The sequence below is a fragment of the Melanostigma gelatinosum genome (genome assembly GCF_949748355.1).
Source record: "Melanostigma gelatinosum genome assembly, chromosome: 11".
Taxonomy (NCBI): domain Eukaryota; kingdom Metazoa; phylum Chordata; class Actinopteri; order Perciformes; family Zoarcidae; genus Melanostigma; species Melanostigma gelatinosum.
The window spans coordinates 20,668,459-20,739,207 of NC_136644.1; the positions used below are offsets into that span (position 1 = coordinate 20,668,459).

The 70,749-nt window shown below is 41.5% G+C and overlaps 8 protein-coding genes across 8 annotated transcripts; 4 read left to right on the forward strand and 4 right to left on the reverse strand.

The window, feature by feature from the left end:
* Positions 1-3,883: 3,883 nt before the first annotated feature.
* anxa5b (annexin A5b) lies at positions 3,884-10,804 on the forward strand. Its single transcript, XM_079277773.1, has 13 exons — positions 3,884-4,022; positions 4,118-4,169; positions 6,740-6,824; positions 7,153-7,247; positions 7,426-7,539; positions 7,687-7,777; positions 8,103-8,182; positions 8,589-8,639; positions 9,126-9,219; positions 9,311-9,406; positions 9,514-9,572; positions 10,129-10,251; positions 10,386-10,804. Exons 2-13 carry the CDS (start codon positions 4,167-4,169, stop codon positions 10,446-10,448), a joined length of 954 nt encoding a protein of 317 aa, XP_079133899.1. The 5' UTR covers positions 3,884-4,022; positions 4,118-4,166; the 3' UTR covers positions 10,449-10,804.
* A 6,924-nt stretch (positions 10,805-17,728) lies between these two features.
* Positions 17,729-19,674, reverse strand: LOC306784174 (fibroblast growth factor-binding protein 1-like). The gene is made up of 2 exons (XM_079278031.1): positions 19,642-19,674; positions 17,729-19,284 (listed from the first exon to the last, which is right to left on the reverse strand). The coding sequence occupies exon 2, from the start codon at positions 19,252-19,254 to the stop codon at positions 18,568-18,570; it is 687 nt and encodes a 228-aa protein (XP_079134157.1). The 5' UTR covers positions 19,255-19,284; positions 19,642-19,674; the 3' UTR covers positions 17,729-18,567.
* A 4,216-nt stretch (positions 19,675-23,890) lies between these two features.
* Positions 23,891-25,195, reverse strand: fgfbp2b (fibroblast growth factor binding protein 2b; the record flags this gene model as incomplete). Its single annotated transcript, XM_079278145.1, has 2 exons — positions 23,891-24,159; positions 24,463-25,195. One exon carries the CDS (start codon positions 25,193-25,195, stop codon positions 24,482-24,484), a length of 714 nt encoding a protein of 237 aa, XP_079134271.1. The 3' UTR covers positions 23,891-24,159; positions 24,463-24,481.
* A 4,208-nt stretch (positions 25,196-29,403) lies between these two features.
* On the reverse strand, positions 29,404-46,809 carry prom1b (prominin 1 b; the record flags this gene model as incomplete). Its single annotated transcript, XM_079278849.1, has 27 exons — positions 29,404-29,473; positions 29,654-29,728; positions 30,249-30,364; positions 31,435-31,524; positions 32,765-32,833; positions 33,212-33,292; positions 33,529-33,582; positions 33,777-33,794; positions 34,234-34,326; positions 35,036-35,107; positions 35,260-35,406; positions 35,504-35,588; positions 35,821-35,924; positions 36,099-36,222; positions 36,342-36,494; positions 37,075-37,234; positions 37,556-37,619; positions 37,749-37,823; positions 37,943-38,160; positions 38,424-38,447; positions 38,993-39,082; positions 39,230-39,293; positions 39,432-39,552; positions 40,944-41,149; positions 41,253-41,279; positions 41,671-41,732; positions 46,560-46,809. 27 exons carry the CDS (start codon positions 46,807-46,809, stop codon positions 29,404-29,406), a joined length of 2,712 nt encoding a protein of 903 aa, XP_079134975.1.
* A 763-nt stretch (positions 46,810-47,572) lies between these two features.
* tapt1b (transmembrane anterior posterior transformation 1b) lies at positions 47,573-56,050 on the reverse strand (the record flags this gene model as incomplete). Its single annotated transcript, XM_079278841.1, has 14 exons — positions 47,573-49,920; positions 50,034-50,206; positions 50,312-50,388; positions 50,472-50,540; positions 50,731-50,790; positions 51,830-51,939; positions 52,099-52,179; positions 52,341-52,410; positions 52,500-52,597; positions 53,121-53,256; positions 53,374-53,536; positions 53,991-54,109; positions 54,209-54,339; positions 55,861-56,050. The coding sequence occupies 14 exons, from the start codon at positions 56,048-56,050 to the stop codon at positions 49,667-49,669; spliced, it is 1,731 nt and encodes a 576-aa protein (XP_079134967.1). The 3' UTR covers positions 47,573-49,666.
* A 1,963-nt stretch (positions 56,051-58,013) lies between these two features.
* On the forward strand, positions 58,014-59,600 carry clrn2 (clarin 2; the record flags this gene model as incomplete). The annotated part of the gene is made up of 3 exons (XM_079278306.1): positions 58,014-58,266; positions 59,050-59,229; positions 59,332-59,600. 3 exons carry the CDS (start codon positions 58,014-58,016, stop codon positions 59,598-59,600), a joined length of 702 nt encoding a protein of 233 aa, XP_079134432.1.
* A 2,361-nt stretch (positions 59,601-61,961) lies between these two features.
* lap3 (leucine aminopeptidase 3) lies at positions 61,962-67,908 on the forward strand. The gene is made up of 13 exons (XM_079277777.1): positions 61,962-62,286; positions 63,333-63,448; positions 63,921-63,975; positions 64,060-64,165; positions 64,297-64,456; positions 64,637-64,801; positions 65,134-65,292; positions 65,380-65,504; positions 65,714-65,802; positions 65,895-65,997; positions 66,830-66,909; positions 67,001-67,113; positions 67,390-67,908. Exons 1-13 carry the CDS (start codon positions 62,188-62,190, stop codon positions 67,574-67,576), a joined length of 1,557 nt encoding a protein of 518 aa, XP_079133903.1. The 5' UTR covers positions 61,962-62,187; the 3' UTR covers positions 67,577-67,908.
* Positions 67,909-68,617: 709 nt separating this feature from the next.
* On the forward strand, positions 68,618-70,715 carry med28 (mediator complex subunit 28). The gene is made up of 4 exons (XM_079277798.1): positions 68,618-68,786; positions 69,552-69,618; positions 69,726-69,838; positions 70,122-70,715. Exons 1-4 carry the CDS (start codon positions 68,628-68,630, stop codon positions 70,323-70,325), a joined length of 543 nt encoding a protein of 180 aa, XP_079133924.1. The 5' UTR covers positions 68,618-68,627; the 3' UTR covers positions 70,326-70,715.
* Positions 70,716-70,749: the final 34 nt, after the last annotated feature.

Below are 70,749 nucleotides of genomic sequence, written 5' to 3' on the forward strand. Positions count from 1 at the left end.
ACAAGTATATGTAAAAGTAGCATGTGTATTTAAATATAGAAACATAGAAAGGATGTGCAAGGGAGTGTAACGTGTCCTGAGGATGTAAGAGTCCGAGTCAGTGGGGGTCCTGGGCTTTGTTGATGAACCCAACTGCAGACGGGAAGAAACTGTTCTTGTGGCGTGAGGTTGAACAGTTTATGTCCAGGGTGAGAGGGGTCTGCTACAATCTTCCTTGCTCGCTTCAGGGTCCTGGAAGCACACAAATCGTGGCGGGACGGCAGACTGCAGCCAATCACCCTCTCAGCAGGATGGACTCAATGATGGCCGTGTAGAAGTGCACCATCATTGTCTTTGGCAGGTTGAACTTCTTCAGCTGCCTCAGGAAGTACATCCTCTGCTGAGCCTTCTTGGTGATGGAGCTGATGTTAGGGTCCCACAGCATTGACGGGGGAGTCACACAGGGGCAGGTATGTTTTTACCATCCAAGATAAAGATAATAGTGCATTACATTTGTTCTCGTATAAGGCACTTGCACCTACCAACATGGTTTACAGGTAAGACAATTGTATGTTTTTGGTGGTCATTTTTTTCTCTTTTTAGATAATATTCATTGCGTTCGAATAAATATATTGAACTAAATAGGCTGATCTTTTGTTTTTCCTCTAGACTTTACGCAATGGGTTTTTACTTTCAAAACAGGATGTCAGTGTTTCCAAACAAAAAAAATGTGGACATGCATGAGGCAACGGTCTGTAGAAAATGTCTGTGTAAGAAGACAAGAGAGGCAAGAACTCCAATCGATCTATTTTTTGTTTTCTCTCATGACATGGAATGTTGAGAGGACACTGATATATTTGGATACTCAGCAGCTCACAGAATATTCAGTTGAACCCTGGATACAAAGCTGCTTTCAGATTTGTTGCTGTACGATCAAGATCTTTACTCTTAAATCTACTCGATCGGGTAGACACTTGATGGCTGTCATCATTCATTCCTATCACAGAACGCTTTTGAACGCCTGGTGAAAGCAGCTCATGTGTGGTGGTTGTGATCCTCACAAGATGAGGAAAACCAAAAATTCACTTGTGGACAACAGAACAAAATCAGTTCAGTTTCACTTCTCCTCTCCCATGTGCAATAAAAGGAACAAGAAGAATCAAATTTTGACCTTTTACCTCAGTTTCCTGTGCACACCAGCGTGCCTAGCTCGTAATTTGTGGAGGTGTACCTCCAGGTTGGGGATGGAGCATTCTGGTGTACTTTCATCTCTTTGTCTCTCTCTCTCTCTCTCTCTCTCTCTCTCTCTCTCTCTCTCTCTCTCTCTCTCTCTCTCTCTCTCTCTCTCTCTCTCTCTCTCTCTCTTTCTCTCTCTCTCTCTCTGTCTGTTAAGTCTTTGTTGGAATTGATCTGCACTTATCAGTCCGGTTTACTTGGTGATTCATTGACATGCAGATTCCACACATGCCAAAGTCAACAGAATGAACATCATTCAAAGCAGAAACAATCAGATCCATATAAGATAACTAAGATAACGTTCTTCATTCACTACATCCTGTGTTGTTGTCTATAAATGAATAACGCATTATTATCTCTATGAGTCATTGGTTGTGAACTTGAAGCTATGAGTTCCCATTGGTGTCAGTCATATATTATTTAGTTAAAGTTCAGCTCCAGATATCTTAAGATACTCATACTAGTGGTGCAAATCATATGCTTTACTGCATGACTGGTGATGAATGCATGAATTATTGTAGGCTGTGTTATGAATTTCTCTCCATTCACTAAGTAATTAAGGAATGGTAATTCACAGTTTCTTACAGTAATTGATATGTGACCAGCTGGATTTCAGTTACATAAAAATTCATTTCAGAACCATGTATTTTCTCAGCCTCTCTGAAAGCAGAACAATACTTATTCTCAAAGAAATATCTATAAATATTAATAATTAATACCATTGGGTCATACGGCAACATGTAAAAGTTTGCAACCAGTTTGATATAAAAAGAAAAAGCTTAATATTTCAGTGAGAATATGTGATGCGCTTTCAGGGAGGCTGAGGAAATGCATGGGTCTGAAATTATTTTTTATGTAACTGGATTCCAGCTAATTTGGTCGTAAATCAATCAATGTATAAAGTAACTGAATTACCATTAATTTGTTAATTGAGAGGAATTAATTATAGAGCCAGCGTTCATTTATGCATTAATCATCATCGTCTAAAGTAATGCATTACTTAAATGTATGATACCCGTATAATAAAGTGTCTGAGAAATGCTGCTTGTGTCCAGTAACTGTAATTATTCCTCAACTTACACAAAGGAAATGAAACGGACAAAACTGAAACAAGCACACATTTGAGCAACTGATCAGTTTCTTTCTTCTCAGTGTATATGATCATGCTTTATTAATTAAACCCTCAGTACAATCTGTTAAACAGCTGTGTCACTTGGATATTTTCACGAAGAGACAGTGAGGACAGTGGTGTATTATTATTATGGTGTACTATCTGTTTATATGGTCTTTAACTTGTGGGCGTGAGCACATTGTAAACAGACTTTCCTGCCATCTGTCAGCTCATAGTTAGCTCTGATGTGTACTCAACTACAGCTGCACTAATAAATAGTTTAATGTTGACAATGGATTGAATTGACTCTGTGTAATGTGAAAGGTGTCACTATGATGGCTCAACTTTGCAGTTTCCCCTTTTTCTATGGGGAGTTTTACAATCTTTGTAAGCGTCAGGCAACCAGAGAAACGACTCCAAATGAATGCTAATGTTGCTCTGTGTCTGCTGCATGTGTTAATAGGCATCTGTCTGCTAACATGTTAACTTCGTGAGATTGTAATGACATTATTGTGTTTTCAGCTTGTTTCGCTGCCCAGGTGGAAAAAAATAAATCAATACAGCTTTAACTAAACAGAAGGTGCACTTAATAAATAAATAAATGAATAAAAGTAATGATTGAATATTAAAAAGTCTTCCGTTTGGTAGCATGTACAACACAAATATAGAATGAGTTTTATTTTGCAATGTGTACATTTCTTCCTTGATCCACACAATGTTGACAATACATACAATAAAAACAGGAATAAAAATAAAAACTACCACTTTTATGATTTTTGAAGCGTGAATGCATTGAGAGGCAATATACGATGCTCTGAATTTAATGTTTAGAAACTTTAAAAGTTAACATTGAGGCAGAAGTTGCAACAAATTAATAATATCTACATGGAAACCTGTCAGGTAACATTTTGTCATCTGTCAGGTGTTACTCACACACAGGCTTTCTGTTGATCGAATACAGTGGTGGAAGCACATTTACTCAGGTACTGTGCTTCAGTACACTTCTGAGGTAACTAACCTGAGTATTTCCATTTTCCGTTGCTTTATACTTTACTACATTTATTTGTCACTAGTAACTTGGCAGATTATTAATACTTAATTGATGAATAAATATGGACTTAATGTTATTAAGCCACACACAAAGTAGAGCCCAAATGTAACCCTTTACCAGCTGCTACATTAGTGATGCTTACATATCTCACACATTATAATCCAGTGGTATTATAGGCTGTATATTATTCAGACATTGGACCACTCTGTATGATGAGTCCTTTTACATTAGGTAATTCATTCATCACATTGTGATGCAAATCATTTTGTACTTAAAGTTTGAAATCATGACTTGTAATAGAGTATTTGTACACGGTGGTACTGCAGCCTTACTTCTCAGATAGTATCTGAGAGGATCAAACCTCTGTTTATTCTGCCGCCATTATGAAACATACGAAATGAAATAAAAGCTGTTTCTCTTCTGGACACATGAAACAACATTTCCCACAGTGCTTCAGGAGCAGGGCCTGTACCAGAGTCCACGTGCACCGGGGTGTGGCCCACACATGCGCACACTCACGCGCGCGCACCAGAAAGTTTACTCGAGTGGGATTCTGGCGTCAGCCCTTCTTCTCTTCCTCTCTTCTCTCTCAGCCGGGTGTATCTTTCCGCTCTCCGAGCTTCATCTGACTGCTGCTACTCAGCGGTAAGTTTCACCGGAGAAGTTTATTTATTATTTATATAGAGAGAGAGAGTTTGGTATGTATTCAGTCGCTAAATACGGTTTTTCCTCTCCAACAGATCGTATTCTTCCGCAGAATAAATAACCAAGAAACCAAGAACCAACAAAATGGTGAGTCATGATTACAACAACACAGTTCGAATGGTCTTTGCAAAAATCCGTTATTTATGCAAATATGTGAGGCATACAATGTTTTTACCCTATGAACTCTAAGACAACACCCACTTTTATCAACATTACGTAATACTTCGATTATTTTTAATCTAAAAGTAGGTTGTTAACATGAATTCACTGTTGATACAATGTAAGATAACAATAAGTTCACACGAAGCTAGAAGTTATCAAATGAACACTTTTGCTGATGGCAGTTTATCAAGTTTTAGGTGTGTGTGCGTGTGTGTGTGTGTGTGTGTGTGTGGGTGTTAATACTTGTAGAGGTTCCATTTGGGGAAGTTGGGAAGTTTATTGTATGACTCATGTGGGCTCTATTCCACCCGGGTGGGTCTCTGGTCTCTCCTCCTCCCTCTGTTTTAAATACACCCATTTCCACGTCTAGGCTGAAGTTTAAAGCCAACCTTCCTCTCTTAAAGGGGACACTCTTTTTCTTCTGTCAGGGTGGAGCGTTACCATGAAAATATAAAAAACATGATCATAATCAGCTGTGATGATGTCACGCTGCTGCTCTCTGCAGACAGCTTAGTCTGGGGCTATAAACCCAACGTCTCCTCACACAGTCAGTTTGCATGTGTCATATGTTTCTTAGACTTGTGTCCAATTTGAGGATGAGACTGATCATAACGGACCAAAAGCACCGATATATTGATCTGATCATTAACAATAGCCCGATAGAGAGTATTCCTGACATGATCATGGGCACTGTAGTTTATTATGAGTCAGTCCCACATACTGTGTACACCCAAGTGCCCAAGAAATACAATATTTACTCCAGTTTTAGTCAAATGTGCTCCAAACAACAGCACCCAGCTGGTTATAGGAACTCATTACCGGTATGTCTTTTTCAAAGTGCGGATATATGTTGGTGAAGTTTTTTAAAGTCTTCAGTAGGAAGGAATGGGCTTTGGGCTGCAGCCAGAACTTTAGCTTCCCCACCCAAAACCAATAACTTGTATCTCATATGGTTTTACCCCCAAAAAAAATCGACTTCTTCTTCGTTGAAAAATTCAGATTCTATGAGTATGCAAATATTGTTCAAGTCAAAAGTTTAACGACTAGACACGAGGATACTTCTAGATACTTCACTGAAAAGTCCGTCATCACCGTTTGTATTTAGTTGTTTCGGCCGGAAAATTGTCAAAGTTAAGGACACTTGAATCTAAAAATATTATTTTCCACTTTGATATATTTATGTTTATATATATATATATATATTCAAGCTCAATGTACACAGTAATTGTACAGTTAATAGTAAAATGCATTATTTGACAATATGACCTCCCTTCATACAAGCAGGGCTGCATGTATTGTGGATTGTTTGTCGTCACTGTGTGTGCTTTAAATACCAGTGAGATAGCAGTTGTGACAGCCTGGGTTTACATATGGTGGCTCAACATACCTCCATCAGACATCAGGTCATGTCTGAGCTCGCGCCACACAACGTATCACTCGCTATAGGAGCTAAAACTGCGTCTAACATTCCAGTAGAAATGTGTTGTGTTGCTGATCTAAATATCTCTTTGTTTGGCTGCATGTTGATTCGATTTTGTTGCGCTTGTGGCGATGAGTGTGTTTATGAGGAAGGAGAGCTCGTGGACATTTTGGCGTTCCTTCCTGCAGCAGAAGACAGAATCCTGGTTGTTAACAGCGACTTGTTTTTGGACGTGCTACAACTTTTTTTTTTTTTTTTTCCTCCAGATTTTCAGGGTCAGAATTCCAGAGACATTCCCGCGGTTTTCCCCTCTAAACATCCCTCCCCCTGAAAAAAGAAGCCACCGCTTGGCTATCTTGTTGTTAATGTATAACAGTTTTAGGGAGTGCCTGGAATGAGTGCAGCTTTATTACAGAGAGAAGCCTCTATGACTGAAATCGATCTTAAAGTTAATGTTTTTCCATCTCATCACATTCTCCCTGTCCTCGGTACCGATCGGTCTGTCTGTCTGAAACACTTTTTCCACATTCAGAGGAATGATTAGCCTGATAATCCATTCCATTTCGAATCTCTGGAGAACATGCTGTTGATGAAACGGAGGGCGATGTGAGAGCTTGTGTGCACATCTGTATTCTATGACGTCTATGAAGTCATTCAGTTCATCACGTGCGTCTGACAGTCTCTAATGAGCGCACAGCATGCACACAACAAACCAGAGACAGCGTTTTGAATGTACACTATGTACTCGTGAATGTTAAGATTGATAATTATGAATCTGAGATGTGTAATCTTAAATCTGTTGTAAGCATAAATCTAGAGATTGATTAACTTGTGTTGGAAGCCAATGGGTACATTAACGAAGGAGTTATTTATTGTTTTTTATTACTCAAAGAAGAAGATGTTGCCGTTAAAAGAACATTTGAATGTATTTAGACATAAAATATAGGTGCAATAAATCAGTACAAGTGTCTTATTTCGATGTGCTTCAAAAAGAAATAATAAAAAAAAAAGATTTAAAACTTTGGAAAACCTACATCAGAATAATCCTCCTCTGTCCTTTTCTTCCACGTTGCAGGCCGGCAAAGGAAGCGTCAAAGCCAGTCTAAACTTCAATGCCACTACAGATGCTGAGGTTCTGTACAAGGCCATGAAGGGGCTGGGTAAGATGCACATCTGCACTGTGTCATCTGATACGTCGAAGGCGTGGTGTCAGTCAGTAGCACAACTCCAACGCACCAATGAGAGAGCCTTTTTTTGGGAGTTCCTTTCTGTAGTACTGTCTGACAGCAGTGAGTCATAAACACAACAGCAGAGACGCAACTTGAGTCACTGTGAGGGGAAAAAAAAAACCCATCCACTGACCTCGACTGAAATCTGTGATTATGTGGGTGAAATAATTGTGATCAAGAGTCCGCCTCGACTGAGCATATGCGTTGTTCTGTAATGCGCGTGCTTGGCTGGGTAACCATGGTGCTTGTTGTCGTATAGGGACCGATGAGGATGCCATCTTGCAGCTGCTAGTGGCTCGCAGCAACGCCCAGAGGCAGCAGATCAAGACCGCCTACAAAACTCTGTTTGGAAAGGTTGGACTACTTTAACAGCTGTTAAACCACATCAACACACATATTACAAGAGCTTCAACTTTTAAAAAACGGCCTCTGTATCCTTCAAACAAACTACTGTATACTTTGAGATACAACCATGGTGATGGTATGAACATAATTTTATCTAATTAAAGCACATGTTGTATCCTCATGACAGGATCTGATAGATGACCTGAAGGGAGAGCTGGGGGGCAAATTTGAGACCCTGATTGTGGGACTGATGTCCGCCCCCCTCGCTTATGACGTGTCGTCGCTTCGCAACGCCATCAAGGTAAGTGCTGCGGCTGAGATAAAGGCTCTTACGTGCTGTGGATGGAGAGTTTCTGAGTACGGTTAGAAACATGCACGTTCGCAGTCTGAGGAGCTGGAAACCTCAACTGTCGCTTCATCAGACCGCTTTCCCTCTTTCGACCTGTAGGGCGCAGGGACCGACGAGAAGGTCCTCGTGGAGATCCTCGCCTCCAGAACACCTCAGCAGGTGAAGGAAATCGTCGCTGCTTATAGAAAAGGTAACACTCGCGCACACACACACTGCATGTTTTATTTATTGGAGCTTAACTTTAACGAGAGACTCTGAGCTGAGTTTGTGCTAAACAAAGGGACATGTGGAGGAGGGACAGTTTACAAGGTGCTGAGCAAAGACAGAAAGGAAAGCATAGAAAGTGGTTAATATTTCATATATTTCTGTGTTTTGATGCATGTGTCAAAGATGAATCTGATGGGCAGATGTTTTCTAAAGATAGACAAAGAAAGTGTGACAGTAAAACTTTTAAAACTTTTTAAAGATCAGGTCTAAAAGAAAACTTGAACATGTGTGTTTCTTGTGTTTCTCAGAGTATGATGACGACCTGGAGGAAGATATATCTGGTGACACCTCAGGTCACTTCAAGAGACTTCTGGTTATTCTGCTGCAGGTAAATCTCCTCTTCTCTGCTCTTTCCTTGTCTCCTCTCCTTTGCTCTGTCCTTGTCTCCTCTCCTTTGCTCTCTCCTTGTCTCAGCTCCTCTCCTTTCCTCTCTTCTTCTCTATCCTTTTCTCCTCTCATCTCCTTTCCTTTGCTCTATCCTTGTCTCATTTCCTCTCTACTTCTCTATCCTTGTCTTCTCTCGTCTCTTCTCCTTTTCTCAATCCGTGTCTCCTATTCTCTCCTTTCCTCTGTACTTATCTCCTGTCCTCTTATCTTGTCTCCCCTCCTCTATCCTGATCTCCTCTCCTCTTTCCTTGTCTCCCCTCCTCTATCCTGATCTCTTCTTATCTTGTCTCCTCTCCTCTATCCTTGTCTCCTCTCCTCTCTAACAGACATGTTTTGTCTCTCCTCAGGCGAACAGGCAGAAGGGGATCCAGGGGGAAAACGTAGAGAGTGACGCTCAGGTGAGTCTGTTGTTTTATCGCTAATCAGTAAATATTTCTGCTCTTCACTATCAATGGTGTCCTTGTTTTCTTGTCTGAGGGTGTGACTGTCACATGCGTTTGAGGATAGGATCTAAATGCTGGGCTTTGAACACGTGTGTGTGTGTGTGTTGCAGTTTGCACAGCTGATCTGTAATAACGTTATGAAGCCTCCTTGTGGAGGGAGCGAGTAACTCTTGGTTTAATTTAAAAGAGATAATACCGGTAAATACAGACAGATAAGACACTGTGAAGCAGTTCTGTATGGTGCGGATAATCAATTATTTTCTAGATCTTGCGGCTCCTTGGCCGAATGATTTCTGCTCTAGACTAACTTCTGTATGAACGGGATCCATCCCCAGTACGGACGAGGCTTTACTTTACTTTGTTCAGTTGCTGTTTCTGTCATTGGTATCACTGATAGTCTCTCTATCTGATAGTCTGTCCTGTGTGTTTCTGTGGTCGCAGGTCCTCTTCAAGGCTGGAGAGCAGAAGTTCGGCACTGATGAACAAACGTTTGTCACCATCCTGGGAAACCGGAGTGCAGAACATCTTAGGAAAGGTGCGTCTGACAGTTGCAGTTACAGAGCCTCTCAAATCTTCTTGGGAGCTTCACATAACATCCAAACTAATTCTGAACCTGTGCGTTTCAGTATTCGATGCCTACATGAAGTTGGCTGGATACGAGATGGAGGAGAGCATCAAGAGGGAAACATCCGGAGGCCTGAGAGATCTGCTTCTGGCCGTCGGTACGAAACTCCTGCAGGCTGCTTCTGTTGCCCGCTTCTTGAGGTGGCGACTTTGAATGAATAGTAACGACACCTTCTCAATCGTCTGTCCTGTTTTTCTTTTAAAGTGAAGTGTGCCAGGAGCGTTCCAACCTACTTTGCTGAGACTCTGTACTATGCGATGAAGGTGAGACGACAAAGATAGTGGATCAAGTGTAGTCAATGCTATGTTTAACCATGATAACAGTAGTTGTAATAACGCATTATAATACCAGCAAAATGCAATCCACAGCTGTCGTCATTGTGGAATTGGGAATTGAAATAGAGAAGTAGAAGTCGGGTAATAACTGCTTGTAGTTTATCTGTCCGGTCTGTAACTTTACCGCTTTGGTTCCCCGCTCTCAAAGAATTGTGTTCATACGCAGAGAAAAAGCTCTAAAAACAACTGTACATTGACCAGGGGGCCAGAAACACAACTCTAACTGACAGCTGACGTTGTTTCGTAACCTTTTGATGTTTAAATGAGCAACTGTTTGCCAACATGTTCACCATATCAACTTAAAAGGTGATGATAGGTCAGTGTTCGGCTTGTTTCTGCTGCCCCCAAGTGTGGTAACATGTAGGGCAATTGTCAAACAACGAACATCTGTATCCAGGCGCACATGAACTATTGCTATATATTCTCAGATGATCGTTATGCATTCGTGAGGCACGCAGTCATCATCGTGTGTTTGTTGTTGCAGGGTGCAGGAACTGATGATAACACCCTGATCAGAGTGATGGTGACGCGCAGTGAGGTGGACTTGATGGACATCAGAACTGAGTTCAGGAAGTTGTTTGCCTGCTCTCTGTTTTCCATGATCAAGGTACACACACACACACACTGACGCACACATGAATAAACAAACACACTGCACCACACGCACATATACACATTTGCTGAACATAAGTTCCTTTACTCCTATGAAGCGTTTTCTTTATTTCTCTGTGTTTGTTACAGGGAGATACTGGCGGCGACTTCCGAAAGGCCCTTCTATTGCTCTGTGGTGGAGATGATGCGTAACCGGGGCCACAAGCAATAAAACGGGAACCACACCTGAAGTGCCTCTTCTCTAAGTCTGCCTTTCCTTCTTTTGGGCCGTCGACTCACTGAAACAAGAAAATAACACACAAAGTCCAAAACAACGAAACGTTCTTGTGCGTGAGAGACGGCCCATCAGGTTTTTTAAAACTCCAAATGTTGTCTTTGAAAGGTAGCTGACACTTAATGCAGCTTTTGGCCGACTAACATCTTCAATATGACTAATATTATATCATTCATTTGTAGTGTGAAAGCATGAGACTACAATTGGTTTGTTTGCACTTTGTATGGCAGAAACAATACATGTAATAATAAACATTTCAACTGATGAAGTACAAGGGCCTCTGTGTTGTTGTCTCAGTACCAGTCCTGTCCTGCTGTACTCATGTACTAGTACATGTTTTACAAGTACCCGTTTGATTTCTGTTGAACATGCACTGTCCTCTCATTGCCACTAGAGGGAGATAGAGCCGCTTAATGGAGAGAAATTCACCCATGTTGAAGACAGATGCGATAAATACTTGAGTACTACGCAGTACAGTCTGAAGGTATTTGTACAGCTTTATACTCTTTTTACACGATTATGTTACACTGTTTTATTCCATTACATTTATGTGAGAGCAACAGTAGTTGCTTACTTTGCTAATTAAGACTTTACAGATTAAACTTCTCAATAACATATGAAGCCCATTATAATCTGATCCAATTTGACCAGCTGCAAAGTAAAAATACTGCTGATATGACTGCATTAACAGTAATAATTTAATTAATTCAAATGTTCAGCTCTCTGAAAGGCAGCATTCTGTAATAAATATGTTTTAATGATAATACTTTTTGTAAAATGTCTAATCCAGGACTTTTATTTGAGAGTATAAATATAAAACATGCCATAGCTCTGGTGTATTTATTTCTGCACTCATTACAACAAAGATGAATGTAATTTAGTTTGTTGTGCTCAAAGCCTGAAACACAAAACAAATAGCAAAAAAAAAACCTCCCCGTGCCTTGGAAACCATGTGTTTTATAATTGAATCATGATGTGATCCTTTAAATACTCAAGTAGTACACACACACGCGTGTGTACTACTTGATGCCTACACAAATGGATACGAGATGGAGAGCGTAAAAAGGGAAACATCTGAACGATCACACACACACACACTCATAAAAGACAGGAAGGCATTAAGAACAAACGAGAGCTTTAAGCCCTCAAAGAACAAAGAGCTGCAGCCTTCTATTCAGCTTGTTATGTTGCAGACGAACTGAATGCTGCTTCTGCGTCATTCTTCTTGCGTTCATTGTGCCGAAAGAAGTCAGTCAGTATTTCTTCTCTGACACTTTCTATCTTTCATCTGGCTGTCTGACGTCAGTGTAACTTGTTGGGTTGACCTGCACTTACGTCAACTGAATCGACAGCTGCTGGCGTTAACAGGTAACCTTAACTGTTGCCAGTGAAATGACACCGGGGGAAGAGGCTTTGTTCTGTGTGGGTTGAAGGAGGGGTCGGTCACAGGTCCTGTTACAGTACTCCTCTGTTATTCTTTTCACGGAAGAGGTTGCCCTCGATTGTTGCCACAGAAACAAGCAGCCAATAACAAGCTCCGAACAGCAGGCGCGTGGGGGTCAGGCCACCTCAAGCCACAGGAAGAACAATACCTCCGACTCCTCCCACCTCGCTGCCTTGCGTGTTTCTGGGTGGGCAGGTCAGCTTTGTAGGTCAACTCTGAAGTACTTAGTGGAGCGTTGAGTTGTGTGTTTTGATGTTTTTTTTCCCCTCCAGCCCCTCCTGGCATCCAGAGCCCCTCCTCTTCTTCACCACTGAGGCTCTGAACTACTAACTGCAGTTCAAGTTCAAGTTGACCGGGAACTTCACAGCGGGAAGTTTTGTTTTCCAGGAAAGCTCAGAGCTGCTACCGTTAACGTTAAAATGTGTAATGAACGAAGCAAAAGCTGTCTGCCGAAAGCTGATGCTATCCCCCTGCACACAGCTGCTGGTGTATTAACATTGATGAAGAGCTGAAAGAATTAGTCGATTCTTTGCATCAATGTAATCAGCAATTATCTTCATCGGTGATTTATCATTCAATTCATTTTTCAAGCCAAAAAAAGGCCAGACCTTTCTATAGTTTCAGCTTCTCAATTGGAGGATATCAGGATTTTCATCAGCGCTTTGGTGCCTAGGAATGTGTGACTTCACCATGTTCTGCCATTTCATAGACACACTGGTATAGACATATGGAAAAAAGAGCTATTTATTGTTGTGGCAGTGAAGCATGTCAGTGTTAGACATGTTGTATAAGACTGAGGGCCTTCCCTCAACTCCCCCTTAGTTTACTTACTTAGTATCGGTCAATTCCTTGATGCCAGTGGGATCATGATTATGTCATCATACCGCATAGACACTCAACAATTGAAGATATGATGCGACTGTTTGACGTAACATCAGACTACATGAAACACACAAAAAACAGTTATGTTGTTAAGACAGAGCATTAAACTGAACTTAATGATGGAATATATTCATGAAGAATGGTTTCTTCATGGTTTTTCAAGGTGCAGTGAAGCTTTTCTTTTACTGATATTTTATTATATAGTTTTTGTCACCCAACTTGATCTTTGCATCTTGCTTTGACATAAGAAGGGCACACTGAATGGTTTTCTGTCAATCCTACCAAATGAAAGAGTGAGATTTTCTCCGCTGCTTCCACAACCTGACATGAAGTCGTGACCACAAATCCGTAGATTTGGTAGTAATCTGGTGGTGGAAGCTGTCACGAATCCCAAACATACAAATTCCTGAAGGCACTCCAGTTTTTCTGCTCCTAAAACCCCCAAAAGAACATGGCTATCTCCTCAATACACTAACACCCTCCCAGGTTGACGCACAATAGGCAATCAGACAGTGAATGAATGGAAGTGGGCCGGTGTTTATACTTTGGGGCTGATGAGGGAAGTGGAAAAAGGTGTGCAGGTGGGTGTGGAACATCAGGTGATGGGGATTGGCAGGAGGGAGTGGTGGCATCTGAACAGAGAACATAGACGGCAGGGACACAAAGCATGCAAGAGAATGTGAGGGGGAGTTGGATGGCATTAGGTTGGATCAACCTGGCACATGTCTAACATTTAATTTAGAAATGCAAGCAGGTACACTGGAGTCCCAAACACCCAACGTGGTTGAATCCACAATTCTGAAAATAATGTAATGATTCAACTGTAGAAAATCGTATGAAACTAACAGGAATATATACCAGTTTCTGAACAAAGTAACAGCAGAGAGATTATTTTTATTTGAATCAATTGATCACATATTTAAAAAAAACAGAAATATGGAGGAGAATAACTGTTCCAGCCAAGCTTCCACGTCGTATATTTTTGATGGAATATATAGCAAATCTGATTGATTTGGCTACTTTGGCATCAAAGTCTTAAATGCGCAGAAGAAGAATGTCGCCATCAACAAAAAGAACAAACCCAACAAACCATCAGTCTGAAGCCCCAAATAAAACAAGTTTGCACCCGTTTCATTCATCAGGAAAACCCTTTTTCGTAGCTGTGGGAACAGGTTAGATGGAAGAACAGATAGAACATCCTGTCTGCTTTTGCTTGAAAGGTCTGAAACCTGAAAGGGCTTTGAAAAACAAGTTGTTTTAATACTTTGAGCTGAGGAGTCAAAGGATGGCGCTTTCGCGGGTCTTTGTACAGTTTGTAAAGCAACGTCGTTACCGCCCTGCGCGATGAAGAGAAACAAGACGAGACATGCCGCCATCGTAACGGCTATGAGCGGGAAGAGGACTCGCATACCATAGAGAGTATTTGTCTTGACAGGGCTTCTAGTCTGTAGTGTTTTACACATGACAGGAAAAATGTACAACGTGACATTAGAGGGAAACTCCACCAATTCAATTTAAAAGGGACGATGAGGATTATTCAGCCTGTGAAAAGTTGTTTTTTGGGGCGATGAAGGGGCTTTGAAAAGTATAAGAATTCTACTCAAATGGTAGTGAATAAGTAATACTTTGTTTGCCTTCATTTGAAAGTGCACAGTAAAGAGATGACAGGAAATGAGAGATAAAGACGTCGGTGTACTTCATCATGAACAATTCATTTGGCTCTCAGATCATCATTGATCGTCATCTGAGGAGCAGGACAAGACGATTCGATTTTTTGGAGGGAATGATTTATTTTTCTGTCAATATTATCATAAAGTAAATGTTAGCTGATTCAGCAAGATTGATTTTTCCTTTGAATGTCTAACTTGCAATGTTCTCGCCCATGAAGTAGGCGACTATGACACCCTCGCCTCATTGAAACAAATCAAACATCCTCTTGCTCTGTGATCCTGCGCCGGCTAGCGAGCCTTTCGGCAACAGCAGACCAGATGTTACTGCACATGTGTTGCACCCAAATGATATGACGCCACATGAAGCTGTGACATCTGCTCTTTTAACCCTCCTTGTACATTCGAGCTCTGCTTTATAGGAAGCATCCTTAAGCTCTGGACCGCCAACTCTTTCAAAAGAAAGAATGACATCAGGCCCGCTGAACTTTTCTGATGTATATGTGCAAGTTGACTGACATGTGAATGAGGTCAAAAGGTTGACTGACAAAATGAGGAGAACATGAAAACGTTACGTTTAAACTATAAAGAAAACTGAGGTGAGAGCAGGAATCACTGACGTTTAATCAGCAGGTGCGGCCAACACAGTGGTGATGATATCCTGATAAACTTGAGTCAGCGCTGCCTAAAAGCATATTCCACTGAAAACACCTTCTAATAGAGGCAGACATTACACTCACCCTTCTATCATGAGCAAACATGTTCAACCAGGAGTCGCTTAAACACCCAATTCAACTGCTCACTAAAACCAGAAGGCTTGTGTGGCATGTTTGGAGACCTTAGAGAGAAAGAGAGAAAATGTGTGTTTTTCTTCAGATTATATTTCAGGTAAACTCACTGTCCCTCTGTTTCACACCCTCAGTCTTTTAAAGGAACAGTGTGCAGCATTGGAGGGGGGGGGGGGGGGGGGTCTATTGGCGGAAATGGAATATAATGTTAATATGTGTGTTTTCTTTAGAGTATAATCACTGGAAAAATAAGAACCGCAGTGATTTTGTTGTCTTTCAATGAGCCATTTATATCTGATCTACATACGGAGCCGGCCGCCATGTTTCTACAGTAGCCCAGAATGGACAAAAAAATCGCTTTGATGCATTTTTCGCGTTTTTTTTGCGTCTGCCACCGTAATTCCAACCGGCTCTCACCATCTGAAGTGAGCGAGACAACGTGTTGTTGTTATGTTGTTATGTTATGTTATTGACATATCAGACGTGTTTTCTTGGTACATTGTTTCTGCACGTATTTAACTTAGTTTACATACTTGTTTTAGCACAAACATGATGAAAATAAGTAATAATGACTTATGGAAACGCCATGCGATGCACTTCTTCTCATGAGATCGGGTTGGTAGTTCTCCTACGCGCTTGCCACACGAGAGAAGTTTCAGATGGTTGCAATCTGCAACCTCGCCACTTGGTGCCGCCAAATCCTATACACTGCACCTTTAATACAAGCATGAAACAGCCATAGTGGCTCTGGCTCTTGAAAGTTATTGGTGCATAAGTGCTCAGTGCAACGTATCCTGCTCATACAACAGTTGGTATATGATATCCTACGAAAAGTTACTCCTCAATTTCTGTCTCGTTTCCCTACGAAATAATTCCGTGGGATATCTACGAATTATCTTTCATAGCTACGACTGCAGGATGAGACCAGCAGTTCAGTGGCACAACCACACAGAAACACACGGAGGAAACAGGCAAATCCTTAGATTTAAGAATGTTTCGAAATAAATCACCTGTTTCAGCACACATGTCAGTATCTCTCCACCTAAAAACAACAAAACACAGCATGCACCTGATTGATAGATATAGCTCCTCCACTCTCCGGCTAACTGATCCTGCAGCACTTTATCCTGCTGGTGGATCTCCTCTTGATCAAAGCCTGCAGGAGCCCAAACATAAAAGAAATACACCGCCACGAGGAGGCAGCTGACACTTATAGCACAGACTTTTGGCATGGTATCCTCATTTCCTTCTTGACCCTTGACCTCTAACCTCTAACTACTTCCTCTTTCCTGGAATGTGTCCTTGAGCTCTGGCTGATGGAGTCGGTGAAACAAAATCCCTTTTGTGTCATCAAAGAGAGCTGACTTCCGTTAAAAGGTGGAAATCTCTCAGTTGGCTCTTTTTTTTTAAGTGTCTGTCTGAGGGGACAAAGAGCAGCAGGTCAGAGGTGAAGAAAGTCAGGAGCTGACAGGAAAGCATAAAATCCACATCTGGGGTTGCACTTGTTCAGGGATTACACACACACATGTGCACACACAGCTGGATCACAGCAGTCTTTCCTCACAATCTCCCCAAATGGCTGTTAATGCAGCTGGCTGCTGTCACTGAGGAAGTAATTAGAGACTTCTGCAGGAAACCATGGTGAACAAGCCTTCTATCTGGACGCCATGTACAATCACTCCACTTGTGTGTTTCTTTAACCTGAGGGCATGTCAGCAGTAAATTGTATAATGCACACCATTTAATCTGCCAAGTGTGTGACACAAAGTCATACAGGATGTTTTGCTCTGAACGCTCTGTTGTTCACACTGAGGAAATCTCCATCTTATCAAGCACATTTGATTTATTCTTAACCCCGAAAAGTATTGTCTCAAAGTAAAAGTAAAAAGAAAGAATCTGCCTGTACAATCTATCTCACCATGATGCTTTAAGACACATGACAAAGTGAAAGGAATTTTTGCCCCCAAGGACTTGAAACACTCCTGTTCAAACACCTATTTCTTTCCAAAACGAGCAGACTGAACCAGTCAAAGAGACAATGCTTTGGGTTGGCGACATACCGTAATGTGGGAGTGTTCAGCAGTGGTGTGAGTCCTTAGGACATTTTTTTTAACTCGGCATCTCGTTTTTCATTGTTGGTTTCTTGAAAGAAGACACTAAAATTAAGAAAGATGACACTTTGATTCTAGAAAATGTTGGAAACAAGTCAAGTATCTTTTGGAAAGGAGTCATTGTTCGATAAGATATTTAGGACTCAACAAGGAAAACTGATAAAATGTGTATTTTATGGTGCATATGTTTTCCACACGCAGCGTTCATATCCCTCTGCTTCTCCCCTTTAAAAGACATGTTTCATATTATTCAAGGCAACAGGACACATTGTATAAATATAAAATATTTATTTAGTGGTGCATAAATACAGTGGTGTTTACATGGTTGTTTGATAAAGTTGAACAGAGAATGTACCACTCTATATTATAGTAATCAATCTTCAGTTCGGTGGGATAAACAGAGGTGCGGGAAGTGTTCACGTTGAAAATTACACGATTACAAGTGAGAAAAAAATATATTCTCAAGATCCAGGATCCAAAACTGGTCAACACTGATTCGTGGTTTGGTTTCCATGTTTGTGTTTAGTGGTCATATATGGTCACCTGAAAGATGCTTGGAGTGGTGAAGAGGATTGCATTGAAAAGACAAAACAAAACATTCAAAATATAAGTAAAACACAGATTCATCAGCACATTTTACTACAAGTATTCAAAAATGTAATCATTATTGTTAGTGCATTGTTGTTGGAGCAGCTTTTTTTTAATGGCGTAATTGGTCAAGGTGAAGCTGAAATTGATTTTACTCTGTCACAATAAAATGATATTTTATAAAGTTTTAAAGGGCCATTCAAAATCTGAAAAGTAACAACTGCGTGATGGATGTTGTATTTATTTGACTTAAGCAAAAAAAGATGAACAGAAGTGAAAATTCCTCAACATTGTACTTAAAGTACAAAGTATAGAACATGTATACTTTCCACTGCAGGTGATAAATTACTCGAAAAATACCTGATAATATCCACATCTGCATGAGTTTGTGAACATGTCATATTGGTGTTTGTGCCAACATAAAATCAGTTCACTGTGCGCGACTCTTGACTCGACTCTTGTTGATTCAAAATGAACCGCTGATTAACACAACGAGTCCTAAAACAAATCCTGCTGCGCTCAGTCCGATCATGTTCACATCCTCTTGTGATCTGAAGCTAACAGTCGTCACTTTGCAGCATGGACAGGAAGAAGTTGCACACACTGGCCCACGAGCCGCTGCAGTTCTCCTCGGCTGTTTCCCGGTGGTTCGCGCGCCTTGTGCAGGCTGTCGGCCCGGCCGGAGGCGCAGCGGTGGAGATGGAGTGAGGCGGCAGCGGCTTGGTAGTCTCCGGTTCTCCGGACTGAGCGGAGACGACGGAGCTGGAGTCTAGCTTTAAGTGCGCGTTCCGAGGCGCGCGCTTGCACATGCCAATCCTTACCAGCGCGTGGTCGTCACTACACACGTTGTCTTGCAGCCTTCTGAACGCTCTGGCCACCTGTTTCCAGAAGCCCTTGCTGTTGGACTGGTAGCCCGGGCAACTCTGCGGTTTGGCGTTGTATTCGCACCTCAGATCGGTGACTCCGCCTTTGACGCGCGCCTCCCGGTCCTCGCATATCACAGACAGCCTGACGGTGTCCCCTGCGTCTTTCGCCCGCCACGTGCACTGCATCTTGTCCTTGATGGAGAACTTCCCCCGGCCTCTCGCTACGGGCTTGTTCCCGCTCCTCTGCCCTCTGACGGGGGCTGGGGTCCCGGTCTGTTCCGCTCCTCGGTTCTTATTGCGCGCACCACAGGACAGAGAGACCTGCTGCCCGAGGAAGGCCAACAGCAACCAGGGAGCGAAAGTCTTCAGCATCAACATATTCTCTGCTGGCAGACAATGTATTATTATCTGAAAGGTTAAAAAAAGAGGTTCAGTGCCTCAGTGATGGAAATAATCAGGTCATCGGGCACAAAACTGTGCTTAATGAGTTAAAGGCTGTTCATAGAAAATATCAATCAACATTATCTCTAATGACATCCAGGAAAATGAAAAAATATATTATATTTTGAATTTACAGGAAATAAACTTCTTTATTAAACGATTTTGCGTCAATCTTGTAACTATTACGCATTGAAAATGAGCAATTCAAACTTAACTCCTGAGTCTGTAGTTATTTTAAAGACACCTGTGGAAGGTGACGAGGCCGCACTATTCTACTCCACAGACTGAACATACAAGAGAGTCAAAACACCGACTCCAACTTACCGAAAACTACGAGGGTTGCCGTGCGTAAAGCTGCTTCCTGTGGCTCTCCAAGATCTCGTGCATGTCTTTTATTCATGAATGCTGCGACACGCCCACCATTCCCGCCCAACAACAACACACACACACACACACACACACACACACACACCTCGATTGAGAAAAACAAGGAAAGGTGAATGTGTTTTGTTCTGGCCCGACCTGACGTGTCCAAACTGAACTCCCGCCATTAACAGAGTTTAGATCGAGATCAAAGAGATTGTGCATTCAGGCTGATGATTGAGTCTCTGCACATAGTGGATGTATTCTAAATAACTTTAAGGTTATAACCGCAACACGCACACGCACATTCTTGGAGGCTCGACTGAGACTTTCCACCAATCCGCTGCTGCACTCAACCATAAGGAGATCCTCTCTTTCAACTTCAGGCCATGTGGCTTGACTTGGGTCATCACAGCAAAAGACTCGAGGTAACAATAGGCTACAATATTTAGGATGAAGTACAAACAGTGGTAATTAAAAATGATTGAAGATTATCTTTCTTAAAAACAAACCAATCAAATGTAAGACACATTGTTTCACTTAAAGTCATTTGCTGTCATTTACTGTAAAATCTGCTGTGACACATAGTCCATTTTACTCTTAATTAACATAATCTACTAAATGAACATCATGCTGTGTTGAAGAAGACTTGAAACTAGAGATTGAGACCATAAACTCATGTTTACTGAGGTAACATATCAAGTGAGAATTAGGGTCATTTTCTACAAGACTTTTAAACAATCGAGACATCAGTCGACCCCTGATGGCCAGTAGAGAGAATGCAGTTAAAAAAAATAATAATTTAAGATACATTTGGGGGCTCTTTGCCTAAAATGGATAGTACAGTCGAAGAGAGACAGGGAGAGAGACAGAGGACACCACGCAGCAGAAAGCTACAAGTCGGCCTTGGTGCATGCCGCACCAGAAGAATGCAAGTTTAAGGCACTTCACATTTCTCAGACCCGAAAGGTTGCCGCCTGGGTGCCGCTCAAAAACAGAAGTTCTTCTTGTAAGTTTAATCTTGCACATAAAGTTAAAAAGCAAAACAAAAACAGAACTTCCATGTTCTGTTCGCTTGTATTGCAAACTAGCTTACGTGTCCAACAGCAAAAGTGACATCCCAAAATAAAGAGTGCAGAGGACGTTATGGATGAGGATACAGTGGTTTGGCTGACTTGGATATTGAGCTGTATTCATTCGAGTCAGAGTTAATGCGGACGAACAAATGCAGCTGAGAGAGGACGGGGCTGCGGCTGCATTATCCGTGAGAGAGGTCCATCTTTTAGGCCCAGCCGGCAAAGCTCCAAGAGCAGGAATTACTTGGCTTTCGGAATGTATAGCTTCAATTGACTCGAATTACTATTAACTCTCATTGGACAGTCACATAGAAGACGGCAAATTTCCCCTTTAACATAACAGAAATGGTTAAATTCAAGGCCTTACACAGTATTGCAAACAGTTAAATACACTGTTTAGACACATTTGACGCGGACATTGACCACATTGTTACTTTTACCTCCCTCTGTTCTGTCTTACTGTTATCTATCAAACAGTAACAGATTCACCAGATGTCAGCTCCCTCTCTCCCCATAAACCCCCAGTTGGTTCCTCCTTTGTTCTCCTGACATTAACTCGTGAGCTCCTTCATGTACTCCATCAGAAGTCAGACGAAGTCAGACGAAGTCTTCATCTGTCGTTGGCAGCCTCTCGTTCATTAATCACTGCTGATGTCTTGAAGACTTTCTCTCATTTCTGTCTCTGTCGACCACCTTTTAAACTGTCCTTCCTCCACATGCATGTTTCCCCTTTTTTTTAAAGCACAAACTGAGCGATAAGCCCGTCTCTCTCATCATTTTGTCAATTCCACAAAGTCTAATGCTGCCAGGAAGCCAAAATACAAGAAAAGTGACACAGGTACCTGTAAAAGTGTACAGATATTTCGTGATAAACACTCAAAATGAACAGTTAAATGTTGTAAAAAATGTATTGTTTCACTTTTGATTCACACAAACAGAAGAAAATGTAAGAAGTGTAACATACAACAGTCTATTTGCATGTGAAGTGAAGTGTAAAGAAGTGTTGTATGTCATTAATGGGACACTGTGTGAACTTTCAACCGGTTTCTCAGCTTGTCTCTCCATGATTTACATATATTAATGAAGTTATGTTACTATCAATAAAACACACACAGAGACTCTCGCCTAAACAACTGATGCTGTACAGAGAGAGCAGCAGCCAGCCGTGGTGCAAGAGATCGTATCTTACCTGGAACACAGGTGTGACTAATCATTAACGACGACTCCAGTTCCAGTTCAATCAATCATCAATGCAGCGAAAAAAAGGCCTATCGAAGATGTGTCTAAACGCTGTATCTAACCATAGTCGTGTTATTCTAAGCCTTTCTTTTGCCTTATGTTTTGATGCTTTTCATGATTTTATGTGAAGCACTTTGAATTGCCTTGTTGTTTAAATGTGCTGTACAAATAAACTTGCCTTACTCGATCTGTAGACATCTTTGGTTCCAGTGTTTGATTCTCTCCAGTTATAATTATGTTAAGTTATGAAACCACATCCTAAGAAACCTAAACTTTCTCTGTTGAAGACAATATATTTGGACACTTTCCTATAGTAGTCTCTCCCTTTTTAAAGATTTCAAACTAACAGGACCTTTTGCTCTTAGATGGGTCCTCCCTCTCGTAGAAATCTGAATTTGTTTTTTCATGTCATTGGCCAAGCAAAAGATTTTTGCAAACAAAATGACAAGAGACAAGAATTTGGGTTGAAAATCAAGTTATTGAAGGATGTAAGGACAAAAAAATAAAGCTACTTGAATGTAAATTGATGCAAATAGCACAGTGGTAGAAAACAAGGTTCAATAAAACAAAGCCACTATATGTAGATTAACTGCACACTCAATTATACATTCATAACTTTGTGTTTTCAATAATACATTTGGTGCATTTGATGCTGTGAAGCTGACCTACATATCCGATTACAGCACGCCACTGATCCACTACGCCCGGTCATCATGTTCCATTCCTGGAATGACGCAGCTGCTACAGGTACAGAAGGAACAAAGACATATAAAGGCTCACATGGGCACAAGTCCAACCATCTCACGGGTTACAGTTGTTTCTCACTGAGTCACTGTGTCAGTAGTAGTGGAGGTTCAGTGTTTGTAAACAGTAGTAGGGAAGCTATGTGTGTGTGTGTGTGTGTGTGTGTGTGTGTGTGTGTGTGTGTGTGTGTGTGTGTGTGTGTGTGTGTCCTCTCTGCACTCAGCAGCACCATCTTGTGGTCATTAGAAGTCCAGCACCTCCTCACCACGACTGAATAACAGTAAATACATGTGGTGGAAAGTAACTACATTTCTTCAAGTACTACATTGCAATTCTGAGGTACGTGTACTTTACTTGAGTTTTCCCCTTTCATACTACTTTATACTTCTGCTCCACTTCTTCTCAGAGAATTAAAAAAAACTCCAATACTTTACTCCAATACTTTTATCCGATAGCTTTTAGATCGAGATTTGACATTAAGAAACACGATAAACCTTAAAAACACAACATATTGCTTAAGATTGCAGTGATTCAACAGTCAAATGCTGCTTATGTGCTTAAGTATTTTTTACTTTTGAATACTCAGATACATTTTACTGCTCATACTTCTGTACTTTTACTTGATATGAGGTTGGATGCAGGACATTTACTGAGTATCTTTACTTCAGCAAAGGATCTGAGTGCGTCTTTTACCTCTGAGGTACTAGAAAATGTTTGGAGTTTGTCGTGACTGACGCATTGTAGTAGGTATAAGTCATGTAAAAAAAAAAGTAGCTCCACTCACTGTGATGAGTGAAAGCGTGTGTGTGTGTGTGGTGCAGCCACACTCGTTTCCTCTCACACAGACCCCCCTCTGTTCCCGCACACGGCAGCTCTTCAGACCCAATTCCTCAGCTCATACAAAGAAGTGTTTAGCTTTACTCAGACGGCCTGTGTGTTGTCTTTACTGCAGTCTGTGTGTCGGTCCGTTAACAACTTCCAGAGGCCACGCTGCAGACATGTTGTTACAGCCGGCGACGAAGAGAAACAAGGACTTCTTTTGAAGGAGTGAGTGTGACAACTTGCAGCAGAAGAAACAGAGCAACACAGAGGAATAAGAAGAAGAGATCTCCACTCTGACTTTATTCTCTTCACCTTCACATGTTGGAACATTTATGTGACATTTTACATCATATACAAACAAAAATCACATGCCTGCCATATTTTCCCTTTTGCCTTGCTGCGTGTTTTACAGATTTAAAAAGAATGACATGTACACGACATGGCAGGACAAGCAGTCATCCACTAACCGTACACAAGTGTAGGTTGAGTGTTTTTGGCTCAGCTCGTATACGACGGTGCAAAATCACTTCAGAGGCTCCCACACAGATCCTGGAGGTCGAAGATAGTGGAGAAGAGTTCTGCCGCTGGTGTTTCCAGCCTGAAACAAGCAAAGATTCGTGTTTTTTTGTGATTCATTTGAGATAGAGTTAGATTCTGATATGAATATGAAGGCTACACTGAGATAAGTTGCTCCATAAACTGGGTTTAGGATTCATATTTGACATATTTCTCCCACCACTAATGCTTTTTGGATTTGTAGTGGTTTTCAGTTGAATCCATCCGCACAACAACAACCATGCATTTTTGTCTTTCTCTCACTTTTTATTCTAACATTTCCAGCCGCCCTCTTACTAAACCTCATCTCTGACTGTTCTGTTCTTCATCTTCACTTTTCACCCACCTGTGTCTGCAGCGTCGCCTCAGTTTTGGAACCAGCTGATGAAGTAGGTGCAGACGCCATGGAAGCTCTTCCAGCAGTGGTCGGAGGCGACGCGGGAGGCTTTGGACTCAGGCTGCTCTGTGGGACGAGTAGTGGTCTTCCCAGGCTTGGGAGTAGTTTTCTTGGTCTGGGGGCCCTTGCCTGGCTGGGGCTTGACAGTTTTAGGAGTATTGGCGGGCTTGTTCTGGGCTGGCACAACAGGTTTGCGCGGCTCCTGGACAGGCTTGGAGGGCTTGGTGCTGGATGTCTTGGGCCAGGATGCCAGGAAGGTAATCTGGGCCTCGTCTGGGTATTTCTTGCACATGGCTGGGCGGTAGACTTTGGGTCCCTGGCAGGCGTGGCTCAGCTTTCTCATGTCCCACATCATCTGGGTGAAGTAGTGGCGAGGGTTGAGGTTGTAGGCGCGGCACAAGTTGGGTTTGCCCTGGAAGTCGCAGTAGTAGGAGCGTCCTGGAGTCTGGCCCTGGCTCGGACCTTTGCAGGAGACACGCAGGCGAGTATAGTCCCCGGCTCCAGACACCACCATGGTGCAGGAGTCTTTGGCCTTGCTGCTGAATCTGATGGGCTCATCCCAGACGCTGCGTTGCTGCTGTTGCTGCTGCTGCCTGTCGTTACTGCTGTTGTTGGTCTGAGCGCTTGACACACAAACAGCTGCTGCCAGAAATAGCAGCGCCACTCTCATCATGGATCTCATGGCGGCGTTTGGTGTGTCAGTGACGGATGAACGAGGGTATGGGGATGATGTGTATGTATCCTCACAGAAGGTTGAGGTGTGCAAGGGCTGAACACGTCTGTGCGGGACTTTATATTGCTGAAGCTCACAAAGAAGGTATTATTCAGCTGAGATGAAGGCCTCAAACTCCTCCTCCAGCTCTGACCCCCCTCTCCCTCACACCACACACACACACACACACGACCACAGCCTGTGTGGCATCAAAACTAAAAAGTGATGGATGAGATGGAAGGAAGGAGGGGGGGAACATAAACTGAGGGAGGAGGAAGAGGGGTGAGGGGTCAACAGGTTTGTAGGGGGGGGGGAGTATACACACATGAAGCCAAATGCTGTGAAAAAGAGTTGCGAGACATTATATAATCTCACATAAGAGGTTCTTTGACTATTGATGTGAAGGAGAGGGGGAGGAGAGGACTGACGAGGTCCCGTAAAAAGTGCAGCCTGAAGTTATTTGCTGAGGGCTCATGGTAAAAACCTCATCATGTTCATCTGAAGAGACAAAGTTCCGAACAGAACGAATTGTATTGTCCTTCTTTATAAACTCCTGCTGTGCAGCCAAACTTTGTTTCAACGCATTGCTTTATCGTGGAGGTCGCAAAGCTTTAAAAGGTGACAACTTATGTCCCGCTACATGTTAAGGAAGTTGCATCAACTGATTTTGGAGAGCTGGAGCGTTGGAGCAAGCGGATATACTGTCAGACAGTTCACTAATACGATGATTTAACATTAAAGTGAGACTAGAACTGTTGAAATAAGAAATTTCCTCTTTCAAACCATTGTTAAAATTGACCCTTAGTAAGACCCGCCCCCCAACTGTCAGAGCTACGTTTCCACTGTCACTCACTGCACTTCACAATATTACAAAATGCATTTAAAAGATATATTCAGGATGTGAAACTGATTCAGCAGCAAAAACAGGTTAAAAAGATAAGAATATAAGCTAAAGCCGACAAATGAAAGCGGAAAAGTTTGAAAGGCGGGACTTAGTCAAGGGTCAGTTATAAATAATTTAGAATTTCTCAATTCAATACACTCAGAAGCTTTGCTACCTCTGTCTCACCTGGTCTGCTATGACGTGTAGCTTATGGTGGCTAGCTGTTTCCTCCTCCCTGCAGTCTTTATGCTGAGCTGTAGATTTATATTCATCGATATCAATGTTCTCATCAGGGCCATGAATCCAAATCAAGTAGCCTATTTCCCAAAAGGAAACAAAAAGCTAAAACTCTAATTCGAGAGGCAAATTGAGTGTTTACAGTAGACAGACCACACAAATAAACAACACAAAATGAACGGTCAAGCTGGTAGGTAAGAAACAAAATACAATACAAAGCCGAAAAATGATACACTGAAATCTCAGAATGGTGACTAAGCTAAAGAAAGTCCCACTAACTCTAGATCGTATTGTATGAATACTGATTAAATACAGAGATCAGTATCACCATTTACCATATCTTCACTTTTAACTTGTGAAACTAAACAGAGGAACAGATGTTGCCTTTGAAAAGCCATAGTCCATATGTACCGGCTGGCTGGGACACACAGCGGAGGAAGAAGAGAGTGTAGCCTATAGCCTGCTGCTGCGTACAAAGTCACACGTGTGTAGAAATATACACATGCCCTCAGTACATTCAGGAAGTTTTGTTTTTATAGCCATCAATCTGGGGAAGAGAAAAAGTTCCCCTTTAAGAGACACAGGGAATGTGAAGTAAACATATGAAGTGTATGTGTGTATGTTGTCTGAACCAGATGTTTCCCAAAATTAAATTAGTGCAGTGCTCTTCTGATAGGATGCAGCAGCGTCACGCCATCTCAACCACCGCCAAGAGTTTATCTACAACATCAAAGCACACTTAAAAAGTGATGTTGGGTGATTTATGACACAAAGCACACACATCTTATGAGTTTCCTCAGTAGGTGATATAACAGTGGTACATCCATCCACTTCATGTGTTTATGGAAGAAAAACAAAGGAGACACTTATCAGACTGAAGTTTTTATTCACACATTTGCGCCCTCACCACAAACTTCAGCTGTGTTATCGTTTTTGTACGTTCGTCTGCCACCACAGAGGCCTCTGGGAGTTTTATTTTTCAAATCAAAGGACGGTGAAGAAAAAAAAACCCTCTCACAAGTACAAGTCACTATTTGTCACTAATGGTCTGGCGAGAAATGCCTAAGACACAATATCTGGTTTGTCATCTGTCTTAAAACCTTGTAAGGGTATGTGTGTGTAGCTTATGTGTGTGTTGAATAGCTGGTAGCCTTCAATGTTTAAACAAATAGTTTGACATTTTGGGAAATATTTCTCTTTCGTTTACTTGTTGAACGTTAGCTAAAAAGATCGATCATTGTCTGTATGCTAACAATAAAGCTACAGCATATCAACAGTTAGCTTAGCATCAAGCCTGGAAACAGAAAAGGAGTGGCTCAGACCAAAGGGAACAAAAACCACAAACCACCAGCTCTAACGCTCACTAATAAACAAGCATTTATCTTGTTTGTTTAATTGTTAAAATAAAAAATAAAATTAAAAAGTATAAAAATGACGATAAGAAGTCCAGTTAAGAAATAGTCCAGCGCATTACTTCCTGTAAATTGTTGTTTTCAGCCATGCTAGTGGCTCTATGGATGGCAATATTGATTTAATGACATTTTCTGCAGACATTTATGGTCCCCAGAGGATGAATCTCAAGGACTTTGGTGGATCCCCGGACATTTTGTTTATCATTTTTGGCTTTCAGTTACATATCAAGACCACTATGGGATGGATTTACGGTGTCCTGGGAATGAATTCTAATAACTTTGGTGATCACCTGACTTTTCATCTAGTCTAGCGACATCATCAGGTCAAAATTTTAATTTGTTTACTACATTGGTTCGGGCCATATAATGAGATAATGTTAGCATGCTAACACGCTAAACTACGGTAAGATGTTTGTTCATTGTGAGCTTGTTAACATGCTGACGTTAGCATTTAGCTCCAAGCACAATTGCTAGCATGGCATTAGATTTGCTTCACTTTGTTTTTGTCTTTCTGCTAAACTTAGCTAACAGGCTGGTATTCAACAAAAAGGCACAAGAGTTGTATCTTCAGCAAACAAGAGTATTTCCCCAAAATGTCAGACTATTTCCTAATTTCCTGGTCGATCCAACCTGTTGAGCCAAAAATGATGCGATCTACAAATATTGACAAAGAAAAAAAAAACTATTTCTAAAAAAAATCCTACTTATGTGCTATAAAACAAACATTAACAAAAAAATATATAAAACTTTCAAAAGTTTTGAAAGCGTAAAAAATGTACATATGTGTCACCATGTTAGAAACTGATAACTGAAGTACAAACAACTGTATTCTCTACAGGTAAAAGTAGCTATTGCGGGAATATTGCTATTAGAGTTGATGATGTACAGTATGACACACTAGGAGGACTGCTGATGCTCGTGATGAGCGTGCATGAGAAAATACTTGATAAATTATAGTTGGCTGGCATTTGGGGTCCTTGCCAAATGGCTTGAAGGGGTAACGGGGAGTGGGACTCCCTCACCACACAGTTCCTGATTGTTGTTGTTCTTCCCTTTGGTCCTTGAAAGTGTTCCAAGAGCTGAATGGGAAAGCTGGAAAGTTCAGAGATCCTAGAAAAGCGAGAAGCCAAGTTAGTTGTCAAACAGTGTGTTTTCTTTTTTATTATTCCTGAAGAGAGGAGTGACACTTACCACGAGGGAAATATCAGTTCCAGTTCTCTTGTCCACTGTGGAAAAAGAGAAAATGAAAATCGACTTAGTTTCAGAAAAGTCAAAATAAAATCACATTAGAAGGAGACTTTTTTCTCAGTTGGTCATAACTACACACAATTTGGAGACAGTGTCTAGACTCCAGAGTAATAGGGTGTCTTCCTCTTAACTCCATCACGAGGAACTTTTTCTTCTTGAGTCCCGGCATTTGAATGTACATCGTCGCTTGAAAGAGACAACGGTGATGGATGAAGGATGAAGAAAACAAGAAAAAATTGAAAAGAAATCTCCTGGGTGAAATCAGACTGATGATGATTAAATGGCTGGTGATTCTCAGATGGTTTTAGTTGTTTGTTAACGTTGTTAGATGAGGGTTAGTGCAAAGTTATACCTGACATAACTTCACATCAGTACCTCATCGACGAGTTCCTTTTGGGTCACCAGTCGGCGTAGCTCGGTGGAGCAGAGGCCCGAGGGAACCGGGTCAGGGTATCACAATAGGGAGAGCTACACACACACACACACACACACACACACGTATATATATATATATATATATATATATATACACACATGGGGAATTCTTTAAAAAGTCAAAGTCTGTTGAGAAATGTAGCAAATGTCTGCAGACTCTCCAAAATATCCCTCCGCCAATCAACACCGCGGCATGCATGCAAGCAGAGGCACTGCTCGTACCTGACCACAGCGAGGTCTCCGTGGATATCGCACACTTGTTCACCATGATTACCTGTATTACCCATACTGCAACACAAGCGCGAGGTTGGACAGGTGAGAAAGAGAATGGGAAGACTCCGCTGAAAGCAACAAGGATGGAGTGATCCTCGGTATTAAAGTCGAAAAAGAGGAGGAAGACGCAGCAGAAGATGATGAGATGAAGATCCATGCAAAGAGAGGAAGACCATGCTTGTAATGTCAGATTTGCGATAAACAAAAAGGTGCAAGAAAGATGTGAAGGGATCCAAAAATCGAAGTATCCCATACCAAACAGGCAATGGGGACGTGGAAGAGGGCAAAAAGACGTGTGAATAGCAGACAAACATCAAAGAGAAACAAGCCACGGGTAAGAGGTCCTGTAGAGAGAGCGGAAATAACACGAGGAGAAAATATGAGGAGAATCAAAGCAATAACGACAAAGAGAAGGAAAGAAGAGGATTAATTCATTATTTTTTAATCTACAGAGAAGATTCAGACTACGAGCAAAACTAGCATAATTTCTGTCTGTGGCTGTGTGTACAAAATGTGAGCGTGTGTTTGGACTCACTCTTCAAAGACGTCCTCTGTGTCCATCCTCCTGTAATACTTGGCCAGTTTGATGGAGAAGATGATACTGGGAATCAGGAAGATACAGCAGCATCCCAGTCCAAACCAGAATGTGTTCTGAAAAACACGTTGACAAGTCATCTTTCTCCAGTCAACCTTTGATTCATTCCTGTCGCACTCAATTCAACTTTAATATGTTTCAAAGATTAGTCGATGAATTGATTCATCACTTAAGTGGTGGAAGATGTTTTCAGATCCTTCATAGTAGTCAGTAGAAAGTGAAAGCAATCATAGAAATAACACATAGTAGTATTTTGAGTAGTTTTACTTCCTCAATGCGTGTTTTTTTTAATGCTAAATCAGTGAAGTAACTAGTAGAGTGCCTATAATACTCAAATAATAGTGGTGCAGTAAGAAAGTACTATACTACAAAGTGGTAATTGTACAGTATTCAAATGTAAGTGTTGTATATTTTTTATTGTGGTTTAGTGTTGGTTACAAAAACAAAGCAATATACAGATTTTCCTAAGGACTCATTTGGCACTATTCACAATTTTATAGACTTAAAAAGATGAATTGATAGCCGTTAGTTGAAGCCCTACGGATTTCACACAAAGGCACATGGATGCACAAGAAATGTACACGTCACCAGGCACAAATAGGACAGAACATATAAATATAAACTCGTACACACATGCAGCACATACAGAGGCTCCAGGTACTGCTGGAGCGCTGATGTATAAAACAAATCTTTATATTTATATTGACCACAGTCTGTGACTTGTTTGAGCTCTCATTTAACTCTCACATACACACACGATATGTAGCTGATATGGAAATAAAAAACTTTACAACTCCTCGGGGCAGGAGTGAAAACAGAGAGGAATCTATGTGTATGTTACTCCCCTCCTGCCTCAAAACAGACCCTATCTCATCTCAGTGTGTGTGAGCGAGTGTGTCGGAGACCCGAGAAAAAAACTGTTCCCGTACGTGAGGCCCGAATGGCTCCACAGTCTTCATCACTCCCAAAAACCCAGAGCTCCCTCAAACCGTCAAAGAGTCGTTTATGTTTCTAGTTGAAATCCAAATACATGTGTAGGAACATGTACTGTACATACAGCTGTGCAATGAATCAGTGCACACACACACACACACACACAGATAACCGCAGTGTTCTGGTGCCTTACCACTGAGTCGACGACGAAGCTGCACGCGACTATCTCCATGCTGTCCACAATGTTACTGATGGGTTTGCACTGGGCCACCTCTGAAGTCAACTGTAGGGGAAAAATACACCAGAAAACCCAAAGTATCGATTACAGCGTATGCATGAATGACGTCAAACGTAAAACCATAAGCATGGAAGATGATCTCTCCTCAAGCTTCTTATTATAGACGTTACATTTAAATCAAAGTGGCTTCTTGGACTGTTTAAATAATCTGGTTACAATCAGAGAACTTCTAAAGCTCCCGTGATTTACTGAACATCCGAGCCCTGTTTCCACTTGACATTAACATGCGTCTTGGGTGATCCGATCACACGTGGACAGCTCTACATACGTCGGTTCACACCTGGCATTTGCATGCGTCTCCAGATGCTTCTCCACTCTATACGCAATTAAAGACGTGCATCATTTCCGTTTGCTAAAACCAATGACGGGAGGCAGCAATCCACTTCCCTGGCTAGTCTAGGAATCAAAACCATACAGACTGGGTCTATTTATTTTGGGTTCCAGGCAAAACACATTTTTTTCCTAGTTATTCAGTCCCACAATCCTCTGTGCAGCAGGTATATGAGCAAGAGGGTCACAATTCAAGGTGCCATGTTATGTGGAAGTAGTGTGTCCCAATTGAATGCATACTACATGCAACAGAACGCCCTTTGTAAGGGCAGCTGCTGTACTTACTTAAAGTAAAAAGAAAAAGTATGCGATTTAGAACGCAGCTTACAAAAGGTATGTTGTCAAAAGGGTCCCGGACCACATCGATGAGTGCCTTCAGTAATCAGACAGGGTGACTTGGATTTAAGACTTTTCCCTTATTTGACTTGTATGACTGGTGTCATTGTGTCACAAGATTCATGAAATCTTACTTCCCATGTCTTAGCATTGTTAAGACTTTTGAAAACATTTGTATGCCACTTATGGCCTTTACGACTTTTTAAGGAACTGTGAGAACTCTGTCAGATCACAATGTGCCTTGGTGGTCATTTACACTTGTATTTAGCGCTGTCCACTTGTGATGCGACCGCCCAAAACACATTTTAAACTAACTGTTAACAGGGTCCCGGTTGACTCTTAAGAGAGCAGCTCGATTGCTGATAGTTTTACTGTTCTCTCACTATAATCAAGTATAAATCCAACACTAACGGAACACTTTTACCGTGGGTTTCAATTTGCGCCGTACAATTACACTCTTCCCTTCTGCTGACAAAGTCTCTCCTGTGAATTATCAACCTGTAAACTTTAAAAGGAGGCGTCGATACGATACAACATAGAAAACTGGTGGTATACTCACCGAGTTATTTACCCATTCTGTATACTGTTTGAAGTATCCCACCAAGCTCTGTGTGTAGCCTTTTGTTTCCTAGAGAGGAACGAACAGAGAGGAAAACATGTCAGCAATGTGTGACGGCAGTCTGTTGAGGGTTAGTGTGGATTCCTACGGTAAGATAAAATATTGAATAAGTTGTTCTTATCGTGCTGTTTCTGCTCAGGTCAATCAAACTCGGGTTGTAATACAAGAAGTCACTGTTGTGTGGTTGTTAAAAATATCTGGTTTAAATCAGCGATAATGGAGTGGAGGAACTGATGAAAACAAGTTTTTAGATGAATATCACCGTTTAATATCTGATATAATATAATATATAACAAATGTGGCAAGAAATAAATAAAGATGTCTCCACGAGAGCACAGTTACATATCACTCATATAATGCAGTTTGTTGTAATTATCTTTTTAATACCTGTTTCACCACATGGGAAGCGTTGTGAGTGATGAGGTACTCTGCTGCATCGATGGCACTCAGGATATTCGTAACCTTGACCTGAAAGACACAGACAGAGAACGAGATTCATTTGCACTTATGAGACAATTAAGCAAGTTAGTGTGAATAGTTTGTTTATGTTCAGATGACAATACAGAAGTTAATAGGACGTGTTCTGCATGGTTTGATAAGTAGACGTCATTGCCTGTGTGCTAATACAGTCAATGATTATATATATTATTTACAACATGTGATGGTAATATAACGATGTGTAATATCGTCGTTTGCTTCCTCACCGGCAGGTCGCTGGACATCCTCTGCAGCTGCTTGATACTCTGGCTCAGTGTACTCTGTGTGAGGAGACAATAACACAAACTGTCACCAAACAAACCATAACTGCGTCTCTAAATGACCCATTCACAAAAAAATGCCATCACGTCACGTCACCGCTGTCATAACATCAACAACATGAACAACACTCCGATGACAAAACACGCAACATGAACACTGTCATGTTGCGATATATTAATTAACAGTGGCTTACCCGCGCTTTGACATATTTCTGTTACCATTTACCGAACAAAAAGGAAGAAGAGAGAAGATAAGTAAAGAGAGCGGCTACCAAAAAAAAAGATTATACTTCCATTAAGTTTGTTCTTAAACTTGTGATCTGATTTTTTCCATTCTTTCAATGTGATTTTTACGTTATCTATCCTAATAATTTGATTGTTACAGTTTGCCAGAACTGAGAAATAAGGTACATTGCTGTTGTTGCATATCATCTGAAATTTTCTTTAGCAGCTGTTACCATAAGCCTTAAAAAAAAAACTGAGAACTTTACAAATGCTAAGTCGAGTCTCATAAAGTAGTATACTGTATGTTTATTTACTTTGTCAGTAGAAGGTGTTGTTTGGACATAGGAGCGGGTCTGTGTGTATTTGCTTGTGCATATCTATGAAGTGTAATAAGTGTTTAATGTGTTTGATGAGAGAGGTGATTACCATTGCTTGCTCCATGGGAACCACATGTTCTCTGTGAATCTGTCTGATACTGCTGGCGTGTCCTTTCAGTGCGTTCTCCAGAGCACCACGTGGCTGTAAACACACACACACACACACACACACACACACACACACACACACACACACACACACACACACACACACACACACACACACACACACACACACAGAGCAGAGGATGCAGCAGTTTGTTGCAGTTAAATCTTGAGGATAATCAGGTAATGACTATTAATTCAATTATTTATTATTCCTTCCTGCTTTAGAAATACAAGCACACACGAATCCTTCTGTGGTATGTCCCGTGTGCCTTTAAATGGCATAGTTCCTGTACTATGTACGATGCATGTGCCATACATGTGTGTGTTCAGGGTGAATGGGCAGCTTGTTCAGACCAACTTAGCATGAAGCGAAATGATTTTCCAGAGAGGCTGTCCAACTCTATATTTGGGTTTGTTGGTTTAAGAACATTTCTTTAACATGTCAAGATTAAATCAAGATTAAAAAACGAATTAAATAGACGTTAAAATCTCTAAAGCCAACTCCCTGGGTCCAAATACTTTCACAAGCACTCGAGCATCATAAGTTAAACTAGATGTGACAGATCACTGCAGCTGACAAACATAAACACTGATTATACCTCATCTTAGTCACTCTAAGCCACGTGTAGTATGTGTGTAAAACATCACCGCTGTCACACTTCTTCATCATTTTGGCATTTGAATAATAAAAGCAGCATCATGCCGTTGCTGTCATTGGTTGGTGAGATAATAATGAGACTCACCATTTGGTCGGCCTGAGACTCCAGGTCAGTCGAGAAGGAGAGGAGATCCACCAGAGTGACTCCCTTAGTGACCTAAAACAAAAAACAAAGGATCATACAGTTTTAAAATCCCTCCTTCAGTCTGGAGATGCACAATGTGAATAAGTAAGTCCTGGAGGCTTAACCTGACTCAACGTCCCCATATGGTAGAAAAGGTACTGGAGACACACAGACACACAGATTACCTCAGCCAGGTAGGCTTCATAGTCAATATTTCCAACTCCAGAGTTGGCGAAGTTGATGAGGCTGTCTCTGCCGGCCTGCTCAAGCAGCGTGATGTCGTGCAGGTCGACCTGCACACTCTCAAACACTTTGGCCAGATCCCTGTTGTACTGTTTGAACCACATATTCATGTGGATAAGTTACCATTCACACAGACTTTAACACAGACTTGTATCAGCATTTCCCACTCAGTAAACTGACACTCACCACAGTTCTGTTGAGGAAGGAGTTGATGTTGAACATGGTCTCCAGTTGCAGAGAATGGTACAGACCGTTGTTCTCATAGCAGTCCCTACAGAGACAAAATACTAAAATTTGAGAATAAAAAATTGGAAAATGTAATTTGCGGCACAAACATTATTCATTTTTCTTTTACTTTGAGGCATAATATGCAGCTCATTAACCTTATTTATCTTGTTTCATTTTTCTTTTCACTTTCAGTTACGAGACACACTGTAAATTGCAGTAAACAATGAGTTTTAATTACATGATGTACTGTACAGTATTAGCTGTTAGCATGTTACCTGTACATGCTTCCCAAAGTCAAGTCAATGTTGGGATTCTCAAACAGCATCCCTGGAAGGAAGTTCTTCTTGGCAGGATGAACCAGGAATGGTGTGTCTATGATCTACACACACACACACACACACACACACACACACACACACACACACACACACACACACCGCGTTGTTCGTTATTGAACACAATCCCGCTCAGATTAAATGCTTTCTAAACACAGAGAAAGGCAGAGGGGAGAGTCAAAATAAGACGATTCGGGAAAGAAGTTTGTTTTTAACACCTTGAACAGCTGTCGGTTAGCGAGCGGTTCGCACATCATCTTCTCCATGTTGCCACCAACAACAAACAAGGTGGTCACGATGCCCATCAGCACCCAGACGAAGATGAAAGAGAAGCCCACCCCACTGAAAGAGCCAGAGGCAGAGCGTGTGAAACATAAATCACACAGAAACATCAGTAGCTATCTGCTAAGAATAACTGTTTGCTGTAATACTGCAATAAAACATCGGTCTTAGTAACATACGCCATGAGCAGGTTGCCGCCGGTGTTCGACAGGCAGCCTCGTGTTGTTGGTGTAGCGTGCTTATCGTAGCCACAGGTGCCACACAGCAGCCCCAGGAAGTTGAAGGCCAGGACCAGGACGAGCATGCAGAGCACTGCCACACAGCCGACCCACCTGCGCACAGACACATGCAGACACACACTTAGTGCTGTCGTTTGCGAGGACACCGCATTGATTAACATGAATTTACCCTCACCATAACCTTGTCATAATTCTGACTTCATATTTTTCCTCTTACCAGTAGTGCTATTTATCAATCCAGACTGTTTTGGTGTGAGTTGTTTAGTTTTGGAGGTATTAGCTCATATATTGGATATGGATATGGATTGCAATATGCTATTGACAAGCCAAACCACCACACCGCTATGTCCACGTTTTTCTTTTTTAAATTCTTTACAATGGAAACGCCATTCATTAACACTACGCTACAAACGCCAGCAGTTCGTTTTTTTTCTGGTTGCAGAGAATTGAAAAATGTTCAACTTTGGGTAAAACACTGCGCTCGTCACATTGTCATCGCACCCAGCCGTCCAATTACAATAGAGGAGGTGGGGCAATGACCTCAAAGACCAACCGTAACATTGAAGGAGGACAAATTCTTCCCCAGATGGGAAGTTTGTCCCCATAATGTGACAGGTTTGTGTCCCCACAACCTGATTGATACAAGTACACAGACAAACACACATGCACAAACCTGTAGAAGTCCATTTGGTCAATCTGTGGGTAATAGGACTCTATCTTTTTCTGCCCATCGCTGAGGAAAATGGTGAAATTGACCAGAGAAGGTTCCACTGGGAACATCTTTGAGAAGCTGTTGATCTCTATGCCAATCTTATCCAGCATAACTTTTACTCCTATACACACAAACAGACAACATCAATTAGAAGGCCTGTCAGTACAAAGGTGACAACATTGAGAAAAGGTGTCTCACAGAAAGTGGAAAGGGACAAAGAAGGACTTACGAGGAAGAGCTGTGGTTTCATCATTCACAAGGTGAAGGCGAGAGGAGAAAAAATACAAAGTGAAATACTACAATCAGACTTTATCTCATTTCATTTGTAAAGAAGGGAAAACACTGTATTTGTTCGGCAAACTAAATAAACGTACATACAGTACAGTGTACATTCATATATACCGGTATATATATATATATACATACATACACACTTCTTTACCTGAGACAATGTTTTTAGTTTGTTCTTTAACCAGATTTGGTGTATCATTAAAGGATGAGTAACCCTGGAGGTGGAAAGGAAGAGAGAAAGGATGATTAAGAAACATATATATACATTTCTAGGGTGTATTTCGTAAGAATATGAAAAAGAATATGAGCAGGAGGATGCTGAGAAGCTGGAGACAGAAGCTAACCTTTTGTACAATGTTGCTGAGGTCCGTCTTCAGGACTGTATTGACATTTTCCAAGGCACGAGTGACGTCTGGCAGCTGACAGACACAAAGAGAAAATGAGTGAAGATTCGTAAATATGGCAACTGAAATGTTTTTTTCCCCATTTATTTGAAGGTTTTCATTCTAATCTCATGTGTCAGATAATTCCCCAGTACCGTGGCGAAGTCAGCGTTGATTCCCAGCTGCGACAGCGTGGAGCGGATGGTGTTACAGGTGTGAGACACAGCTCCATTAGTGCAGGCAGGGTCTGACAAGGTGTTGGACAGAGAGGCACGCTCCCCCGACAGACTGGCCTGAAGCATCCCCGTCCCCTCCTGGAGAACCTCCAGGGAGGACTTGACGTTCTCGAGGGCCTCTTTGGTCTCCTGCATGGCTACAGGGGAGAGAGAGAGGAAGAGTGCAATTGAATCAAAGGTTGGCACTACACTTCCAGTAAAATAATCCACAACGGTGTGTTATTTTGTGTTGTCAAACTGGTGAGCGTCATACATTTTATTTTAACACACATTCACAATCCACGCAACCACCACAGAACTACCCAAATTACAGCAATAACCAAAATACCACGACACCACAAAAAACACGACGGGAGACGTTTTACAGGGCACAGCAGTGGTGCAGATCAGCTCTGATTACCTTTGATGGCATTCTCAACTTTTGCTTTAGATAAAAGGAAGTCAAAGAGGAAAAATGGAAAGTAAAACACGGTGAGGACGTGCCCTTAAAAGACACAATGGGATTCTGTAGTAATGAAACCACATGAGAGGAAACTGCACATAAAAACAAATCATGTAGCATCACACAAAAAGTGTGCGGACAATTCACAAAGATAATATATCTACAGATAGATATATGTTGCAATGGGGTCGCAATTTCATTTTAAGTTCAGCAAATAAGGAATACTTTACAATTTCAGTTCAAAGTAACATTCAACATGATAAAAGTGTATTAATTTGCAGTTTTGTTTGACGTGTTCAGAGGTTTCTGAGCATTTTAAATAACAGAAAACATAAAGAGACTTTTACGTTCGAACAAAAATACTTCTTGGCTGAAGAGATTTATCCTTGAATTTCAAAATCAATATCAACAATTAGATGTTGCAGCAGCAGCAGCATCGTGATACTACGTCTCCACTGCTTGAAGTGAACAGGTGGTCGTATGAAAAGCTCATACAGAGTGTGTGTGTGTGTGTGTGTGTGTGTTACCTCCTGCCATACGCAGCGCAGTGTCCAGTGAGGGAACCGCCTCTTTCTCCAGCTGACTGTGGATCCTCCCACCCAGCAAAGGTCCAATGTCTGTCCGGAAACACGGGAAGATCAGACGGTTTTATGACAACACGACAGTTATACATTGCTACTGTAGGTAAACACGGGGAGACACAGGCAAACAACGCGAGGGACATTCAACAAATAAAGAACGTAAACAGTCTGAATTCAACTTACTGTCCAGGTCTGATAGGACTTTGTTCTTTGCTGTGGTGTACTGGGCTGTCAGGTAATCAATTTGCTGCAACAGAAGACACACATTACGCATTCAAACATGAATTATTGTGTAAGTGTCTTTTAAATGGGAATGCATGTGTGTGCATGTGTGTGTGTGTGTGTGTGTGTGTGTGTGTGTGTGTGTGAGAGAGAGTGGGCATACAGCAGGTGTGTTGTTAGCAAACGTCTTCAGGTCTCTCATGTTGGTGTTGATGAGCTGCCGCGTGCTCTTAATCTGTGTGCTGACATTATGGTTGGCAGCATAGGCAATGAGCACTCCCAGACTGAAACACAAGCACACACACACACACACACAGGATCAGTAAAGTAAAGACAGTGAGCAGTACTGACCAGCAGAGGGCAGCATGGCTACATTAAGGTGTAGTTCTGCTCCATGGGCTTCAAAAGTCACTGTTGGAGAATTCAGAGAGATGTGACCGACCTGCAAAGACACATTTCTCTATTTCTATTCTACGTCTCAATCTGAAATGTGGATTTTAAAAAGATGCAAGTCTCTCTTTCTCTGCTTATCCTTTCAGAACTTATCACATGAATGGAGGGTAATCAGGTAGAGGGGTCATTATAAACAGCTCAGACGTTTAATCAAAAATATTTTAAGACTTTCTTTGTCCTGACTGTTGCAATGAAACTATTTGGGAAAGATCTACATGATGTACAGCTATAAATAAACATATTTTAGCCTATTTTTGAAAATACACATCTCAATCTCCTGCAAGCTTAGAATCATTTTGTGGCGCATTGGCCACTCTTTCTCTACAATCCATCTCCTTCATGGTCAGTAAACATTTAACAAGGAAAATTGATTAAAATGGATATTGACTGATCTCAAGTTTATTAACGTTACGAGGTATGTTGTAATATACTGAAGCAAACTTACTGTGATAAATTAAGAAAGGACGGATAATGCTGTGATAATTCACTCTTTAGAAAACAACAAAGAGTGATGAAGCCTGACGCGGTGCTGAGCTGATTCTTCTTCTTTTGAAGGGATTTCATTTACTCACACTATGTTCTTTAAAAACTTTCCATGATGCTAATACATATTTAACATGACACTGCATATGTGTGAGAAAGAGAAGTTGTGTAAAGCCTTTTGTGGCTTCAAAGGGAGCTCAAAATCGGATAAACTGCCTCGAGTGATGTCACTGGGGTTGTTAGCCCGCTTGTCATCTCTGCTCGAAGCTACATTACACGAGTTCAACGCTAAATCGGTGGAGAACTCTTTTGAGAATCCATGTACAAATACACACGAGCATGCAAAAACTGTGCAACCAAAAGGAGTTTTTGCACAATTTGTGTTTGTGTCAATAATTTCACAATGAAATTATTATTACTTTTGATCTGGTATCACCGAGTAATGAGAAATGTCAGTTCATTTTTATGAAGCTCATTGTAGCGACTTCAAGTTTAGCAAGACATGCTTCCCTTTTTGTTGAAAATACATGCAAGTCGAGGTCTAATGTTTAAATACTTTTACCAGTACCCAGCTCAGTATATCCAAAATCCACTTTCCAACAACTCATCATAATCTAAAAACCCAGAATGCACACAGTGAGGACACTAATACCTTAATCTGTCTCATGAAAAGAGAAGAATAATCCTCATAGTGTTGATAAACAAGATGATATGATAAAGGCTGAAAGGAGCGACTCACACAATGAAGATGGAGGTGGCGATGAGCGACGCGCTGTAGAAACCTCTCTGGCAGTCGATGTTCTTTCTCTGTCTCTGGTGCATCTCCCCTCCGCAGTTCTCACAGCATCGACACACACAGAAACACATGCCGATGATGGGGGTGAGGATCAAAAAGGTGACACCGATGGTCGCACATATGAGGAATCCGACTTCGTAGTGGATCATCTGCAGCAGGAGGAGATTGATACAATCACCGTTCTCCCTCACTGAATCATTTTTATGACATTGTAGTGTGTATTATGGGAACACAATGTTATGAGGAGTTTACCTGTAGTAACAGGACCACATTTTCTGGCTGTGACCCCATACGTGCAGACAAACAAACACACACACACACACACACACACACACACACACACACAAACACAAAATCACACACAAGCCGTAGCAAGAGGGAAAGAAAGACAAACAAAACAAGGTCAGTGTGACAGCCAAGAGTTTAAGAGGCAGCAAAACTCCAATTTCTAAAGAGGGAATTGAAGGTGACATCATGAGTCAAGGTAGAAAAAAAGATGAAAAAAGAGTCAAATTCAATTTCTATACTTGCACGGTGCATCGTTTAGAATTTGCAAGAACAAAATCTTTCACAAGTATCAAATCAAGAATTACATTTATCAATCAAATATCCAAACACTGCTTAACCTCATGATTGAGTTCATCTCCATTATCGCTTAAATCAAACACACCTTTCTCCATTCTTCTATTTTGATTCCTCCCATGTTTTGTTGAATGACTTTAACAATCAGATCTGAAAAAAACAAATAGAACAGAAAGGTCGACACGTAAGTCTTTCAATCTGCAGAAATGTAATTATAATCACTTGCACAACAGTGTTTTACGGGCGGTGTACGACTCATCTGCCACTATCACACACAATCAAAAACACTTCCTGTGTAACGTTTGAGAAGCTTCACTGGAGTGAAAAATCCATTTATCTGTTCATGAGCAGACAACAGAGATTATGAGGATTCATATTTTAATTTCCGAGGAAAAGTATTGCGAATATATTTCCTCATATATCTAACAGCTGTGTGTTTTTGCAGAATCTGTTTGAACTGTGTAGTTTGCAGTGAGGACTGCAGTCCGGTCCAGCTGTCTGTGTATTTATGTGGGTCAGGCATCGCTAAGCCTACCTGGATGGTGAGGGACTCACCCACACTGTTACTCTGCAAGGGAACACTGATTCCTCCCACACACACGCACACACACACGCACACACACACACACACACACACACACACACACACACACACACACACACACACACACACACACACACACACACACACACACACACACACACACACACACACACACACACACACTTGAGTACAATTTCGTGATACTTGTATCTTGTAACTTGAATCTTTTTGTCATTAAAATGTCAGAAAATAGTGAACAGTGAAGTGAAACGTTCCCATTATAATAATGTGCTTTAACAGTAAAACTGTCTCAGAATAAGCCTTGGTGAGTAAAAGGAGCTGAGCTTTGGGATATCTTTTGTGACCACATGGATAATCCTCTCAGCACCATCTTCCTCTGGCTGTCTCACTTTTCTCAGAGCTGTTTTATAAAAGTGGTTCACCTGGAAGCCTCAGACTGTCATGACGGGGTGAAGACATCTCCCTCCTTCACCTCTGCAGATGAAGCATATGAGCACATATGAGTCATGTCGATGCCACCTGTTGTTGATCAGGTACTTAGTTAGCATTAGCCACCAGGGGCAGTTAAGCTTAGACAGCTTAGTTCAGTGACCCAATATAAGAGGTAGTTACTGCAAACGAAAGGAAGAGGGCGGATAAAGAACCTGAAAGAATGAACCCACCACTGCCCACCATGTGTCTGCTGCAAGACGAGGAACCGATTTCGCACCAACGCATGCATATATGTTTTTTTTCATTTACATGTTTTCGGCATCTGTTGTGAAGCTCTTGTTGTTTACTAGAGTTAAACAAGGTGAAGCAAACATTGGATCCACAACAGAACACACACACACACCGGTTCATACAGGCCACTGTAAGGCTAAATATGTCAACAGCGAAACATCAAACACTGATGCTAGTTAGTTACCTTCTTACTGGAATGTGTAAATATAGAATTCCACAATCCCCTACCATGGGACGCGCTGAGAGATTACTGGAAGGTGTGAACGCAGGGGAAGCAAGTTAGATCGCAGTTACGCCACTGGAGTAATGCAAGTTTCAGAGTACAGTCAATGGTTGGAAAATGGAAAATAGCACGGAGAAAGACATTATTTTGGTATTACGCCTGCAAACTGCAGCATTAACTAGCAGTGTCTCCTTGGTTCATGAGCTTTAAATAACAATTAATTGATTTTTTTGTGGATTGACTTATCAATGAATCGATGTGTCTCTTGTTTCAGGTCTAAGAGACACCTAAAGTACAAGCTTTCCAGTCTCCCATCGAGAACAACACGTTGAAAGCTTGAAATAGCTTTAGAAGATGAACGGTAGCTGCAATGTCGGATGCAGATGCAGATTTAAAGCATCTAAACATGATAAACTTGACTTTTCGGAGGCAGTAATTCCTCCCTTTCCTTGCACATCCTGATCAGACGACTCATTTGGGTTTGTGATCTGATTTCAGACATTTGCCTCCTGATCAGTCCCAGTAATTAAGGCAAACAGACAAATACCAGGACTATGACCCACTTTCAGTATGTGTGTGCATGTGCGCATGCCCGTACGTGCTTAAACATGTGTGTGTGTGTGTGTGTGTGTGACAATGCCATCTGTAGCTGTGTTGGCTGTGCAGTGTTAGCATTAGCCCTGTGGATGCTAATCCTCTAATCTGCCCTGTGTGTATCAGAGGGATAAGACACGGCCCCCTTACACAGTCAATGAGTCCAAAATGCTTCTTCATCATAAAAACAACCGTCACACAGATTTATAAAGAGGGATGAGCGGGTCAGGAACCAACGATGAACCTGAAACATCAATGACATTAATAATAAAAGAGGGATTTGTGGAGATGTTGCCACAGAATCATTGTGCGATTGCTCAACCACGGACAATCCAATCTTCAGACAACTCAGTGTCAGCAGTTTGAACATGAATCAGGAAATAAGGCCGGACATGAATGCAGTATGATCATTTATCATCTTTTAATTGAATCGTATCGTGATTAAATCATATATTAAGATATATTGATACACAATTATGTTGATAACAATAATCACTTTCTCACTCAAATTTCTCAGAAAATCTATATTGATTAGAATGCTGCTTGCTGTGAAATCTAAATATTGTCTTCATGTGATTACTCTGTATTTGTGTGCATGCATGTAAACATAGTCAGTGTATAATTGGAAATATTGATTCTTTTTTTTCTCTATAATTTCACTTTTTGCACTAAAGGTCTGAACTAAATGAGAAAGTACTCAAAGTACTTTTCATTTGTCAAGTATTTAATTCACACAGAGTATTCAAAAATAGCCTTCACCACGTGGTTATTTCATAAAGACAATTTATTTATTAAATAAAAATCATGCTATATATATACAGTTAAACATCTGTCTACCAATACTCGTAAAAGTATGCTCCGTATACAATTTGTTGTAAAGATTCGCATGGTGATGAATGTCAAATTAAGAGCTAAAACTCAAGCAAATACTTTATTTAGTTTTGGCTGTACACTGTATGATAACATACTAAATCAAGCTTTTGCTTAAAACTTTTTCATCTGTTTTAGCAAACATGTTCAGGCAGTTCGAGTAACATAAATGCTATTCATAACAATCCTTTCAAAGTTTTTGGATTCACAGACGAACGGTTTTCTAAAGAACGTGCTTGTGCTGTATTTTCCCTCAAATAGTGAACCTCGAGGTACGTGTGTTGTGTTTTTTGCGTAAATATGATACGTGTGAGTGTGTGACATGAGGTCCAGGTGGTCTCTACCTGTGTGTGTGTATGACAGTAATTCATAGTGGAAAGTCCCCGACAGTGGCAGCATATGGTCCAGTGGATTAAGGTGTTACGCGGTGATGCAGGTGACTGAGAAAGCCTCCTCTAATCGCTGATCTGCTAATTGATTACCTAGCCAGCAGCGCTAACCCTGGACACCAAAATGGCAGCAACTTAAAACCTTCAACCCTATTGCACTATGTCATCCTCCAACGTGACCACTCATAGCTGCGCATACAGAACCCAAACAAACCGCTTTGGGTTGATTATGGCTCGATCCATTGCTGGATTTGGTTTTCTACACCAGAGAGCGTGACATTCACGATGTAAGTATTGATCAAGTGACAGACCTGATGTCACCTCAATAATGTTCAAACATGGGCCCCATGAGAGGATCATTCATAAGCTATATGATAGCTATTGATCTCATTAATCTGCTCATTTATGAGCTCTACAAGCCATATATCATCATGCATGCAGTCCCTCCGTGCACGTGCTCTTTTGATTCAGTATCATCTTAATAAGGAGAGTTTTTGGGAAGTCATACGTTGATATTTGCAGTGTGCAAATAAGCCCTGCAACAGCCGTCTCTTTGAGGTTTTTCAGTGTTTTTTGGACTTTGTTGTTTAGTTTATGACGTAAAACAAGGTCAGTCAGAGAGTCTGTGATGCTAGAGGAGAGTGGTTTCCAACCTTTATGACTCGTGACCCCTCAGCACATGTCATGGCTTGGCAGGTTTATGCACAAAAAGTTACGTTTTCCTTCTCAGTGACAGGCCCTTTCACAGCACCCAGTTCGGCCTGTCATAGCAGCGTGAACGCAGGTGTAATTAATCAAATCAATTAGGATCCCATTCTTTTTTAGTGTGTCACAGTCGTAACAGTGAGGCAGCATCCACAGTATAGGACCATGGTCAACCTGAATGGAACAGGGCCATAATTAATGTTATTAATCACACAATGACACGTCGAAAACGCTGCTAATGTGTAAATATACGGTATAATGTTACAGTAATCTACAGTTTTGTCTTTCATGTCTCTTTAATAACCGTGTTACTCCCACAAAACACCCAGCTTTATATTGGGGCCCCTTGGATGGGTCTCAACCTCCAGGTTGAGAACCAATTGAGTATAGCTTTAGGTAAAAGACTGAATACAGACTTATACCATAGTCTCTGCTATCACACTATCCAAAACTTGTAATAACATTAGCACCGATAAGTATTTTCAAAAATGCACTTTCATGCACGCTTTGAAACAAAGTGCCCACTTTTTGGCACTTTGTCCACACACATCAACTTTCTTTTAATGAATTTGTAGCTATGTATCTTTAAATTTAATATATCCTACCATTATATACTGTGTATACATCATTATTTTTCTACTGAGCATCTTGTGGCACAAAAACGCTGAATTAAATGATTTGCAGTCACAATAAAGCTAAGATTCTGAATCACATAAATTAGTGTAACACCTGTTACGGCCATGGAACACACATAATCCACATTTAGGTTATGTTATGGTCATTTGTGCCATTCAGAATGACTTGTGTATCCAGAGGAAAAGGTAAAGCCCTGACAGGTGTGCGAGGAATAAGACGCAGAGTGAAGATGAAGGAAGGAGGGCATGAGTGGGGAGGAGGGATAATCTCACCTTTAGGAAAGGAGTTCGGTTGAATAACATAGAGAAACGCGTGGACAACGTGGAAGAGGATCCCCACGGCCCCTGGTTCGTAGTAAGCGTGGGTATCATAAATTGCCGCCGGTACAAACCCAAAATCCAGCGGCTCTACCGGTGGAGGGGACCGCTGTCTGCGGGACTCCACGCGCGCCTCATCCGCCTGTTGCTCGCCGCTCGTGGACCCCCAGCAGAGCAGCAGGACGAGCCACCTTGTCCACAACATAATGGCTCAGAAAAGTCCACCTTTGTAACAAAAATAACAAAGTTAAAACTCCTAGCCCCCGGTCGCGCTAGTCTCGCGCTGGGATGGAGAGGGGATACGCGCTGGTGACGCGAGGACACCTTGTCCCTCTCGGTGCTTTATCCTCGCAGGGAAAGAAAAACTTTCAAATTTACATAACATCCAACGCTCGAGGTTTCGAGCAGCCGTTAGCTCCTGGGTTCTCGGTATGGACTCATCGCAGACATTTTTTTTCGTTGTCCCGGTGTCCTGTCCTCACTGGCCCCGTCTGTGAGTAGCCTAATCCCGCGTGCACGAAAACCCAAGAGCGCTCGTGCTCGCTGAAAGGTCGGCCGGGTGCTTCTGTGGCGCGCGACACCGTTACATGTTAGCTATACAAGCAGCGATGGAAAGTAACTAAGTACATTCACCAAAGTACTGTTTTGAGGTACTTGAGTATTTCTTGAATATATCTCTGTACATGACTACATGACTGTAGCAGTTATAAAGTCAATTCTAGTCAAAATACTTTCTCAAATGACCATTTCATTTGAGGGGGGGGGGGGGGGGGGGGGAACAGTGGACTCCAGTGTTTTGCCCTCTGAACAGAGCCTGCAGTGACTTCCGCCACTGTTTCTGTTAAACACACACACACACAGTCACATCACAAAACAGTTACAAAACAAAATCTTGTTTTATTCTTCGTCTACCATGTAGGAAATATGTTACACAAATGGGATGTATATGAAAAACAAAAAAACATCCCATTCATACATAGTGTCTTTAGGTAGTGAGATCCATTCATGCACTGCAAATGATCTCTCACGTAAACATTTATTTTACTGTATTGCCTGTCCTCTGGTAGGGCTAGACTTGACCCGTTTGTGCCTCGTGTATTACATTTAAGCCAATCCTAATTTTTCTGAACAATAAAATGGCGATCTTTGAAAAACCCAGAAGGTCCACTAACTGAAACACGACAATAGAAACTTTAATTAAGTGAGTACTCCGAGTTGTTCCTCCTTGCCACCTGTTATTAACAATATATGTTGTGCAATGCTTATTTAATCCATTGCCCGAGTTGCAACTCTAATTCCTTATCTTCTGAGCAGAAGTGTTATTTAAAGACCTTCTGGGGTTTTTAAGAGATCACAGGGTATTTCTATTTCACGAAACGTTGTGAGCACTGTGGCTCGAATGTAATGAAATGTGGAAATGGAGAGAACTTGGGGCTAGGTTGGACTTGGATCAGTTGGGCTCTTCAGACCAGACTGTTTAGTCAAACAGTGCTTCTAGCTGCAGTGTCTGAGGACTGTTGGGTACACGAGGATTTGGAAAGAGCTTCTGATAACCACAATGAGCAATGGCAGCAACCTTTAGGGTTCAAGCCAGACTTTTCCTATTGCTGGGTCCACACAGTGCTGTATGATTATGTTTCTTGTTATTAAGAGATCATTCACCCTTATCAGTGTCTCAGCCTTCAGGTAATCCTTTAACATTTCACCGTCCTCCATATAATCTGAATTATTTTTCACTTCACTGTCAAGATAAAGACTTGTACAACATGTTAAAATGATGCTGGTATGCCAGTGCCTCGCACCATGGGTTTGAAATGAAACAGTGGCGTTACACCAAGACGTGGTTATCTGTCGGCTACATGCTTGAATGGTGAGTGTACACATATAGCATATTGAAAAAAAGAAATTCACATAAAAAAAAGATACATCATCCAAACTGTTCTGGCTTGGAGTCCACTTCAAAATAAATACTTTTGCCTTTACAAACAGGCGCCATCTTATCTTAGTGCTTCAAAGTAACAATATCAAGACAAACAGCTCGATACTAAAACTTCTTACCCCGTGTCTAAAAGGTCTGTGACTTCAGCCATTCCTGCCAGCTTGTAACACACTTTAAAATAAAATCCTTTAAAATGTGTGTCTGCAGAGCAAGTGTGAGATTTCAACAATGTGTTGATGTGGTTACGAGTCGGCAGAAATACACGGAGCACGGACGCAACGCATCACATAGACGAGGCTGAGACGTTTTTTTTCCGTCGCGCGTGTGGTCATGTGACAGCTTCACTTTGAGTTTTGCCAATTATATCATGCAGTTTATTATTAACTGGTGCTGAATAAATTAACTGGATTATTTTAACGACAGGTTCAGGAGAACACTTTGATGAGATTGTAAGGTGACATGTCGCAGTGTCTCCGGTATTTCTTTTAACTATTTTTAAACTGATGCAGTTTTTTAAGTCGTTTTTGGGCCGTGTATTAAAAAAAAGTTGTGTATAAATAGAGATGAGCAGTGCCACGTCGGCAGCTTCAGTTGATTGTAATGGATGCGCTCGGTCACAGCAGACGTGTGGCGCCTCGGCCGGGCTCCGTGTATTTCGGCCATTACCTGCAGGTCGATTTTAGCAAAAAGATCTGAGATTCTTCATAAAAAATTTGAAGTTTTGTTCTTTCTAAAAACAACTCTGTACACATGCTTTTGAACACGCACAGTCCAGCTGCCATGTTCCTTAGATCACACAGCGACCCACGTTGCACTATTTCACATGTGCAGTTTTTGTTTCTCTCTTCACGCTCTGCCCAGATCTTACAACCGTCGCCACAACCGAGACCCGTCCTCAGAGTCTACTTGGTTCACGAGGTACCGACTGGACCAGACGGAAGCATCTGAAGGGACCTGCGAGGCTTTGTAGTAACAGCTTTATGCCTCAGCTGGTTTTGTCGGTAATAAATAAATAAATACTTCAGGGGTATGTCAGGTCTGAGCTCGTGCTCAATGACCCGTGTCTGATCCCTGAACCTTGCTGTTGAGCCAGGACACGCTGACTGCTGGTTTTATGTGGCATTCAGTCTATTCGGTTGCCACAGATGGTGAAGCGGTCTATTTCCAGCAAATCTTTCTTGGGCGTTCGGTGTTCAAGTCTGTCCCCTTCCAGTCCCGTGTTGGCGTTGATGATTTTGTCCTCGTCCTCCTCGTCCGGCGTGGTCAGGAATGCGTCCGAGTCGCTCTTGGGGAGCGTTGGGGCGGAGCTCTCTGCCGTGTTGGCAGGCGGGGAACTGTCTGCAGCCAGTGATGTTTCTCCTTTGTCGGTTGTGGGTTCTAAGAGAGAGAAAGTGGTAGATATTATTACAAGAAGCAGGGGGAACATCCATCTATCCATAGATACAAAGTACAACCACAGTACAACAACATAGAGATAGAGAAAGTGCCACCTTGCTGTGTTGCAGTGGGAACGTGTTTGGTGCGCTGAGCTCTGGAGTTTGCACGGCTGGAGACAACGGAGGGTGGAGGGTTTAAGAGCTTCTCTTCCATGTTGGCCTCTTTGACAAACGCACAAGACGTCCCCAGCAGAACGATACTGTTGAGCACCTTCAGAGTGATCATCCTGCTCACAAACACACAAAACATGAATATGTGAAAAAACTACATAAGAAACACCCAAAACACGGCAAATGTATTCAAAACTTGGAAAAGAGCACTTGACATTTACCCCAGGTAAAACAGCAGCGCACACATACAGGAGAGAGAACCCTGGATCTTCACTGAGCTGGTTACTACTCTGATCAACTGAAGAAAGAAAGAAACAAATCATCAGATAAGTGATGAACACACACAATATCAAAAGGATATTTTCATGAGCAGTGACTGACCAGCAGAGCTAGAGGAAGAGGGATGAAGCCCATTCTTCTGGATACTGAGTCACTGTAGTCTGTGTAAGCCTGGAGGCACATTTAAAACATGTTGTCATTACATAGCAATGCTTAATCAAATTAGGAAAGACGAGAGGACATTTCCTCAATATTGTAAATATCAGTGTCCGTTTGGCATTCAGTCTCGAAACAAAAGTTACTAATATCCTTCAGATTGTAGTTTGGAGGATAATCTGATATTTGAATTTATTTTACTCACATTTTTCTGTCGACTGCTGACGAGGTCAAAGGCAAGGCTGGCTCTGTATTCTCCGTAAACCTGGAAAAGGACACAACCGGTAACACACCACTCGTCAGCCAATTTAGAAATGTCAAACAAATATACACAGTTATTGATATTGTTGAAATGTCAGGAGTATCTGATTATGTTTATCATGTATGTGTTAATATATAGGGAAGGTACAGTATGAACGAAATAAGTCAAATTTAATTTTGATAAAGCCGACGTAAAAATACAAAAGACAAAAGGTGCATAGCATGATTAAAGTGAGCGAGCGTGGACACACAAGAGCTTGAACGCTCGCTGAGTGCGAGCGTGTGATTGGGTTTGACACTTTAGAGATAAAAGGGGTTAATCCCTTCCTGTGGTGTTGGTTTCCGTTACATAAGCAAAGTAACAACTCCTTGAAGGAAATCAAATCAAGAGAGAACAAACCACCAGGTTGTAAAACACAAAACACGCCTGGTGTAAATCAGTGGAGTGGAACAGAATAGAGTGTAGAGATCAAACATTCATTCACCTTTAACAAGTAGATGAACAAGAAAATCTTAATTTAAGGTCCACTGACTAGCTTTTTTCTTTGTCAGCAGATGGATCAGTGTCAAGCAACCACATCCAAAACTGTCATTGTTAGATATCGCTACAAGCTGTTGAACCCCTGCCATCAAATGCCAAAAATCACTTTTTCGGGATCACATAGTGTGACATAGAGTGTACTGCCACTTTGTCATATTAACTTTTTTGTGTTGCAATATCGACATTTATAAATGACAATAGTGTGGCTTTGAATGTACCATCAACATGGTACTGATACAGTACATGGCATGCCTGGTTAACACATGTAGTGACTCTGCTAAAAGCCTGTCAGTACAAAATGTAAAAAAAAAGCCCATTAACTGGGCTTTCTTTATCCACCGATGAGGACTGTAAGACAGACCTGTAATAATATTAATATCAATGTGCTCTTCTTGGTCGGCATGTCTTTTAAAACAACAGCATTGCTCCCTTAGCTGTCACACTTACATGTAACCACAACCTGAAGGATAAACTGAAAGTATGCACGCAAAGAGGGACTCACATCAGCACTGATGTCATTGAATTTGGTGATGAAGGCGTGCTTCACAACGTCCACGGCAACCTCTGAGGCTATCACCATGATGACATCAGGAAACAGCACCCACAAGTGGTCTAAAAACAACGATAGAAACTGGTTAGTGTCAATAGAACATGAGTTATACATGACAGTTCACTGCTGGGCCACACTCAGAAGCGTGATGTCTGTCATGTAGATAAAGCAGCGGTGTATATCTCAGTGATGCTACACTAGATCAGCTCTGCCTTAGGTACCAAGGTTCCATGAGAACTGCTCCATGTTTCTCAGACAGACGATGAGCAGGAGGATGTAGTTGGTGAACCTCTCTTTTATGTCTGTGGGGAAAAAACAAAAACAATCCTGGATTAACCTACTTTGAACTCACTGCAGCTGAGCTTGATTCCATAAATGTACCTTGTAACAAATCACCAAGTTCAAGGGCTGAGTTACAAAATATCCAGACCACTGATTTTTTGAGGTATCATTCAACACTAACCACTGTTGGACATCTGGAAGAGGTTGTTCTTTTCAAACTTCTTGAACACGCTTCCTTTGATCTCCACAAACTGCAACAGAAAAACCCCAAAATATCATGTCTGAGCTCATGCAGCACGTCCTTTTAAGAGTTAAATGTTTCTGTGTGCATTACACTCACGTTGTTTGACATCATGATGGTGAGCAGGGACTTGTTGTGAGAGTTAAACGCTACGTTTAGAGTGGTGGCCTGAACCATGATGAGGATGGCATGGAGAACTAGACACATTGCTGAGGAAAACATTACACTGAGGGCTACAGTAAAGCAAATCATGCCACGTGTTCATTCTAATGTGCGTCCACTATAATGCACGTTCAAATCGTCTGAAGTAAAGCTGTGTGATGTTGCAACATTATTGATTCATCAGCAGATCATTTGCAATAGATTGTTGTTATTGATGTTTCGTCAATAAAATGCACCACACAAGTGAAAAATGCTTCTCAAGGCCCAAGTTGACAGCTTTAAATGTCTTTTGTTGTCCGACCAACAGTGTAAAACCTAAAGATGTTTGATTTACTATCACAGAAGACAAGAAGAACAGTAAACAAGAAAAGAAAGACTTAATTAACCCATAATTATTTTTCATCTAAACTAAGAAGTTCATCTGCCAGTTTACAGTCACAAACTGAGAATTTTTTTTCCTGTCATTCCAGACTGACACATTCTCATGCATGTACTACTACATATGTGTATGCGTGTCGGGGAATACACGTGTAGACAGGTCTCTCTAAGTGAGGATACAGACGTAGAGCACAGCCATGAAGAAGTGAGGAATCACGCCTATGTGCGCTCTCTTCTTCTCCTTGGGTTCGGTGGCCGTCCAGTACAGAGCGTCCAGGATGTCCTGACCGAATGATGAGAACAGGCGGTCCGCCACCTGACGACACAACAGGGGAAGGCCGAGAGGCGGCAAGAGAGCGGATGAGTTGGTGGCTCACTGTACGGTACGTTCAAGAGCTATACACTTTATTTTTGCAGTATCGTCCGTGTGTACCTCTAACATGTTGTATATGATGTACAGCTTGATGACAGACTGTCCCCTGATAAGGTGGTACATCATGGAGTAATCCACATAGCTCATCATGGAGTAACACAGCACCATGATGAAGCCTTTCAGCACATCACACACCTGAGCTGGCTGGAGCAGGCGGGAGCCACTAAAATACACACAAAAACAAAATTACACACGGACGAAAAGTTCACAGAAGTCTGGAGAAGAAAAAGAAGAAACAGAAGAAGTTATCGTCCGTTTGAACAAAATCAGAAGGAGCTCTACTGCCCCCAGGAGGTTCCATGTGAGGATGTGCTGCTTTATCTTGTAGCACATTACATGAAACTAAATATCTTCATACTGGTTTTGTTTTAATGAACATTTTTTTACTGTTGTCTGATGTTTTATAGACTCAACATTTCAGAGAAATTAGGCAGAATTAATAATAGTTGCAGTCTCCCTTTATGACTTCCATTTCACAGAGGAAGGACATAATAGGTCTCTGTTGAAAGACCTAATTGGGGTGTATATTCCACTATATGAGCAGTTTAATGTGGCCAATGCTCAATTGAAGAAACCTATTTTAATTTGCATCCCTAATACCCAAATATATACTTCACCTGAGGCCACAGCAAGGCAACGTCAGGAGCCGTAAAAGGGCCAAAATCACCCTGAGGGGCAGCAGGGTGAACACGTAGAGAAAGGCATCCAGACAGAGGAAGAAGCCAAATGTCATCAACTAAAGAGAGAGAATGAAAGTCAGACACATAGAAGGAGAACATTCATTTGTCTGTGACTTGTACAAAGAAATCTCTCAGTAAATTGTTGGTGTATTTACCTTCTCCAGCTCTTTGGGGATGCGGAGGCAGGTGTAGACCCGCTCTCTGCGCTCGGTGTATTTGGCCTCATTGTGTTCCAGGAAGTATCCTCTGGTCAGCTCAGTGGTTATAAATCTGACCAGAGACAAGTCTAGAGCCAGAATTGGGGAAGAAGGCAAAGCATTAAACACACACACAGACTTGCTACCTTCTAAGGGAACTTCACATGCCAGTGATGTCTCACACCTTCGTGATAAAACATTACTACAACCCCAGAACGCTTTGATGACTTCATTCACAGGTTAACAGCAGGTGCCTGTATTCTCACTGCAAACAAAAGGAGAGTCTTTCGCTAATAATAAACCAAATTAATTTGCATTGATAAGAAATATCTTCACTACATGAGCAGACATATGTGGAAGAACAAACATTACACCCATATGTTATTGGTGAACATCTCATTCAAAACCATAAACCTGCTGCTGTAACAGCCTTCACTGAACTGGTGAAGTTTTCCAAGGAATTTTTGACCCAGGCTGATGTCGGGTGATAAGTACCGGCTCACAGTTGAGGTTGAAATTCATCCCCAAATTGTTGAATGAGGCTCAAGTTCTTCTACACCAAAGTGCAAAAGACTTTTCGTTATGGGCTTCACTGCCTTTGTCCATTGTTGGAAGACCACTATTGTCTAAAATATGATTGTGTCCTGCAGCATATTTAGGGGCACAGCATCAATCTTATATATCAAAGTCCAAATGTATTGGTATGGGAGTACTACAGAGTCTGTGAAAACAGTTGTATAATGTTTTTAATGGCACTAAAGGAGCTTTCTCCTCTCTGGTTATTATATCAGGTTGGGTCTCAATTCTAAACTTTTGAGCCTGCATTATGACATGTGGAGTTTGACATATGTGGGTGTTTACTAAGAAGAAAGGTCGAATTGAAAAGCTATATCAAGTTGAATTATGGAAAGAGTAGAAAGCAAACATTTTCCAAAGCGTGACACATAGTAGGAGAGGATAAAGAAAGTCAGGATATTTATCCCCTGTGCTTTTCCTACTATGTGAACTCAAAATGTTTGATTTAAAATAGCCTATTTTGACTGGTCTCTTTGATTCAGTCCCTTTAAACCTTTATGGAAATGCAAGACTGAATCATTGAAGTGCTTTAGTGAGAACCAAGAAGCCAAGTCAACCGTGACTAACAGCCCCGGGCCAAAAGAACACAATGTGAAGATAGGTGTCCACTGTCCACATACTTCTGTCTGTAACTTACTATTTAACGTTCCCCACTCAGCAGCACTTCTGAATGCGCCTGTGCAGACACAGACACACAGCAAGTCTTTCTTTGACGGGAAAGCAAAACTGACCTATTTGACTCGTGCGTGTTTACATGCAGCAGTGTAATTATTTGCATGACGAAAATAATAAATTAGCCACATAACTTAAACGTTACTCAAAGTGCAAACTCGGAGCAGCGCCCAAAGCTGCAGAGACTCAGTACCGTTAACTGTTGAGTGATTGATATTGTACTCGCGCAACATATAACCACGTGTAGAGTGCAGTAATGTTATCAAACCAAACACTGGTTTGCCAGCAACGTTGAATAAATGAATAGCAGCTAGCTAGCGCTGTCAAACTGTGCGCTGTATAACATCGAGGCTAGCTCTCACCTGACAGGTTGCGTTTCGTGCCCTTACTGCCGCCATTTTTATCGTTGAACCCCAACGTCTCTGTGACTCCGTCTTTCTCCTCGTTCTTCTCTGTTTGGGCAGCCTTCCCGCCTCTCTCCCCGTCCTTCTTCTCCTTCTCCTTCTCCTGCTCCTGCTCCTCTCCCAGACCTGACGACAGCGAGTCCGCCATTTTCGCCAAACAGTCTCGTCTGATGAACTGAGCGACTGACATCTGCGTCACACGCTCTGACGTCGTTACGTCTACTACGCGGTGGTACAACCAGAGCCGTATAAAGAAGACAGTCGCGTCAACGCAACTTCAGATAGTTCCTGGAAGTACTTGGCGGGCAATTTGAAAGCGTAGATATTGGTAGAAATCGGTACAGAGAGACAGAACTAGTAGTCAATAAATGCATTGATTGACAATATTCATCATACAGAGCAACGACATATGTAGTGGGATCAATTTTGTGTTTTTTAAAAGTAGAATTTGCTGATATTTGAGGATTAGGAAGTGATTAGTAAGTGTATGTTACCTGCCTTGTTGACATATTTTAGGCTAAAGTAAACAACCAACCCCTCCGTTCAACCCTCCCTTTCCAAGCATGTCGGAAAACTACAGTGGTCTTTAGGGATAGGTATCTTTAGGATTGTATTAATACAAGGAGCTACTCTTATCAATATTCAGTTATTTATTATAATTTATTATTTTTACTAAATAATGCATTAGTAAAAACATATATTGAATTTTAAAAACAAATAAGTTCACAACAGGATTAGAAGTTGTTATTCATAATGTATATGTAACTAAATATTGTTTATAAAACACTAACAGTAATGTTTACAACAGCAAAGTAACAAGTCATTAATACTGGAAACAAATCTAAAATGTCAATAAAAATAAATATACCATTCCTGAGTGAAGTTTATGAATGATAATAATCATGAAGAACATACATCAGATTGTGTGACTCCTCCTGTCCTCTGTCCACCTGGCTGCTTTGTCTGTATTGATTAAGTATTGGCTTTTTATTTGCAAATGTTTTATTGCGCTAACAGTAACGAGCGAAGTAGTCTGCTCTGTATGCTGACTGAGTTCAGTGTTACATGTGTGTGGTGGAGGAGCTCTGCCCCGACAGAGAGAGCCAATGAGATATACTCACTGCAGCGTCATAATAAATGACACCAAAATATTTAGAAAAAGGACAATATCAATACAAAAGCACTCTATTATAAATAATAACATTACAATAACAAAGATAAACTACCAAAATATACAATATTACACACATATATCAATATAAAGGGACTCCATTATAAATTATAACATTACAATAACAAGATAAAGTATCAAAATATACAATATAGCAGAACAATTTAAAAGGAATCCATTATAAACGACAACACAACAATAACAAAATAAAAGTACAAAAATATCCTTCGTGAATAATATGATGAGTATGATGATTAAGGGCTGCATGCCCTTTCAATGGAGAAAATGTAATGCAGTCACTGCCCTATAGTTAGAAAACCTATGAATTGTTTTTCGCTCCTGCCCCACAGACAGCCTGAATCCACCACTGCTCGATATAGTGCTGGAGTAAATGAAGCCGACTTCATTACTTTACACCACGAATTGCAGATAACCCTGAATGAATAAGTGGATTGTGCAAGAATGAGACAGGATAACCCGAGTCTGAACTCATTGGCCCCTCTGTGTTTCATACTCTGACCCGACCTTTAGGGTGTTACAGAGCACCCCATCAGTCATTCTGACGCTATTAACTACGCTTGCATGCATCTTATTAACACCAATCGTGATACATTTCCAGACAGCAAAGGTTAATTCGTCCGCTGAATAAAGAGGAGAGTGCAGAGGGAGGGACTCAGGCGCACTGGGCAGGGATAGAGTTTCTCCCGGTAACGGATCTCTTTGACCACCATAGATTCGGTTTCTCCTCCTCTGTGGACTCACATAACAAATACACGCGACATTTTACTCAGAGAAATAACTATTTACCCGATTATTATTAATGTCCCCCCTTTTTTTTTTTTTACAAACTATAGAATGAACTCATGGTGATCGCTGAGTGCGCTGCGCGATCGCTGCCCGGCGTCGTGTTACCTTCCTCGGGGCACCATGGGCTCGTGAGATGCCTTCGCTGTGGAAACGGATAACCTTCTCGGTGGCCTCGGTGCTCTGTGTCGGCTCGGTGGTGCTCTTGGTCGTGGCCTTGTCCACGGAGCGGTGGGTCACGGGACGGATCCTGTGTAAAACCGGGGCGGAGATAGTGAACGCGTCCCACCCGGAGCTGGAGCAGTTCATCGGGGACATTTACTACGGCTTGTTCCAGGGAGGAAAGACCAAGAAGTGTGGGCTCGGCAACAGGCGCTCCAAAATATACAGTAAGATCAAACACTGCTCTCTCTTAATTTATTATAATACTAGATAAACTACACACAAAGTGTGTTAAAAATGTTATTGAACAAAGACAATTATTTCTAGAAATATTTAAAAGATAAAGATCAAATATGTAATATTATGAAATACATTGAAATTGCGAAATAATGCAGTCACAAATGTACATTAATTATTCAAAGTGGATTGTTTCTAGATTCTCATTACCTATCAGACAGACTATTCTTCCTGAGGTCACATGTCTATTTGATGAAATAGCGCAGCAATAAACAGTCTTGGGTTGAGTATTTAATTAAATGTAAACATATAACTTATAGAATATTATACTACCAGAGAGTATAATAACATGCTTTTTTCCAGCCTTAACGCTAAGGGAGAGCTGTGGGGCTTATCTCACCAATCTCACTGGTTCTTAAATCAGAATTGAGTTGTCATGAGTTCATAACATCTTTTAATATAATTAATTATTATGACATTTCTTTTTAAAAGGTATCTTTTAAATAGATGCGTGTACTATTTGCTTGAAATAAACTCCATATAAACAATATTAAAAACTTAAAAGCTCTTTTTTATTCAAAAAATGAAAGAAACATCACAAGGCACATTACTGTTGCAAACATAGATCGTTTTGCTAGATAGTTGGTTTATTGACTTCAATATCATAATAAACATATAAAATTATATAACATCTCCACATAAGCTCCAAATCTGCATCCACATTTTGTTTCATTCTGCATTGTTTTTATCATCTGTGCTTCTTCTCGGTCTAGTTTTCCCAAAGCTTGTGCGGGCGTTGAATGGCGGCCTTCACATGATGGTGATCCTGTTCTTGCTGGTGGCTGTGGGTTTCGCGTTGGTCAGTCTGTCTTTCTGCATATACAACGCACACAAAGTTCCCTACCAGAGCATCAAAGGGCACAAAGGCCTCTACCTGTGGAACTTCATTGCTGGTGTGTGAGGCAACTTTTACTCTCTCTCAGAACCTCCCTTTCTTTCCTTGCTGGCTTCACTTCCTGGTGCTTCTGAACTTCACCTCTCTATTTTTCTTCCAGCTGTTTTCGGTGCCCTTGGCGTGCTGTGTTTCCTGGCAGCCGTGAGGCACCACAGTCTGACCGAGCGGATAGCCAATCATCGGGAGAACCTCTTCGTGCTGGTTGTTCTGGACGACAGCCTGGACTGGTCCTTCTGGCTGGGTGTGGGCAGCATTGCGACTCACTTGGCCGTCTGTGGAGTGGTTGCCATGAGTCGGATCAAACTGCCCAAACCGGAGATCAAGAAACCTGAAGAACCCACCGTCTCTGCTCTGGACCTGCTCTACTGAAGGACCAACCAAGGAGCATTTACATCACAGGTGGACTGGAGGAAACCACAATGACTGACAGCAGAGTGAAACCAGCACTGTGCCAGTGCCAAGAGTCCTGCATCCCAAACGTACCCTTTGCATTCTGGACATCCTGTGCTGGAAATATTCTGTTTATAGCCGCAAAATGTAAATACATCATTATATGTATAGAATGTCATTAACTGATCTGTTTTTCAGTCACTTTATGGTTCACTTAAAGTCTCTAGTCTTTGTTTGAGATTTTAAGTTTTTTTTTTTATGGTAATTATTCTTGATCCCTGATAGAAAGTGTACAGCTTTGCATGAATAATTTATTTCACAGGGAGTTGTGGGCATAGAGTATACAATCTTCCATAAACAGAATGAGATTTCTAATTATCAATTCATTTTATTCCCTTTTATTTACTTTATCTTGGTCATATAAAGTCCCTCACATCTGGAGAAGTGAAGAGGATAAGCTATAATCACCACAAGAGAATAACAAGAGAATATTAATACAATTTCACTGAGCTGCAGTTTTTAAATGCTAAAATATTGCCATGTGTTTATTGAGTGAGACCATCCTGACCTTGATCTGACAGGGTGGGTGAGTGGGTGTATGTGTGTGTGTGTGAGTGTGCGCCCACCTGTACACATCAGTGCAACAGGGGGTTTTGGACAACAGAAGCCTGTCTGTCGAACAGGTGCAATCTTATACGAGACTTGTTTTAACTCTGGATAACCAGGACATGGCCGTGTAGAGGCATCACGACTTCGCAACACATCCACCCTGTTCAACAGCGTCAGTTACTTTACAAATAAAGATTTCCTCACACAAAACATGAAGAATACAGTTTATACGACTCAACTCAAACCATTAGTCCTTGAGTCAATTTGACAGAAACTGATTTGTAAAATATAACTTTGTTTTGACAAAATAAACATTGTGAAGGTGTCACGTTGGGCTCTGAGTCATTGTGACGGCATTGTGTTCACTTTCTTTACAAACCAAACAATCAGTCAATTAATGGAGAAAATGATGAGCAGATTAGTCCATAATGAAAATAATCATGAAGTAATAGTTCAAATGATCACCTCAACAGTCACATCCTGCTTTTAATTTTATGCATGAGTGATAATGATCAAATGATATGATATATGATAGTATAGCTGTCACAGGGGACATTTTTATACTTATAATATTTTTAAGTACATTTTCCTGATTATACTTACATACTTTTACTTAAATAACACAATGCAGGACTTTTACATGTAACAGAGTCTTTTTACAGTGTGGTATTATTGGTATTATTGAAGTATTACTGTAAGAGCCATTTTGTTGTTTTTGTTTATGTACAACCTCCCACCACATGGGGGCGTAGTGCCGGTGTGATTCAGGCACAGGTAATATAATCAGAGGGGTTATTGGACACAGGTTGTTGCTCATAGGTGGAAGCAAACTGTTTTTGGCCGTGGAGATTTAACGAATGCAAATATTATGATTTATTGGTGTGAGGAGAACATGGATAACTGAAGAGAAAGTGGTGAACTCTGATTATGTGAGAAATAAAATGCCGATATTCGAAACTGGACTTTGTTATTTATGGCACGCGTCAGAACAAGCATTACAGCAACCGTAGTGGCTTTTTTTATTGGGAAGCAACGGTCACTACAATTACTAATGTTACATCAATGAGTACTTTTACTCTTTATAGTTTAAGCGAATTTTGATGCTCATGCTTTTTGTACATTTAGTCTACTTCAGTAAAAATGTTGAATGCAGGACTTGTAACCGTGTATTTCTACACTACAGTACTACAGCGTATTTCTCCTCGTCTCACTCCAATCTATGTCGTCTACTACCCCCTATAGTTCTATATGCACAAAAACTTGAGCCAGAAGGAGAACAGTAGAGTGTGTTGGTCATTTACATTTTTTATTAAAGGTGTTTTAGACTGTCTCCTGGATGGGAGGCTCATAGCCATCGGCCCTCTCCACCTTGGCTCCGGTGTCATCACCGGTTGGCTTTGCAGTGCTGGTGGCTCCGCCCTCACCGTGGAGCTCCATCAGTTTGCCCACTGCAACAGAACACAAACAGCTTTTAACGAAAGGATAAGGAGGACACACATGTATACACATAGTTTGGTCCGGTCTCTGTTGATATGAGGTATCGTAGAGCTCTGGGTGAACACAGACTGCTAGAGTATTTATTTCCTGATTCAACAGCGGCAGGAAGTCAGTGATGACAGGGGGAGCAACTCAACGCTGATAGGATATCGCGCCACAGCGTCACGCGATTATTTCGCAGAAGTTGAAAAATTTCAACTCGCGCGTTGATTTTGCGGGGTCCAACGCAAAAACGCGTCCGCCGCGGCGCGCCAGTCTCATCGCGTCTGTGCATAGACTTTGTATGTAATCTCGACGCGCGTCAAAAAATCAACGCGACCGGTGTGAACGCAGCATTAGTCGCTTTTTGGTGACGTATGAAAAACGCGACGGTGTCATGTCGATCGACTCTTTGCACATGTATGCGACCTCTACATCTCTGAGTTTATAGTTTGTTTCGGGGTTTATAGACATAGAACAGATGACAATGCTTCTTATGAGGAGAACCGTGCAAACGGTGGTGCGGACAAAATACTGCAGGTCATTTTCTGCGTCACAGACTCACCTGAACGAGAGAAAAGTAAGTAACAGTTAGCTGTTAGCCGTTAGCCTGTCAAACATTAGCTGACAGATAGTTTGGTACATCAGTGACTCACAGGATTCATCAGCACTTCACACTGGATCTCAGAGGTTTTAACACTTTAAGATAATTTATGTGTGTGTGTGTGTGTTTGGATCGTGTATTTATTCATAAGAGCATCAGTGTGTGTTTGTGTGGGTGTGTTTGAGAGTGTCAACAACTGTGTTTATGTGCAAGTTACTTCCAGTCATCAGCCACTCAGTCTTTAATTAGCTGCAAATATGCATTTCACAGCACATTTCAAACACATAATGAATTCGAAGTGCTTTACATTTAAATAGTCAAAGAAAAGCATGAGCATGTCGTTTAAAAACAATAAGCAATACAACCAGAGACAAATGAATGAAGTTTGAAATAAAGAGCAATGTGATCTTCAGGTAAACTAAATAAAAACAAGTGGCTGGACCAGAAACACAAGTACAGTGCAGTAAGTTCCCCTAATGTAACAAAGGAAATAAAAATGCAGCAGAGAAGCCAATCAATCAAAGGTGCATGAGAACAACAGAGTTTTTAATTTGGGTTTTAAAGTGGCTAAAGTTTTGAGATCAGCATGGTAGCTAAAAGCAGCAGGTTTGTTCTGACTCAAGGTACTACAGCTGACTGCTTCCTTGAGATCAAAAAATGTACTTGATGTAAAGAGTTGCATCCATGGCATGTAGAGTTTAGAAAAAAATGCATTTAATCCGAATTGTGAAGGTGTCAAATATGATCGCTCATTGCAGAACAGTAACAACTAGTCAGTGTAATCTGTGAGGTTTGTGGTGAAACTGACAAGAACTTTGAGCTAACAACAGCCTGATAACCCATACATAAAATAGGCGCAGTGCTCATGTCGATTGATTTGCCATAATAACACAAACAAAGGGGTTACAAGCAAGCACAGTAGTTTATTTTTCTTATCAGAGAGCTATTGATATGCTAACTGACAGAATTATAGATTGATCGGTTTGTGGGTTCCCTTTACTTTTGTTCGTGTGTGTCTGCAGGGTCTGGTGCTGGGAGTGTTTGAGAAGGAGGGAGAGGAGGGTGGCCTTCATCTCACTGAAGCAGCTGCAGGTTTTGACCAAAATGTTTCTGGGAAACTTTCTGAACTTCTGAAAATGTAAGTCTGTGATATCTGTGAGCTGTCAGTACAAGTCTTGTTACGGGATGATAACAATAACCGTTTTATACAACGGTCCTGCAATGAATCCTCTTTTCAATAAAGTTATGATCAGTTTTTAATGAGGCTCTTTTAGGGAGTTGTTGATTTACTGTCATCCATCTGGATACAGTGCTGTATACTGTTTACCTGGTCGGAAAACAAAACAATGAATGATGCAACATTCAGACGAAACATAAGGCGCAAACAGCAAAATTGGACTACAAACTGCATTTCGTTTTGCAACCCTGTTAGGGAAACCTTCCAAAAACACACATAACAGGCAGGTCAAATGGTAGAAATATATGAATATAAGTAAACAAGACAGACAAAAACCATACTGATGTATTCCTGGATACCACGTTAACACCGTGTCTTTGTCTAATCTGTTGCATCGTTAGTTAATAATCTGGTTTTGTTTTGCTCTCTCCAGCTCTGGACCGGCTCTCAAGAAAGGCAAAAGCAGAATATTTTATGGAATCGACAAGGTAACAAGAAGTGACATTCGAATAAGACAAACCCGGTCTCTTCACAACGTCGGAGTAATTAAATCTTCCCTGTGTCTTCTCCAGGACTTCCCGTGTGTCGCAGTAGTCGGGCTGGGTAAGACCAGTGCAGGTGTGTGTGGATCAGAAAACTGGGACACCAGCAAAGAGAACATCAGACAGGCAGTGTCAGGTAAGACACATGTCTCTGCTCGTCTTCGTACGGGCAAATATTTCCATTTCGTGCAATGTAATGGCATCTTGTCTTATCTTACTGGAGTTACTACCTGGCTGATATCTGCGTATTTGTCTGTGCATGCTCAGTTGGCTGCCAGCTGCTTCAGGACCTGGAGGTGAACCATGTGGAGGTGGACGGCTGCGGTGATGCCCAATCGGCAGCAGAAGGCGCCGCTCTGGGTTTGTTCCATTATGACCAACTCAAATCCAAGAAGAAGACCAAAGTAACCACACAGCTTCATGGAAGGTAGACTAACAAATGATCTGTAGCACAAAGCCGGGGCCTTTATTACACGTAATTACAGATGTACGCAGCGTCATGCTAACGTGTGTGTATGTATTTGTGTGTGTGTATATATATGTATGTATGTATGTATGTATGTATGTAGATATATATGTTTATGTGTGTGTGTGTGTTTGTTCTTAGTTCCGACTCGGCCGGGTGGCAGAAAGGAGTCATGTATGCAGATGGCCAAAATCTCGCACGGCTGCTCATGGAAGCTCCCGCCAATCACATCACTCCTACAGCTTTTGCCAACACCATCGAAGAGAAATTAGCGCTGCATGCTGAACGAGTCACAATAAATAAGAGGTCTGTGAATCATTCATCATTACTGTAGTGTCCCAATTATGTCAGTACTCAGAAAACAACAACAAAGCATGCGGACATGTGAAATACAGAACATTATTTTGATTTGTCGCACTGTTGAAGGGCGTCTTAGACGTGTGTGCTCTTTAATCGTCCGAGTTAAGGCATTTTTGGACACGTAAATGAACGGCTTCTTTGAAAACAATGTAACAATTATATAAACAATTCTTGATAGCCATTCAAACGAAATATTCTATCACTTAAAATAAGGTCTTCTCTGATCCTTTTTTTGCACCCTGAAGAGTTTTTGTCTCATAGTTCCTGTGTTTCTGTAGATCTCAGGCCTGGATAGAGCAGCAACAGATGGGAGCATTTCTCAGTGTGTCTAAAGGCTCAGAGGAGCCCCCTGTCTTCCTGGAGCTACATTACAACGGTTCTCCTGACAGCAAGCAGGCCCCACTGCTCTTAGTGGGCAAGGGCATCACCTTTGACAGGTAAACCATAATAATACATACTCATTGACTCACATAATAAAACTTTACAAAGCTCACATTAATGCCGTTTTGGCTCCTCCTTGGTAGCGGTGGTATTTCTCTGAAGCCGTCTTCTTCTATGGATGAGATGAGAGCTGATATGGGGGGAGCTGCCACCGTGTGTGCGGCTATCGTCACAGCAGCAGCTCTGAAACTACCGGTCAACATTATTGGTAAACGTTTTGACAATATGGATCCTTCAACTTCATTATTTTCTACCATAGATTATAAATTAGAGAATCTATAAATATCCAGTCCATAAAACCCCACGGTAGACTTAAAAAAAAGTTTTTATAACTTTGAATCACTGATTGTACTTATTATTGATTAATTGAAAACAAATCTCTGAACCTGTCTGTTTCCACTGGTTGCAATTAATCAGGTCTGGCTCCCCTGTGTGAGAACATGCCCAGTGGAAAAGCTACGAAACCAGGTGATGTTGTCACGGCCAAAAATGGAAAAACAATCCAGGTGGGTGGAACGAACCGTTACGTGAGTGTGGTACATTTGTGCACTTATATGTGTGTACACAGATGGACAGGTTTTATTGTCGTTTTGTACAGGTTGATAATACAGATGCAGAGGGCCGACTGGTTCTCGCTGACGCACTGTGTTACGGACACACTTTCAACCCCAGAGCCATCGTCAATGTTGCTACGCTAACAGGTGGGAGTTTTTACAGTGGGTTTCTTTACACAGTGACATTTGGTGACAAGAAACACCTATTTAAAAAGAAATGTGTACATTATGTTGTGAGACTGGTTTTTAACTTTCGTTTTGTACGATTTAAGCCAACGTTGATTGCTTTCAATTGATCTTTTGTTGTGGACCAAACAATCGGACTGAGACCGTCTAAAAAGCTGGTTCTCAGGGAAGAAACTGTCAAATAATCTGTATGTAATGCAAAATCATGATCTAATCATGGATACACTGATGCATGTCAGGAAGTGAATGCAGGAATTTTCCGTGCTACATCAGAAAGTAAGAAGGAGTTTAAACAGAGGTGTGTTGGAGGTGTTTACTTCTCCAAAACAAGCCAAGGTGCGTATTCAGTAGTATAACCGCAACGTCCCTGGTTCAAATCTCACTAGGGACCTTTGATGAATAACATTCCCTTCCCTTTCTCTCCTTATCGCCTGTCTATATCCTGCCGCAAAAAAGAAAAATCTTTAAAAAAGGTGTGTTGTGGTTGTGTCTCTGTGTAATTTGGCCTTTCCTCTTTAAAAAGTAAAGAGGTCTGTATCGATCGCAAAGTATATATAACTCCTCAAATCACGGTGCAGGATGTCTCTTTTTTCATCCTGTTTCAACCTGTCACCGTGTTCTTATTCATGACCTATGAGGTCCAGTTGTAGTCTCAATCATTAGTGCTCATGATGCAGGGTGACAAGTCAGCGGGAACATGTTGGGGACCAACTGAAGTGAACTACAAGTTCTGATAATATGATATGCAAATATGATTTGTAAGTTTTAAACTGTGGCTTCTTTTGTCTCCAAGGTGCGATGGATGTAGCTCTTGGCTCAGCTGCAACTGGAGTGTTTACAAACTCTGACTGGCTCTGGCAGCAGCTGCACAAGGTACTGTGTATGCACAATAAACATACTCGCAACCTCTCAGTCCATCAGCTCCTGTCTATGACTAAGTGTGTGTGTGTGTGTGTGTTTGCAGGCTAGTGTTGTGACAGGTGACAGAGTGTGGCGGATGCCTCTGTTCCAGCACTACACCAGACAGGTGACTGACAGCCAGCTGGCTGACCTCAACAACGTCGGCAAGTACAGCCGGTACGTATCTCGCTACACTAAGTGAGTGCCTGAAGACTTCAGAGGAGTCCAGATACTTCATTCGTGTATAACCGAACCGAATAATATAACCATATTTTAGAGTGTTGAACACCTTGACATGAGTCTGGATGTTTTGGTTCTTCAAAACTGGTTTAAATTCATGCATGTGGTTTCAACTCTTTGTCTTTATTTCAAACTAAGGGTGCATTATTAGCCTGACTGGCTAGTGGCTTTATTTACCTGAATCTCACCGTGTGTCTTTGGTCATCTTTCTAGTTCCGGCGGTGCATGCACAGCAGCTGCATTCCTGAGAGAGTTCGTCACAGCTCCTCATTGGGCCCATCTGGACATCGCAGGTGTGATGAGCAACAAAGATGAAGTTCCCTACCTGAGAAAGGGCATGTCTGGAAGACCAACACGTACACTGGTGGAGTTTGCTACCGGATTGGCCCACAGTGGCTGAGAGATTGACACAAATAGCAGATCGGACACAAGACTCTCTGACTGTGAGCGGCTTCTATTCAACCCTGATCCCTCAGCAATGGCCAGGTTTAGAAGTCAAAAATGGACAATATCGTATCCATTGAAGAGCTCAGAAAATGTTGGCAGGGATTCATTGCTGTCTTGTTTTTTTTTTTTAAATCAACATGACTGCTTTGATGTTTACATACAGCTAATGCATCAATGTAAGAGGCCACAATGTAATACAGGTTCAGTGGATCCCCACACTGTTGTGATTTCAGCTAAAAACAACTGAAACTTTATAGTTCACATAATTTATGTCGTAGAAAATAAACTGTATAATGAATTATGTGTGTGACACATTTGTAATCTCTATAGCTCTTTAGTCGACACAACACTGGCTCACACCCAAACATTACACCCTTATGTGATTTTTTTTTTTTTTTTTTAACACCTCATTCCAGAATCATGGGCATCAAATGAATGTGCTGCTGTAACTGCAGCCACTCTTCTGAGAAGGCTTACCAACAGATTTTGCAAACTGGCGGCACTGATTTGCCCCGATTCAGCCGAACGAGCATTAGTGAGGCTGAATGCCGATATTTGGGAGTCCAAGATGGCATTCATCCCAAAGGCCAGTCAAGTTTCAGACTTTGAAAGCAACGTCTTTATGGACCTCTCATTGTGCAAAGGGGGCGAGTCAGTGCCTTCCCCAAACTGTTGCCACAAAGTTGATGGCACGCGTTGGCTTGGGACTAAACAAAGCAGCTTGTGTCCCCTCATGAGTTGTGAGGAGTCCTTTCAACCAAATGGTGTTTTTTCCGAATTAAATTGCCTCAGATTCATACTTTGTAGAAACCCAACGAGTTGAAAATATCCACTGCGCGAAATAATGCAGAGAATAGAAAAGAAAAATAACCTTTTTTTGCTTCAATGTGGCATCAAAATTACTTTTAACCGACACCAGCCAAAGCATGAAAAACGACAACTGGGTTGTCCCGAGAGCGCCGTCCCTCTGTGTGCGCATGTGCGGACTGGGTAGAGCGACCAAGATGTCGTCGTCCATGAGTGGGATGTTCTCCGGTCAGCAACCCCCGGGCCCCCATCCCGTCGGTGGTCCCGGTGGACCGGGCCAGCCGGGCTTCCCGGGTGCAGCTACCAGAGCTCCGGGAAACAACACGCTGGTGGACGAACTGGAGGCTTCCTTTGAGGTAAAGCTGACGTTAAGAGGCTAGCCTCTGTTAGCTGAGTGTGCTAACTGTTGATAGCTTATTTAGATAAGCTAGGTGATGTTTAATGTTTAGCATTCGCTGGTGTTGTTAAGATACTGCAGTCGCATATGGTAGGGCTATGGGAAGAATATTTTTTATTTTACCACGTCTGTATTGAGTAAATAATTATTATAACTTTAAAATATAACAATAGATGGTAGTGAGTTAATGAGCTACGTGGCTATCAGACTAACGTTACTCCAGTCTCTTATTTCAACACTTAAAACACCCACAGATGTTGACAGCTGACACGAACATGACACATTTAAACATTCCTCCCTACACAACATCACTTTACTCCATTTAAATCCAAAATACCTGCGTCCATAAACCAAAGCAGCTCATTTTTGATTCAGACATCATTCATTTTTGTTATTTACACCTGTGCTTTGTATACTGTGACATATTACTTTACGAGTCCACACAGCCCTGATCGCAAGCCCATCCAACACCTTTGGTATGAACTTCAACTGTGAGCCGTGTTCAACAATCACACACAGTATGAGTGTAGGTCAACATAAAGTATATGAAAACCTTTTATATATTAGAATATTTACATCTCCACTGTCCCATAAACATCTTTATCATGGTACAGACTATGTAGCATATGTGGTCAATTCTGCAGGATGTTTCTTCGGCTAAAAAGCTGGTTTCAATCAAAAGATTCTCGTGGCAAATTCACTCAAGCTGTGCACTTTTCTTTAGGCATGTTTTGCATCCCTGGTGAGCCAGGACTACGTTAACGGAACTGATCAGGAGGAGATTCGAACTGGTGAGTGAAACCACTAATTCATTATTATTTTGTAGTTCCGGTAGTTTTAGTTGATCTCATATTGTGATCTGTATATTGACGTTCATCTATTTGTCTGTTGATTGTAGGTGTTGACCAGTGTATACAGAAGTTTCTGGATGTGGCTCGACAGACAGAGTGCTTCTTCTTACAGAAAAGGCTTCAGTTATCTGTGCAGAAACCAGAGCAGGTGGTGAAAGAGGTACATTATTATACTGACCTGCATTCTTATTCATCTCGGATTTTCGATCTTTTTAAGTGGTTCTTGCCAACTCCTGTCCACACATTTCCCCCTCTGTGTAACTGCAAAATGAACTCCTTGTTGAGACTAGCTAGCTGTGCTATATCCAGACTTCACTAGCTTTGCCTTTATTTCTTAGACCTGAATCTGTGACATGCTGTCAGTGTTTACGTATTCTACATTTCTCTCCATTTGCTAATGTGCCTTCTCTCTTCTCACCTACATCTTGTTTTTCTCACTTCAGGACGTGTCAGAGTTACGTAATGAGCTACAGAGGAAAGAACTGCTGGTTCAGAAACACTTGTCCAAACTGCACCACTGGCAACAGGTTCTCGAGGACGTGAGCGTTCAGCACCGCAAACCCACAGAACTTCCTCCTCCTGGACCGCTGGCCTTTCTGGAGCAGGCCTCTGCCAGTCTGCCCCCTGCCCCTTTAAAACCAAGTTAACACACCAAAGTTACAGTCAGATTAGTCTTCTGTCTAATTACATTGTTTACACCCAGAATGGAATGTTGGAATGCAAGCGTCTGTCAGTCTCACCGAAACGGGAAGCTCATTTGGTCATCATCCATCACATAGGCTTGATTTGAAGCAAGATGGAGCGAATATTTGCAGGACTTAGGTGTAATGTGATTGTACCTAACTGTCACTATACACACCACGTACATCGTGTGACGCCCGCTCTCAAGTGTCAACCTATAAGAAACTGAAGAACAGTTGTCACTCTCCAGCTGTTGGAACATCATGACGTAGATCATTTTATTTCTGTATTTTCGTTTATGTAAATATTCCTATTGCTGACTTTTTTTTAAACTGTAAAATAAAAGTATTTTGACTCTGGACTAAAGATCTTTACTATGTTTTTCTATTT

Bases quoted from the DNA above. Each gene is read 5' to 3' on its own strand.
- anxa5b (XM_079277773.1), top strand. The intron at 9,220-9,310 runs GTGCGTCTGACA...TGTGCGTTTCAG, and splicing joins TGCAGAACATCTTAGGAAAG to TATTCGATGCCTACATGAAG. The intron at 9,407-9,513 runs GTACGAAACTCC...TTTCTTTTAAAG, and splicing joins AGATCTGCTTCTGGCCGTCG to TGAAGTGTGCCAGGAGCGTT.
- LOC306784174 (XM_079278031.1), bottom strand. From the start codon at position 19,254: ATGTTGATGCTGAAGACTTTCGCTCCCTGGTTGCTGTTGGCCTTCCTC.
- lap3 (XM_079277777.1), top strand. From the start codon at position 62,188: ATGACAATGCTTCTTATGAGGAGAACCGTGCAAACGGTGGTGCGGACA. The intron at 62,287-63,332 runs GTAAGTAACAGT...GTGTGTCTGCAG, and splicing joins CTCACCTGAACGAGAGAAAA to GGTCTGGTGCTGGGAGTGTT. The intron at 65,505-65,713 runs GTAAACGTTTTG...GCAATTAATCAG, and splicing joins ACTACCGGTCAACATTATTG to GTCTGGCTCCCCTGTGTGAG.
- med28 (XM_079277798.1), top strand. From the start codon at position 68,628: ATGTCGTCGTCCATGAGTGGGATGTTCTCCGGTCAGCAACCCCCGGGC. The intron at 68,787-69,551 runs GTAAAGCTGACG...ACTTTTCTTTAG, and splicing joins AACTGGAGGCTTCCTTTGAG to GCATGTTTTGCATCCCTGGT. The intron at 69,839-70,121 runs GTACATTATTAT...TTCTCACTTCAG, and splicing joins CAGAGCAGGTGGTGAAAGAG to GACGTGTCAGAGTTACGTAA.